We start from the raw sequence: 66,123 nt of genomic DNA, 5'->3' as shown, positions 1-66,123 counted from the left end.
TAAAATAGCAGACAAAATACATTACTAGAAAAATTTCCAAGAAATATTCATATTCAGTCCATGAATTTTTAACCTGTTTTATTCTATCACAGGGTCACTGGTGTCAGATTCACAATGGCTGTGTAGCCAGTTTATCCGAGGACACTCACTTAGGACCAATTTAAGGTGTTCAGCAGTGATGAGTGAACTTTGCATTAGGCGACATCACAGCAATGCTGTGGAACTTCACCGAACTCCACAATGCACAGCTAGAATGTCTTTTTGTTTCCAATGTATTTGTGCAGATACTCCACACTTTTCAATTCAATCAAGAAGATACAAACACCTTTTAAATAATGATAAATTTATTATTATTGGTATTATTATTTATTCACAGTGTGACATGTTTTTCCTTTCTCTGAGAGGGTGAGGATTCCTTAAAGGCTTGTTTTGGATCATAGCTGAGGCAACTGGCTAATTATGCATTCAAACATGCATGCACAGGGATCAGTGTTATATATCCAACTAGCAGAATACCCGCTTGGCGGAGAAGCAGTGTGTTAAAGAAGGTACGAAAAGAAAAGGAAAATTTTAAAAATAACGTAACATGATTGTTAATGTAATTGTTTTGTCATTGATATGAGTGTTGTTCTCATATCTATCTATCTATCTATCTATATATATATATATATATATATATATATATATATATATATCTATGTATCTATATATATATATATATTTGTTCTCATATCTATCTATATATATATATCTCTATCTATCTATATATATATATACCGCTTGGCAGCGAGAAGTAGTGTGTTAAAGAAGAAAAGAGAAAGAAAAGGAACATTTTGAAAATAACGTAACATGATTGTCAATGTAATTGTTTTGTCACTGTTATGAGTGTCGCTGTGATATATATATATATATATATAGCAAAATACCAGCCTTCACAGCGATGTCATGTGTTAAAGAAGTTATGAAAAGAAAAGGAAACATTTTAAAAATAATGTAACATGATTGTCAAAGTAATTGTTTTGTGTATTTGGCGGCAGCGTCACGAAGTTGTTTTCGCAGCTGCATCAGAAAATGTACCACAACGTCTGACACGCCTCCTTTTACTGTTTTCTCACAGCTTGGATTGCTGCTGTCATATATATATACACACACACACACACACACACACACACACACACACACATACATACATACATACTTATCTACATCATATATTCACACACATACATACATACACACACACAAATTATATATATGTGTGTATGTATGTGTGTGTGTGTGTGTGTGTGTATAGCTTTGGTCACTGAGTGCAAGGGAAAAATAATGAAATTATAGTCTATAAGTTATTAAACAGTAAAACATTAACGTTTTAAGAAGTACAGGTACATTGAAATTACATTTTCTATGTGAACGTTCAAATTTGTGCCTCGCCTCCTCGATTGTGAATCGCCTTAATATTATTTTGCCGTGGTGTAGAAAAGGGGTCCCGTGTTTGCACTTGTCTGGGCTATAGTGCAGGGGAGGATGAAAAAATTAAAGCGTGCTCACTTTGACTTAAGGCAGAAGCGCAGTCAGCGTCTCAAAGGCCGGCACAGCTATGCACCCGCTGGCTGCTCGACTTTTGCTGGGCAGGAGACCCCAGTTTGCAGACACGTTCATGATATCAAAAGTCTCAGCGCTCTTTGGAGGTCATTCGCGGGCCTGATATAATTACACGCCGGGCCGGATGTGGCCCGCGGTCCTTGAGTTTGACACATATGGACTAAATAGAACTTGAAAAGATATATTTTTTCAAATGTGATCGCGCAATTCAGATAGAGTTGACGCGCTACTACAGCCTGCATGCCTCAATTAGTCATCCTCCCTCGCCCTTACTTTTTACCGTTCATCTAATGAATAAACTGAGTATGGCTTTACCAAAACAATCATTGATGGCGAATAAAGTATCCATTATTCGAGTATGTAGAGCGGGATATATATATATACTGTACATATATATATACCCGCGTCGCATGGAGAAGTAGTGTGTTAAAAAGGTAGAAAAGAAAAGGGAACATTTTAAAAATAACGTAACATGACTGTAAATATACAGTATTTGTTTTGTGAGTGTTACTGAGTGTTGCGGTCATCAAGGATTTGATTATCATTATTTCTTTCAATCAGGTTCGTATTTGTAGGATGTGTTGTGTTCAAGTTACATTCCGTGTTTGTCAATCGTTGTAAAGATGACAGGTTTCATTCATCGATTCGTTTCTTACTGCATCAATAATCAGCTCGTCTTCTTCTTTATCTGAGACCTGACACACTGCATGCACGGGTTTTTACACTGTCTTCCTTTAGCGGGACGTTGACTTTTTCCACTGTGTGCTTTGTTTCCGCAGTAGTTGGATTTATGAATATGCTTGTATGTATGAGACGCTTCATATTTTTTGCTGCCTTTTCAATTGTGTAATTCGGTTTTTGTTCAGCGCTCTTTGGAACTGTTGCCTTTTATCTGTACACTGCGTCAGTTCACGTGAGCCACTTGGTGTACATGCATCGAAGGTTCCCAGCTGTGCTGGTGCCATCTCCTGCTATGTCCATGGCTGTATTTAATGTTACCTTAGTCCTGGCACTTAAAACTTTCTCTCGCAGTTTCGCTGAGTTTGTGTCAAACACCACCCTGACCATCTCATCTTCCTCTCCATAAGCACAGTCCTTCACCCGTGAATATTTACCCGTGGCAGTTTGCTATTGGATTGCCGCTGACGGACGGCCTTATATGGGCAGGCACTAAATTACAAACGCCAGCGGCAGCCTGTCTATGAACTTAATTTAAAGTGTAGGTTTACATCGTGCTTTGTTTCCAGTAGCAGAACTCATGAATATGGTAGTATATGTCACTCGCGCTTCTTATTGTTTCGCTGCCTTCTCAATTATATAATGCATGTTTTCTTAAGCGCTTTTTTGAGGTCTTCCTGGTTTTCTATGTACTGCGTGATTACGTGGAAGGCGTGATGATGTCACACGAAACTCTGCCCCACGGCGTTGAAGCTCATCTCCATTACAGTAAATGGAGAAAACTGCTTCCAGTTATGACCATTACGCGTAGAATTTCGATATAAAACCTGCCCAACTTTTGTAAGGAAGCTGTAAGGAATCAACCTGCCAAATTTCAGCCTTCCACCCACACGGGAAGTTGGAGAATTAGTGATGAGTCAGTGAGTGAGTGAGTGAGTGAGTGAGTGAGTGAGTGAGGGCTTTGCCTTTTATTATTATAGATACACAGCACTTCTCTTTGTGTTTCATTTTTAGAAGTCACTATGGAGCCAGGCAGCACTTTTAATGGCTTTTAATTCTCTGCTACAAGAGTTTAGATGAAGTTTTGTCTCTTTTGTCAGCTGCCCAGTAGCAAAGGCACATTGTGAGTGAGTGCTGTGGGTGCATCTCAGCAGCAGATGATGTGGTGGTGTGGCAGGTCAAGTATCTGCGGTGGTTAAAGTGATGGAGATGTCAGAAGGTGTAGTGCAGCTCAGCAGTAGGACATCAAGTCATTAACAGGTCTTGGATCTGCTAATAGGAAGTAAGTGGTACTTGGAGAACAAAACACATAAAAAAGTAGAGTGCTTAAGTAGTTATAACGTAGATAAAGATAACACATTCAGCAGGCAGCTTACAGCCAAGGTTATCATAGTTTTGCCTTTTATATTAGTTTTATTTCTATATTTTTTGACCTTATTTGTAAATTCAATTTAGTTTTGTTGTCCTTCATTATATATTTTAGTTTTAATTTAGCTTTTATTTCAAAAAGGCATTTCTATTTTATTTTTATATCTGTTAGTTTTAGTTTTAGTTATTATGGTCTGGTTAAAGAGCTACTGTGGAGTTTAGTCACAATCAGACAGAACTTTAAATGGGTTTTGACATAATATGAGTTTAATGTTAGTGGAAGCTTACTACACTACATGGTTTATTATCTGGTTTTGTTTTTGTCTGATAAAAACAAGCATGATCAAAACCAATTACTGAATGTGAACAATTTTATACAATTTGTGCTGAACAAATGTGCACTGACTGTTGACCAGTTATCCAGTGGCAGTACTCTTAATATTCTCATTATAATCAGCTAATATACCCCTCAAGTGAAAATACAGCATTTTTTAATGAAATCAGGGTGTAAGGCTAGGGTGCTGATCTGGTTTTGACATCATGCATGCTTAATCGCGTCTCAGAGCATTTAGGTCCCAAATGGATATGGGTGTTTGGGAGGATGTGCTTCTCTTGGGTTGATTGGGGTGCTTGGCTGATCGCTAACTCAAGTGAAAATCCATTCAGATCAGTCAGGTGTATAAAGGAAGCCTACAAGGCAGAGAAGAGGATCTGAACAGAGATAACAAGAAACCACAGGCAAAAAGAAAGATAAAAACAACTGAAGAAAAGATTTTGAGGGTTAAAGAAAAGAACAGAAGAGAGAACAGAGGTTACACAAGGAAGGAAAAGAGGCAGGGCAATGATGAACCTGTGTTATCTGGAAAGGAGGCAGGTAGTCAGGAGTAAACAGCATGGAAGTGAGTGGCAGGCCTGTCATGAGGTGTCTCCCAGATAGACACCAACAGCCTGTGTATGGGAGACATGCATGAGGTCCAGAGGAGTGTCCTTTGAATGCCGACGGACTGCCCGGTAGAACCCTGAACCAATGTTTAAGGGAAGACTGCAAGCCCCTGATGAGATAAGCTGAGGAAACGCCAGATTTTATACATAGTTGTTTGGATTTGTGTCTGTTTTTAGAAGATGATCCTTCTGTGATTTTAACCTCGGCTTTACTGGAATTATTTATTGTTTTAACTTCCACTGGATACTTATTTATTTATCAAAGATCATTTTTCCACTGCACCTTTTACACTTTTGCTTGAATTTTAATAAAAGAAAAGAACACTTTTGCACCATCCCTTGTTGAATGTGTGTGTCCTCATTTGCCTGGCTCATCTCAGTACATGCTATCGATGGTTAAGGGTTTTAGAGCCTTTTGGAAGCACCAGGAAGTGTGTAGGCAACCTCAACCATGTACAGCTCTGTGGTGTCACACTAGCCTTGCAAAGCATCATGGGCCACTTGGAAAAAGGTTTGTCTAAGCTGACCATGAGGTGAATTTTCGGAAAAATATCAGTGAACACGGTCACAGGCAAACACTGCACATTCACTGTGAAAACGCTTTGACAATTTCACCGATCAGCACTGTTTGGTATGAGAGGTAGAAAACACAAATTGAAAATATGGGCCAGAATTACAGAAAAGAATAGGACTCTGTTTCTCTGAGACAGAAGTGCTAAGGATGGTACAATTGTGTGGCCAGTATAAAAAAATCTGCAGAAATGTAAATGTAAATGTCAAATTAGGGAACTTAAATTGTTGTTTGAAATGTGTTTTATAAAAATAAACAGGCAACAATGTAGTAGTTTATCCAATTTAACCTCTCATTAGTGTACTTTGGGAAATTAATTTCAAGTGATTTCTCTTTTGTCAAAATCAGCCAACTACATCTGTGAACATCTGGAGAAGCTTGAGCTGTCACAAAAAATATCAACGAAGACATCATGAAAATGTTGGCACTAACTCTCCACCTCTACCGATGTGTCAGGTGAGTAACAAATCTTCAAGAGTTTAATTCTACTGTCATTAAACACCACAGTGTGTTACTTAATCCAATCCTAAGATGATCTAGCAGAAGTGATGTAACTAAACACATTTAAAATTTTCTTCTTCTACCTACCCATTATCTGAACCTGATTAATCCTAGTTAAAGATATTAAAATGTGAAACCTGCCCTAAGATCATGAGGCAAAAGGCAAAACCAACCTTGAATGGCTAACCAGACTGTAAAATAAGTAAATTAAATTGTTAAATCTTTGACTGGTGTATTATTTAGGTGCTCCTTTGTATCAGGAGATTGAGACAGGAGACTGTTCAAGACAGTCCATTAGCCCCATGCCAGGTGAGACATTACTTTAACTTAGCATCTCATCCACTGACCAGGCTCACTAAATACCTGGCTCAAGCTGGTGATCCTTGGCTAATGTGCAGAGCGTGTACTGCAACCAGACATCAGTCTTGTCTATGGATTGTGATGAGAGATGTGTTATGTGTGTTGCTTCTGTATGAAACTTGACCAATACACAGCACTTCTCCTTGTGTTTTGTTTTTGGAAGTCATTATGGAGCCAGACAGCACATTTAATGTTTTTATTCTTCTCTACAAAAGTTTAGAAGAGGTATTTGCTCTTTTATCAGCTGCCTAGTAGTAAAGGCACATTGTGAGTGAGTGCTGTGTGTGTATCTCAGCAAATGACGTGGTGGTGTGGCAGGTCAAGTAGCCATGGAGGTTAAAGTAATGGAGATGTCAGAAGGTGTAGTGCAGCTCAGCAGTTGGACATCACGTCATTAACTGGTCTTGAATCTGCTTATAGTGGCACTTAGAGAACAAAATGCACGTAAAAAGTAGTGTGCTTAAGTAGTTATAACATAGATAAAGATAAAAACACATTCAGCAGGCACCTTACAGTCAAGGTCATTATAGTTTTGCCTTTTATATTAGTTTTTATTTCAATATTTTTCTGACCTTATTTGTAAATTCAATTTAGTTTTACTTCTCTTTCATTGTGTATTTTTAGTTTTAATTTAGATTTTATTTCAAAAAGACATTTCTATTTTATTTTTATATCTATTAGTTTCAGTTTTAGTTTTAATAATTATGGTACGGTTAAAGAGCTATTATGGAGTTTAGTTTTGTGTCACAATCAGAAAGAACTTTACACTTGATGAGTTTGGATATAATATGAGTTTAATGTTAGTGGAAGCTAACTACACTAGATGGTTTACTAATTGGTTTTGTGTTTGTCTGATAAAAATAAGCAGGATCAAAACCAGATACTGAATATAAGCAAGTTTATGCAATCTTATAATTTAAAACATATTTATTTGTGCTGAACAAAAGTGCACTGACTGTTAACACTTTTCATCTTTTCCTTTAATTGACCAGAAAGGGACAACTTGTAATGAAATTTAGGTGAATTTTAAAGTTTGAGGGTTTTTACAGCACACAACATACCCTGCTCCAAGACAATGTGCTTATTATGAAAGCCTTCAATATTGCACTGAAAAATCTCCTATACTGGGCTTTGTTATTTTCTACCAGTCATATTGATTTCTGATTTCATCACAGACACATACAATTTACAGACAGAATTCTGCCACCTTGCAGGCCTGAAAAGATGTCAATAATTAGAAAACAGATTCTACTGTGTTCTGACAGGAGTGATCATGAAAATCATGGGGCTTAGGAAGAACAGGACTCTTAGGCTTGAATCAGTTTGCACACCCCACGTGGCTCCACTGAGAGAAACAAAGAAAAACAAGCATGTAGTGTGAAGGTAGTGACACTCAAATAGCCCATGCATAAGAACAGTAAACCATTATTGTGCAGATTAAGAGTAGGTAATAGGTGTATGGTCAGGCACAAAACGATAGAGAGAGCATCTGAAATTAGGAACAATATGTACATGATATAAGCCTGTTTATCCAGAGCAGAATCGCTGGAAAACTGGAGCCTACTCCAGCAGGTTTGGATGCAAGGCAGGAAAATTCCCGGTATGCAATGTGTCTTATATGGCTGATGTTAAGAACAAAAAGAATATTTTAAAAGAGAGAGAGAAAACTTGAAAAAGGGGACAGGTATTTTAAAAAGTAATTCTGCTACTGGATTATTTTCATAATATCAGGTATTTTGAGCTGTGAATATAAAATAAAAAATTATAACTTAATAAATATAGAATAAATACAAAAACATATTAGTAGGTTTAATTTTTCACCATTTGGCAGACTCTTTTCTCCTATTAGGCTGAAGTCCAAATATCAAATTAAAACTTTCACAAAAAGTACAAGGATAATATGACAGCTTCCAAGGTTCAGTGGTAAGAACTTCTGACTTGTAATTAACAGGCCACCAGTTTGATACTGACTGCCTCGTATATTTACAGTTTTGAGTAGTGAGCTGCTCTAATTGTTAATATTATACAATAAAAACATACATTTGATTTGCATCTCTAACAGCCAATGTACATTTATACTACTTGTAAAAGTTAGCGTTTTTTTTTCACTTTCATTCAGTCATGATTACGATACAAATTAATTAAACAGGCTTTGCAATCAGAACTCAACCTCTTGACAACAAAAGAAACAAAACAACTCATTTTAAATCACAACATCATTACTATGAACACAGAGAGAAAGCTAATAAATTCTTAACTCAACAAATCCACAAGCAGGAAGCTCGAAATGCAGTCCAGGCAATTACCAACACAGACAGAGACAAAATCATTGATCTTAAAAATATAATGCACACATTTAGAGTAGACTACTATAAGTCCTTATATTCTATTCAGATTAAAGAAGACAAGATATGACCTAAAGTGTTTTTGGATGCATTATAGATACCACAGCTAGATACTCTCAGTGCAGAAGAATTGACAAAACTCTGGCACCATCAGAATTACTAGATAGATAGATAGATAGATAGATACTTTATTAATCCCAAGGGAAATTCACATACTCCAGCAGTAGCATACTGATAAAAACAATATTAAATTAAAGAGTGATAAAAACAATATTAAATTAAATTAAATATTAAATTAATTACTAGATGTTATGAACTCACTTCAGAGTGGTAAAGCAGCAGGCCCTGGTGGCTACCCTGCTGATTTTTATAAAAAATTCTCAATTAAATTAGCTCAATTTTTATTAGCAACATTTACAGAACCTAGAGACAATAAAGTTCTACCTCAAACTTTTCACCAAGCATGTTTCCTAAGCAAAGTAAGGACTTATTACAATGTTAAATTAAGATACTCTCCAAAGTCCTTGCCAGTAGGATTGAGAAAGTTCTTCCGTCGATAATATCACAAGACCAAATGGATTTATTAAAGGTAGACACTTAGCTTTCAATCTTTGTCGTTTGTTTAATGTAATATATTCACCCACAAAGTCTAACAACTAAGAGATACTTTATTATTATTGTTGGATGCAGAAAAATAATTTGATATGACTGAATGGAACTACCTTTTACTACATTAGAGATATTTGGGTTTGGCCCGAACATTTGTGCATAGGTTATACCACTGTATACCAATCCAGAAGCTTCAGTTTGTATTAACAACATTAATTCAGACTACTTTAAACTAGAACGTGGTACTAGACAAAGATGCCCCCATCACCACTGCTTTTTGCAATTGCCATACCGTCACTGGCATTTCACTGTTGAAATGCTTATAAGATAATGGGGGTTATCAGAGGAGGACTTGAACAGAAAATTTCTCTATATGCAGATGATATGGTACTGTATATATCAGATCCACAAAATACTGTGAATGCAGTCCTAACAATACAAACAGAATTTCAAAATATTTCTGGTCTCAGAATTAATTTGACTAAAGGTTTGCTCTTTCCAGCCAATTCTCCAGCACACAATATTAGATTGGACACCTTCCCTTTTATAATCACAGATCAGTTTAAATACCTAGGGGTAAACATCACAAGTAAACATAAAGCTCTTAATCAACAAAATTTTGCTGTCTGCTTGGAAAACCTTAAGTAAGACTTGCATAGATGGTCAACCCTTCATCTCACTTTAGCTGGAAGAATTAACACTGTTAAAATGAATATCCTTCCTAAGTTTCTCCCTTTATTTCAAAGCATTCCAATATACACCAACAAATCATTTTTGAGAAGTTAGATTCAATCATAACCTCTTTCATTTAGAATTCAAAAGATCCACGCACCCAAAGGGCAGAACGTTTTAATGTCTGGAAAACATTTGGGATTAAACCACTTGGAGACCTGTACATAGACAACATACTATGAACAATTACACTCCAAATTTAACCTTCCAGTAACACATTTCTTTCACTTCCTTCAAATTAGAAACTTTGTTAAACAAAATCTGCCCAACTTTCCTCACCTCCCACCTACTTCTACTCCAGAAAAAATATTGATTAGTCTTGAGGACTCAGACAGCATTTCCAGTAACATATAAAAACATTTTAAAGTCCCTCCCTTTCAAAGATCCCAGAGTACAGTGGGAAAAGGATCTCTGCAAACATTGCAATCAAGTTCCAGGGTCTGCACTAAATTAACATCATTCTGGACCAAAATCTTTAAATACATATCAGACAGCCTTGGAGTCACAATCCCTCCTAATCCATTAACAGCTGTGTTTGGGGTACTTCTACATGAGCTTAAAGTGGAGAAGGGCAAACAAACTGTCATGGCCTTTACTACACTATTGGCACTTAGACTTATTTTGCTCAACTGGCAGAATCCTAAGCCGCCTCTTTTCAGTCAGTGGGTAACTGATGTTTTATATCATTAAAATTGGAAAAAAAAATTAAATACTCACTTAGTGGATCTGTGCAAAACTTTTTTCAAACCTGGCAGGATCAAATTGCTATCAATTCAGAATAAGTATTTAAATTGAGGTAGCGGATTCTCTTCCCTTTTTATTCTATTTATTTAATTACTTATTTTTTCTGCTATTAAAGTTTCACTGTGTTGGCCTGGCTCTTTCTCCTGGGCTTGACTTGAACCCAGTTTTGTAAAATTTGACTTGCTTGCATGGAATGTTGTTTGATTTTAATAAATTCAATAAAACCTTTTTTTTTTAAAGTTACAAGGTTTAAAGTCTAATGGAAAGAATTTTCATTTAAAAATGAAAACTAAAAATATTTTTAGTAAATTTATTATTTTATTTAATTTAGCTTGTACTTTAATAGGTTAGTTTACTTTAAGTTTTTCGTTTTGGTTTTGTTAATTATTTTATTTCAGTTTATGAAAAGTTTTTTCTAATAACAGTTTCAGTTTTGATTTTAGTTTTTGTTAACTATAATAACCTTGCTTACAGCATGGAAGTAGCAGCAGAAAGAAGGCATGAAATAGAGAGAGCATCCTCAACAGCAAATACAGGGGCTTAGAGAGGACCCGTTTACTTTGTTAAAAGGACTTAACTGCCACCCAAACATGTTTTAATCATCACATCAACACAATGCTAGTTCTTTATGCTACTGAACTTCTTGAAAACTGGCTTTGATGAAGTCTGCTCCCAGGAGGTCTCTATTTGCAGGAGATGCTAGCAGAACTCAAGGAGGAAACCACTGAGCTGCATTGTAGTTAGAAATTGGCAAATTTTTCCCAGTTGTCCTTTATGGGAGACAGTAGGGACCTCCAAAGTGAGGTGGGAGGAGACTTCATATCAGAGAGGTAAAACAGGTGGGTTATGTACTGTCTAGGGGCATCAACCTCAGAGTTTTATTGTCCAACTGATTTCTTTACATTCCTGGGGCCTCATGTATAACGCCGTGCGTAGAACTCGCACTATAACATGGCGTAAGCACAAAAGCCGAAATGTGTTTACGCACAGAAAAATCCAGATGCAGGAATCTGTGCGTACTCCAACTTCCACGTTCTTCCGCTACATAAATCCCGATCAGCGTGAAAACTAATGCTCGTGCACGCGCATTATGTAACGCCCCAAATCCTCCCAGAATTACGCCTATTTGAATATGCAAATCAATATAAATCGCCCTTAAGCTCAGCCTTCTGTGAAAAGACAATGGGAAAAGCACGGGGAAAATATAAGAATTTCAGCGAATACCAAGTGGAGGTAAAGGAAAAACATACAATTTGTTCAAATAAACCGTGGTATAATCAACAAAAGGAAGTTGATTGAGTGACATAGCATGTTGGAGAAACATGAAAGCTCACATCCACAAAATCGCACAGTGCCGGAAATAAAAAAGAAGTCACATATCAAAGTCGCCGTGAAAAGCGAGTTGTAGCCCACTGTCTGAGTGTCATATGAAAGCTTATTAGGGTACAGAGAAAAAAGGCACACGGTGGGGAAAAAGCACGAAATGTCAACTTCAATCTCGACATTTCCACTTTAATCACGTAGTTTATTTTGTCATTTAGTAGAACATTATAAACTTCATCTTAAAATCGTTTAATTAACCAGTTTCTCAAATCACATCGTAATTAAAGTAGCACGTTAAATGCTTTGTTTTGTATTTGATCTTCTACTCGTATGTGCTCTATGTGTGTGAATCACTACTTGCTTCTTAAACTGGCTCTCTTCCTCCAACTGGACACAGAATCCATTACATTCGTGATATTACAGCTCTCTGAATAACTAAAATACTGAGATGTATACGTGATGTCATTTTATGATGATAGGAGTTAAAGCACGTTATTAAACATGTGTTTCACTTCGATGAAATAATTTATTGCAGCAGTACTCAGGGGCTCTAGGCTTGTGGTGGCACTGGGCAGAGGAAGAATCGGTGGCTCCTTGTCGCCAATGTCAGTAAGGTAGCTTATGCACGGTGGATGGCCATGTCCATTGCGGACACTGCATAGCAGCCTCATGCTCATGACACAAGCATTTATCTTTTGTTGAAATTTGTCGCTGCTTTTAGCTGTGTTGTTATTTTCTCTTCTGTTTTATATTCAATATATATTGGCGTAGCCGTCACTGCAGTCCTTGCTTTTCTTTCCCCAAGTAACCGATCGCCACACAATCAGCTCTGTAATAGACGTTAAGCCATCTGTAAGCTTAGCTCTTCAAAACGTTTAAAGAACATTGAAATATCTTCGTAGAGCATGTTTAATTATTCTATCCTTCACGACACTCCCAGTGAAGAATATAGATTATTTAAATGAAGTTAAAGTTTTATGTGTATAATTTAATAAACATATTTTGCTGCATTTCACCTTAAAAATGATATCGTCATCATATGTAAATACGCTTTATAAAGTGGCTCAGGTTGTGCGATATTATAACTGTAGTACAAGTTTACAGTGGGGTGATTGTATTTATAAGTACAAACAGTTCTACAAGGAGCAAATTGATTGACTGCATTTAAAGTTCTTGGGATTAAACTGTTTCTGAACCGCGAGGTCTGTACAGGAAAGGCTTTAAAACGTTTTGCAGTGGCTGAGACAGCGTGTCCTTGAAGCTGTATACCGATAATTCTCTTTCCGATCAGCTGCTGCTGTGATTCACACTCAGATACAGTGATATAAATACACCGAGTGGTGCAGTGAGAGTAATATGGAAAAAGATGATCCGCTGTGGCAACTCCTAACAGGAGGAGCTGAAAGAAGACGAAGAAGAAGAAGAAGAAGAAGTGAGAGTAACAACGCTAAAGCAGTTATGGTATTTGGAATACTATGGCTGTTCCCTGGACCATTATATTGTTACGAGTTAATTACAATCAGATGCATTACACTAATAAACAATATGCGGTTAGTTTCTGTGTATTTATAAAGCTGCGTCATGAAAATAATGAGTAATCACACAAGAACAGTAGCACTGCTTTGACGCTGGGTGCCGCCAGTCTGCAAAACGACGTGGAGAACTTGCGTCGACAAAGTATGAGGTACCGTGGAAAAGTGCGTGGCTTTACGCCAAGTGTAGGTTTTATACATCGCGATTTGAACGTGGAAAAGTTCTTACGCAACATTTCTGTGCGTCGCACCGCTTATACATGAGGCCCTGAGGTGGCCAGAGATTCTGATTACTCTGAGGTGATATGTGGGAATGACGAGACCAAGTGGGTCATCTCAAAATCAGTCCACAGAAAGAGAGAAGTAGTAATAGTGGGGGACTCAGTCATTAAGGGGATTGAGACACAAGTGTGCTCCAGAGTCTCATACACAGGTAGGAGACCTCCCTGGAAGAGTAGATAGACTCCTAGCCAGAGTAGTAGTGTATTCAGTTGTCATTGTCCATGCTTGAAAATAATGACTCAAGTAAGGTCAGGTTATCAGTTCTACAATCCAAATTTAAAGAATTAGGTGCCAAGCTGAATGGCAGAACTGAGAAGGTGGTCTTCTTTGAAAGTCAGCCTGTGCAGGTTTAACACATGGCTCAAACCTTGGTTATGTACAAAAGGACTTTGGTTTATGGAGTTAAGGACTCTACATTTGTACTGGAGGGGCACTGAGGAGGTGTGTGAGTAGTTTAGTTGAGGGACAGGGAGTTTAGGACAGGCCCAGTTTAGACCTTCACATAAAGAGAGACCCAGTAGTGTAAATATAAATATTCAAGTCCACTGTTAAAAAGCCAGAGTAAAGTAAGTAATACATAAAAATATGCTTCACTTAATATTAGGAGAATAAAATGAGTGAGTTAGGTTTATATGTAGCTGCACATAAGTAGGATAGAATAGAAAGAAGAGAAATGTGGCAAATAACAGAAATGGGCACAATAGACAGAATGGGTTACATTTCTTTTATTTCACAGTGGTGTGTTCATGGTCATACAGTCATAAGTGGGATATGAACCCACCAACTCGGAGGGTAAAATCCAAAGCCTTAATGACTACAGCACAATAGTATTGTGGGTGATTGAACTGCTACGTAATTTTATTACAGCAAATATTGAGCTAATGCAACAAAGTCTAAATACAATTTTAAATATGGAGACTTTTGAGGACCAGTGGAGCATTTCTAAAATTGTTTTTCATATAATTCAGGACAAGTTGATCCCAATGTTCATCAGAAATATCAAAGTGGAATTAGAATATACAGACAGTGAAATAGCAAATGCCATACATGTTAAGTAATGGAAAATCACTTAAAATAAAGGAATAGGCGCAGTCAAAGAGGTAGATGTACTAATTAGATTAAAGAGGCTGAAATCTAACAAATCACCTGGGGCCTCATTTATAAAACTTAAAAAAAAAAAAAGGAAAAATAAAATCAGATTTATAAAACCTGCTGTACACACATCTCTGTGTAACCCTTTAAAACCACAACCACCTTGTAACTGTGCACTCCTAAAAACACCTCAATGCTAATCAGCCTCATGCACATGCAATTTCCATGCAGGAGATGTCCATTAGCTGGTAGAGCAGCCTTCCTCCTGACATGTTGAGACCCCGCTACCTGCGTTCAACAGCATTTGGGTGCTCTGCAACTGAGATCACTTGCAGCATTATAGCACTTCTCTTTGTGCTGTAGGTTTGGGAAAGGTGTAAGATGCAAGCGTCTGAGTGGGTAGCCACTTTACCTGACACATGTGAGTGCTGATACAACAAACAGTACAGGCCGAATGAAAACTGAGGTCTACATCAGCTAGTTTGCCTCAAAATAAATGAAGTCTGGGTAGACTGAGGCGATAGAGACGTGATGTTTGTCAGCCTCATCATGGCATCACACATATGTATAAGCAAGAATCACTTTCAGCTGCACAGAGACTGGACTGGTCAAATGTTCCATTCCAGCTTTACAAAGAAAACTAGAGGTTTGGGAATTCTTAAACATAGAACAGTCTCATTTGTAGTATCAGATATTGTATCTGATCCTGAAGGAAATATGTGATTGTCATGGATAATTTATTTAACTGTAAAGTGATTATGATAAATGTTTATGCACCCAATGTTGATGATAGGGAATTCATGCAAAATGTATTTACATCCATTCCTAATGTAAACACTCGTAAAATTAGAATGGCTGGGGACTTTAATTGTGTTTTAAATCCAGACTTAGATAGATCTCCTGTCACAGGGATGATGACATCTAACACTGCAAAGACAATTACACAGTTTGTAACTGATCACAACTTATCAGACCACTGGATGTTTCTAAACCCAAACTCAAGAACATATTCCTTTTACTTACCAGTGCATCATTGCTTACTCAAGAATTGATTATTTTTTTGTAGATAACCATTTCTTGCCTACGATTAAATCATGCAAGTACAATGCTATTGTTATTTCCGACCATGCCCTCTGATCTTGGAGCTAAAATCAGTATACCCCACATACTCATCTCACAGATGGTGTCTTATACCACTTTTATTAGCAGATGAGAACTTTACAGAATTTATATATAAAAAATCATTTTTGAGACAAATACATCCTCAGAGGTCTCTGCAGGAATACTCTGGGAAACCCTGAAGGCCTTCTTAAGAGGACAGATTATTTTATACCTTTCCCACAGAAATAAATTAGAAACCAAAAAGGAATCAGAGCTAACTAGAAAAATTACTAGAATAGATCAAGAACATGCCAGGTTTCCAAGTGAGGCACTTCAAAGGAAAAGGCAGGCTCTGCAATCAGAGCTCAACCTCTTGACAACTAAAGAAACTGAACAACTCTTTTGAAATCAAGACATCATTACTATGAACATGGAGAGAAAGCTAATAAGCTCCTAGCTCAACAAATCCACAAACAAGAAGTTCGAAATGCAATCCCAGCAATCACCAACATAAACGGAGACAAAATCATTGACCATAAAAATGTAATGCACACACTTAGAGACTACTATAAATCCTTATATTCTACTGAGTTTAAAGAAAACAACACACAATCTAATGCATTTCTGGATACATTACAGATACCAAAAATAGATACTCTTAGTGCAGAGGAACTGGAAAAACCTTTGGTACTATCAGAATTACTAGATGCTATAAAGTCAGTTATAACTGAGAAAGCAGCAGGCCCTGATGGTTACCCTGTTGAATTTTATAAGAAATTCTTAACTCAGCTAGCTCCCCTTTTATTAGCAACATTCACACAAGCTAGAAACAATCAAATTCTACCTCAAACTTTTGCCAAGTTTGTAATAACAATGTTAATTCTGACTACTTTAAACTAGACATTGTGCACCAGAAGGCGTGAGCTTATTCAGTGCGAGCAGGAACATGCGGGTGACCGGTTGCTTGTGCTGTAACACACTTGACCTGGTGGCGATCAACACACATGTACTGTACATGTCATGCACGGGGCCACTGAGAAGAGTGTTCATGGCTCACCTTGCAAAGGAGCTTCATCGCCGCTTCTTACAAGAAAAGGCGATGTATAAAGCAAAAGAAGATGCAACATCGACAAGCTTCTTTTCCAAGACCACCGCTCCCAAGGCCTCTTCATTGTAATAGGAACCACAGCATAGAGAGAAGTGTGCATTGCAACAGGTACACATGTCGTAAATGTAGGAAGGACGGTCCTTGTGTGTGTGGAACTGTTAACATTTGAATCTGATGATTGCATATAGCGCAGAACTGACCTCACTGTACTATTCTTTCCTCTACATGCCCTGGAGTACAAAAGAAACACCACCATGCATCAAAGGTGGAGACTGCATGGGCCAGATTGAAGAAAAACAAAAAACATGGTCACTGATTACAAGCACAAGAAGGCATACAAATTAATATGAATAATATGGATAATGTTTCACTCGTGCTGCAATGTTTTCCGAAATGTACTATGACAGGTCATAAAATGAGTTATTCCAAATATCATACTGTATATACCTATGTCTCTGTTTGCTTGTCAGTGAGGCTTTAACATCATGGACCATAAGGTGTGTACTAATTCAGCGTAAGCAGGAACACTCAATAAAACTGGATAAAAAAGAATTCAAGTGAGGGTTAGATACGAAGAAGGCAGATTCACCAGTGTTTGTGTGTCAGCTTTTATTCCTCCAGATCAAAGAATTTCCAGTTCCAATGTTTCAAAACACCACTCACATCTACAGTTATTCCGAGTTTCAGATAAAAGTAACCATGTAAGATCTGGGGCAGGGGTGAGTGTTGTATCGTGGTCGTGACTGAGAGAATAAAAGTGAAAAAAAGGCTAACTTTTACAGGTATTATAAATGTACACCGGCTGTTACAGACGCAAATGAAATGTATGTTTTTATTGTGTAATAACAATAAGAGCAGCTCACTACTCTAAATGGTAATTTCCCGGGAGCTGGTTTCAAACTCGCGACCTCTGGATTATAAGTCGGCAGTTCTTACCGCTGCACCATGGAAGCTATCATATTGCACTTGTACCTTTTGTGAAAGTGTTTATTTGATATTTGGCCATCAGCCTTCACACATACAGTTCATGTCTACATTTTGTTATTCATTATTAAAACATGAAAAACATTTCTGTGTAAACAACGTGTTTACATAGATTGTTGTAGACACAGAACACACATGAAATTATTTCCCTTTAAAATTTTGGATAGCTCACTCCCAGATAATCAATGAAGGCAGGAACTGGGAGAACTTCTTGCCCGTTCTGAGGTGGTGGGGGATGGTATAGCAGGCTGCTTGCTGCTTGGGATTATCGACACATTTAGAAGACAAAAGATCTGACAGAGAGATATGAAAGGATTGAAGGTGGGCCAGATTTTTCGTTTTTCGTTGGCTCTGGTAATTCAAGTGTTAAACACGACTGTCAATGATCAAACAGATAAAGTGGCCTAATGAGTGTAGCCAACAAGATCAAATGTTTCAACCCAAGAAACCAATCTGTGCATCACATTGCTGTTAAGCTTTAAACGAGCACGCATTTCAAGAGATTTGTTCATGTTGCAACGACTTCCACTGCACAGATGGCCACACAGTGAAAATATTTGCTTGACGAATGCCTGTAATGCAGGTTCACAGACGAGGTCCTCAGCCACTGGCTCCAGAAGACTGTATGTTGACGATTTCTTCTGCCAGTATTGAAGCAGTGACGGCGGTGATGTTTATGGGTGGTTAGGTACTTACTACTTCAGAGTCAAATTTACAAATATATGAACCCCAAAGATTAGCTTATTCAGTATTCAATTGGCAGCCTGCACATTGACTACTGATTATGTTTCATATCTCATCAGCATTCTTTACACACACATAGGTAAGGCTCATATTTGGCTAAGAAAGAAGCGTTACATGCGCCTACCCTTCTCCACAAAATCTCTTTCACTTTCTTGTAAAAGTCCTCCTTATTTTCCTTTAGTTTTAAAAGCTTAATCTTCCATTTTGGCAGTCAGTTGGAAGAAAAAATAAAAATAAACAGACCTCTGCACTGCACTTGACTTTCTGATATCGCCGACTTATTGGCACCTCTACGTAGAAGAACAGCAGGAATGAGCACCTGTTGGGCTCACATGCGCCTCTTCAGGGTGGCACGGTACTGTCTGCCTCACCTCGTGCCTTTTCACTGCGGTTTTATGTTTGATCAGCAAGACTAAATATGTCAGACACATTCATTAAAGATTTTAGCCAGACTGGAAAGTCAGGGTGTATAATAAACATGTCTGCAAGCCTTATATTAGCGACATACAGAGAGACAGCAACAGGCATGCGCCAATTATATGCATCAACCCAGTGTGTGAGGGAGAGCACAGTCCAAGGGGAGGTGAGTATCATCACTGCCTCACCTTGCGTTGTTCCCCTGTGTTTGAACAGGAAATGAGCCAATTCCACAATTTTGACTATAAACATTATCAAAAGTATTGTAATCATACAGAAAACAAATTTATAGCATAGACCAGTGGACAAATTTATTTTATGTTATCATTATTAGTTTTTACTTTATATGCTGACAGGCAAGACTGCATGTCCCTGTATGAAGTGCAGTCCTGATGCCGGAGAAGTACTGGACTTCCACTAAGTCCTGAGCCAGCTGGCCCTGCACTGAAACTCCGAGACTCTTTTCTTTTTCTCTCATGATACATTTGTTTTATTATCAACTGTGCTGTAATTAAAGTATTATAACACATTACTATCTTGCTTTCTACCCACAAACATATGTGCAAAACTCACCATCGTCAACCAAACATTCTTACTGCTTCAACCCAACGAGCGAATGTGCTCAACAAACAAACAGTGGTCCTTACGGATGTTGCGCCACGTGAATACAGTAAGCCCAAGTTACGAGATCACCAAATAGTAAATGGCACAATGTAACAGAACACTTAGAACGACCTACAAAACAACTACATGTGAGAGACTGAACCGGATTGAATGAAAATACAATTGCTGGTTTTTTCGCTTTACTTAGTTTTCGTTCTTGTTTTAGTTTGTTCACATATCCCTAATTTTATTTTTATTTAGTTTCAGTTTCTCTGTTTGCCTTAATTTCAGTTCTCGTTCTGGTAAAATGAAAACAATGTTTTTGTTCTAGTTCTCGTTTTTGTTATCACTGCATCAGAGTCATCACTTTGAGGTTTAATATGTTTGTCATGTTAACAAACTTTATGATAACAGCCTGGTAATATGAATTTTTATAATTTATATCACAGAATCATTCTCATCATTTATAATAATAATATTACAATAATGCATACAAGTCATCATTCGGCTGGTTTGGCTTTATTTCCCTACTTTTTCAAAGGTGTTGTCATTTCACAGCTTCTCCAAAATGTTGCATATTCGTTCGAGAGAGTTGCCATAAATATACATACATTCCCTGTCAAGATAAATAACACACAAGTGAGGCCTCACCTGGAGCGTTGTGTGCATATCTCCATATTGCATAACTTTAAAATTAATCCTTAAAAAAGGTTTTTCTTTAAAACCTTGGGTCTTCTTCGACTTTTTAACCTTTTCCCACTTTTATTTGTGGTTGATGTGCTTGATAAACCTTCTCAGTCCTTCACCTACTGCCCAGTCAGACCCTTTTTTCAGATGTTCTTTGGCCTCATTCACTTTCTCTTCCCCTGTACTCACATTCCCATCAATTTTTTGCCCAAATATTCATTGTCTCTCCTCCTCATATGTCCATACCGCTTCCATAAACTTTCTTGATCTTCCTTAGATCTCTCTCCTACTTTAATTGAACCTCTGATTGTCTCATTTTTTATTCTGTCATTTTTGTAACTCCACACATCCATCTCATTTCTGCCACATCTAATTTGTTCTCCTGTGCTCCCTTTACTGCCTATATCTTAGCTCCATACTTCATTGCCTGGTCTTACCACTGTCTTAAAAACTCACCTTTCCATCACCAGATCAAAGAGGTTAGAACTTCAAGAAGACCCTGGTGCACACCCTTTCTAACTAGGATCTTATCTGTTACCCCAACACTACTTTTAACCCGAGTCCTCACTCCCTCAGACATATCCTGGACTATCCTCACTCACTTCTCTGGTTCTCCTTTCTATCTCACACACCTCCAGACTTCTTGACGTGACACTCTAACATAAGTTTTCTCCAAAACATTAAACACAATATGCAAGCCTTTCAGTTCTTCTTAATGTTTCTCTATCAGCTGTTTCAATGCAACAACTGCATCAGTTAGTTCTACTCCATGGCATTAAACGAAACTGCTATTCACCTATGGTGGTCTTTTCTCTAAGCCTTCTCTATAACCCTTTCACAACTTTTCATTTTGTATGACATTAGCTTTATCCCCTACAGCTTCCACAATCCTGAATGTCACCCTTCTCCTTATAAATGTGTTGAATCACTCTGTTCCTCCATCTGTCTGGTATTCTCCCTGTTCATAGATCTTCTGCACTAGATTCCACAACACGTCTACTTCCTCTTCTGCTAATCTCTTCCACAGTTCTGCTGATATTTCATCCAATCCAGTTGTCGTTCCATTTTTATTCATTTAGTGTCTCCTTATTTCTCCCATTTGTTATTCTTGGTAGTAACCCTTCTACAAATCCTACCCTTGGATTTTCTTCATTCACCAGCTTTTCAAAGTACCTCTTTCAGCTATTCTTGATCCTTTCATGCTCACTGAAGACCAGACTTTGCCTATCTTTCATCTGCTTTATCAGACTAAAATCCTTCCCTGACTTGTTCATAGCTTTCATATTCTACAAATCAGGGTCTATCTTCCTCTTTTGTCTCCATGTTTTCTTACACATTACCCAAAGCTTGCCCCGTGGCTCTCACCACTGCCTTCTTTGACTCCTTGTTTGTCTGCCTATACATTTCTCTATCTTCCTCCCTCACTGATTGGCACCATGTCTTAGCCTTTTACACATCCTGCACCTCTCTGTTTTACCACCATGTCTCCTTGTTCACAGGTGGTGTCCTTTCTGTCATCCTACCAGACACCTCTTCATCTGCTCTTAATACGTCTTTGCTATTCTTCTCATATCATTCCTTCACACATTTAGATGACTGCACTTCATTTCACACGTTCCCCTAAACCTGTTCTTCAGCCATTGCTCTTTTAATCTCCTCCACTGTATCTTTGGTGCTGCTTATTCTGCTTTTATTCTCCTGTTGATTTTGATCTCCCAGTCCAACGCCACCACTTTATGCTGCACACTCACACTTTGCCCATGTATGACCTTACAATTCTTTATCTATTTTAGATGAGACCTTCTACTCATTAGAAAGACTCTGATTATCCATCCAGCACTCAGCTCTACACCCTTAACAGAGCTCTGGTCAGATGGCCACTTCTCTGCTTCCAGCTCATGGCTGTTCCTCATTTTGTCTGATCTTCTGCCTCTTTCCTTGTTTTTGTCCTCTAATCTAACTCTTACATGTGGTCACCATCTGTGATGGTGTGTTTGTTATTTGAAATTGATGGTATTGTCTAAAAAATAATAAAATGTGATCATTAAATAAATCAGTAAATTGATGCTACAGGGTTTCAGGCATTTCAGGTTTTATTTCCACATTTTGTAGAGTCATAACATGGTGAAAGAAACATGGGGGTATAACCAAGGGCTAACCTTGGAGCTTCTAAATAAGCCAGGCTGGAAAAAGTGATAAAAACTAGTGAAGTGGAAGAATTAATAGATAGACAAAAATTTATAAAAGAAAAGTGTATAACATGAAAACTGGAATAAAGTAAAAGTAGGCTCAGAAAGAAATGACTCATGTAAAAGTACAATAGGGTCTCCAGTAAAACAAATCGCGTGAGGACTGGCTGGTCCTTTACATGACTAACCTCAGCTACTGGCTGACCACCAGCAGCTTGATTTATGTGAGCACTTGAAGTAAAAAGATCAGTTAGTGTTTATCACAAAGTAGTTGTGACTTGTGCCATTGGGGTCTTTAAATATTTATATCTTTCTACACCCATCTTCTCTCACTGATTCACTCATTTAAAATGATCCGAGTTTAAATCTGGCCTTCAATAAAAATGGCAAAAAATAAAGGGATTGGGAGAAAGATGTGAATTGAGAGCCAGGAGAAGAGATCAGAACTGGAAAGATCAAAAATGCCGAGTGTCAAAACTGAAAGTGAAATCCAAACTCACAGTGGAAACACAGAAGCACCAGTTATACTGTAAAGACTGACTTTTAAACACACGTGTGCTTATTCTTTATGTCACATCCAAAAACTCGAAAAAGGCAGAAGTCCAATGGGTTGAACTTTGTACTGCTTCATCTTTCACAAAATGCTTAGTGTGACCCCAATTGTTAATTTGTAGCATCTTCTTTGAAAAGATACACAAAATAATGACACATGAGAACTGAAGATGGTATCACAGAAAAACATAAAATAGCTTAAATTACCTCAAAGTGTGAAAAATTCACAAGAAATAATAACAGAAATAACCCAAAAACGTTCTGTGTAAATAGAAAAACAGGATTCCTTTGCTAATATTAACATGATAAAAAATAAATGGAAATCTTAACAATAACAGAGTGGGAAAATACATGGGGTACAAGACCACTGAGCAGCCCCCCTCAGCCTTGGAGCTTTGGAAAAGGGAAAAGTCTGACACTCCCGAGTCCTGTGGTCTGCGGCCTGACGAAGGCCTGAAATGTGTTGCTGACTTGTCAGCTGACTTCGTCTTTGGATCATCTTCTCATCGGCCATTAAGAAGATTTCAGTTGTTAGTCTGAGCACACAAACTCAGCTCAGTGTTTGTAGATTTGCGGCACTTCAGAGTTTGTTCAATGACATTTGATTTGTGGCCCTTGTCAGTTGTATGTCACTCTCATTTGTACACATTTTAATTTATAAGTTTATTGTCACCACGTCTTTGAGTACTTGACTTAAAAGTGTGAAGTCAACCAACACCACTGTGTTTTATCAGCATAAAAATGAAAAAGTAATCTGAACCAAGAGCGAGAGCTCAGTCGTGTGTTCAGATTTGCACCCTGGTCCCTGATGTGTGTCTAACCACTGTGCCACCGTCCTGTTCATCTCACACGTTTGAGTGTCTGTGTGTCACTTCAGCCCTCCTTAGCCTTCACACTTTGACCAAATGTTTAACAACACAATAATCAAACACTTCAGTCAGTCGACATTTTTAGGTCATCTAAAGACACCAAAGCGTCCCATTTGATCAAAGGCCTGATAAATCAAATTCACTGAGATGGCCGCCTTCTCTTCTCACCTCCTCAGGCTGACTGACAGCTCATGTCCCGCCTCCTCTGTCATTCTGGCCAATCCTGATTCCCAGTTCTGTGGCCCAGTGGCTGAGGTGCTGCACTTGACATCCCAGTGACGCTGGTTCAGGTTCTGGCTGTCACATGTTGTGTGATCCTGAGTGAATCACAGTAAAAATACAAGGAGAGAGCTGGACATGTGACTTTCGATTGAAAAGCGCTATATAAAATAAAGGGGATGGCTTTGTATCTTTGTATTTTTATCTAGAATGTTTTCATCAATATTTGCACTCAGATTCTAATTTATTAACAGAGTCCATTTGTCCACTTTATCACAGTGACACTCAAACAGATTTTTGATTTTGATTTTTCTATGCCTTATTATTTTATCCTCTGTCTTATTTATTATTCAGTTTTTTAAATTTGGTGCTTAATTGGCCATGAAGAGCAGAGGCCTGTCCAGGGTCCAAACTCTCTACTGACCACCAAAGCTCTTCAGTCCACCATGTCTGTGACAGCTGGTGTGTGCAGTGACACTGAGAGAGACCCTCGCTATGACACAACAAGCCTGTCACTTTGAACCCGTGTCACCATCCGGCTGAGTGGAGTTTGTCCATTGAGCTCAGGTATCTGATAGGCCTTAGAAAAGATGACTGGACAGAGTGGAGTGTCACCCTCTGTGTGTCTTTCCTGGACTGGACTGTCATGTCCTCCCATGCCCCATCTCCTCTCCTGTCACCTCTCCCTTGTCACTTATTTATCTCTGTGCTCGTTGTCTTTATTTGTTCTCTTGTTTGTGTTGTTAGTTTGTGACAAGCCTCTATAAAATAAAGGCTGACTGATTTACAGCTGCTGTCACTGAACATCTGGAGAGGCTGGCATTTGTAAATGGCCTCCTGTCAATCATTTCAGTTGTGTCCTCACCCTGAGTCCTGAATGAGGGACAGAAATCTGAGTTTGTCACTCGGCTGTCACCAACTCAGAGAAGAGCATCTGAACACTCAAGTGGAGGACAAGGTCAGTCCTGCTGTGTGACACTCCTGTCCAGTGTGACGGCTGACATCCTTTCATCACTCATGGTAACCTGACAGACAGAAGGTGCTTCAGGTATATAGCGCCTTGAAAGGCTGCATTGGTGTGAAGTTCATATTGTATTTCAGTTCAAATGATAACAGTAGCCTGCTGTTCAGTGACACACCTGAGCATCCAGCTCTGCTTTTAGTCATCATGTCACTTATTGAGACCACTAATGGTAGTCTGTCTGTCTGTCTGTCCACATGTCCTCACTTCTCATCCTTTATCTCCACAGCCTCAGGTCATGTTATCTCACCTCCAGATGTTGCTCAGCTCTCTGCTCAGTTCTTTCTTCTTCACACTCCCGACTGACTGAACTGGACCTGAGCGGAAACAACAACATGGAGGATTCAGGAGTGGATCAGCTGTGTGAGGGGCTGAGGAGTGAAAACTGCAAATTAGAGAAACTAATGTAAGTGAACAACAAGTGTGTGTGTTGTGTGTTGAATTTTATTTCTTCTGACTTTATGGCTCTTTATGTTCCACACCCACCATATAAACATTGTGTTTAATCAGGACAGACGTCAGTGTCACATATGAGCAGACAGATGGACGTGACGTGGACACAGTTGCAGATTTCTCTTTAATTGTTAAATTCTTAAAGACAGCATTGTGACCCTGAGTCCCCCACAGTGGTCACTTTCATCCTCTCGTTGTCCTTTCTGTTCTGCCTCATCCTCTTATTATGAACTAGAGAGTCTTCAAGCACATAAGTCCCAAATAATACAAATCAAAATACCCACTAGTGGGGAAACCATCAAACTCTGGCTAGTCACCAAAAAGGGCAATGAAGAATATTTATAAATACAAAGGCTTGTTTTGGAAAAACACAAATTACACTCCAAATAAACTTCAAAGTGCACAAGAGGAGTTGCAGAAACAACAAAGGGAATTCAAAACAAACAAAATTCCAACACACAAAATTTGAGAAAGGTAAAAAAATCAAAACTCCAGTTAATGACGACAGCACAAGAATAGTCACAAATGAAACTAAACTCATCACAGCACAAGTGCAGTCACAATGAACTGTAGGGGAATGCAGGTTTTCCCAGTCTACTCCTGGATGGTGATGGGCAGGTAGCTCTTCATCTTTGAGGACCACCCACAAAGAACATTGAGTATAGCAAACAATCTTTAAACATAATGAAACTAAATAATCAAAAATGTAAACATTAAAAATGAACAAAGAAAGCAAAAAGTGACCTTTAGAATCCCAGTGCAGGTGAGAAACCCTGGCTAAAAATGACAGTGGGAAAGGTCATAGGAGGAGAGTCTGAAGGATTAGAATATTAAAGAGTGTGGACAGTAAGGTGACACAGGAGGTGACCACAGGTAGACAGACAGCTCTGCAGGTGTCCATCATTACTGGTGAGTCTTCTGTGAAGGTCACTTTCTATCAAAAATGGTCAGTAAAACAAGACATAAGCCAGAGATCTGTAGAGGAGGTGCACTGAAATAGTCAGTGGGCTTAGTGACCAACAGGTGACACACATTATGTGACATGTCCAGAGACACTGAGAGGAATTCTGGGAAGGTGACATGTCACTGAGGTACAGCAGAGTGTTACGTGGCGCCCTCTTGTGTTTGTAACTCACACTTGTGTTTCTTGTGGACATTTAAAAGAAACTCTCCTTTTAAAATAAGTGCAGGCTATCAAGTGACTTTCTAATCATCCAGTATATAGCGCCTTTTATGTTTTATACACATGTTCAGCTGTAGCTTGCTGATGTGATCAGAGGTCACTCCATCATAATTCTTAATAAAGCGTCAGCTTTTCCATATTTATAAACTGAACGACAGGTAGGGCAGAAATCAAATCTGCTGAAGAATATTTTCCATCTATCATGTCTGCTTTTTAATCATTTAGCATTTTTAAATCCTCTAAGTTTTGTGATCGGTGTGTATGAAAAAGGACACACAGCACCTTCAAGACAATCGTTACACTCCTTAAGGGACAACATCATGGCCAACAGTTTGTGCTTTACTACAGTGGAATTATTTTCAATTTTCATGAATAAAATGTCCAAAGGTGAACATGACTTGTGTCTAAGTTCACTAAGTTGACAAATTATTGGATTTTTAACACTCTGTGGAGGCTTCCATTTCGGGACGGCTGAAATTTTATTGATGTGCAAAGGTAAACTTTTATGTGATACTTCAGACCCACGAAAGATGAGCTTTTCTCTTTGAAATTCACTTTTGTCTCATTTCACAAAGGGCTATAGAAAATTGAGAATCTGGAGAAAACATCCCTTTTAGTTGTAATTCCATGTTTTCCTAGAATATCACAATATGATCAGCATAACCCAACACATCAATTCCTAACAAAACCTTAAAATGTCCTTCACGTATAACAGATGCCGCTAGGTTGTCGGCTCACACAAAGGACATTATCCTGTTTTCATTGAGCCCACTGGTGAAATTCAAAATGGTTTAACGTTCATCTTCCTTCTTGATATGAATTAAGTTAGAAGCACTTCTTAAATTAAGTTTTTTAAATAGAGTAGAACAAGTTACATGATTCAATATGGTGGAGATCAGCAGAAGGGGATCATGATTTGATTTAGTTCATTTTAATTCATTATAATTCATAGTTCATTATAATTATAATTATTACATGGCTGCAAACTCACATTTATTTTTGCCAACAAATTGTACTCATTTCCGGCCGCGCATCCGAGTGGCAGCCTTTCCAGCAGCTCCGTGTATGACTTTATCTTTTACCTTTTTATCTCTATTTCACTGATCACTTCTACCACTTTCTTTTATGTGGAATCGCTCCACGGACACTTTTACTATTTCATTTATTTTATTCACTTTTTACTATTTTACTACTTGACATGGATTTTACACTCAGAGACTCGCCTATTCAAGTAGTCAACTTAAAGCACTGAGAAGAAATGCCCACGCCGGTGTGGTTCCTTATTTACCTGACGAGGTAAGAAGACGATATCAAGGCAGCCGAGCGAAAGATAAAAGATAAGATAAGAGCGAGACAACTTGAGAGAAAATGGTGTTATAAACCGTCGGTGCCTTCTGTGATCCTGGGAAATGTGAACTCACTACCAAATAAGATCGACAACTGGCTGTGCTGGTGAAAAATGTCAGAACCTACAGAGAATGCAGCTTGCTGTGTTTTAGTAAAACGTGGCTAACAACTACCATCCCAGATGCTAACGTGGAGCTACCCAGATTTAGCACAGTTAGAGCGGACAGAGACGCAAGTACCTGTGGAAAGAAGAAAGGAGGAGGACTCGCTCTCTATGTCAATACAAAGTGGTGCAACTCAGGACATGTAAACGTTAAAATCTCCACTTGCTGCAGGGACATGAAACTGTTGGCCATAAGTCTGCGCCCTATTACTTGCCCAGAGAGTTTGGACACGTGATTGTTGTTATTGTTTACATCCCCCCTCAAGTGAACGCGAGATAGCGAGTGACATCATCCATTCCGCAGTTGCTAAGTTACAAACGCAGCACCCTGAGGCACTTGTGCTAATCGCTGGAGACTTTAACCATGTAACGCTGGATAAAACATTACCTGCCTTCTCCCAGTATGTGGATTGTAACACCCGGGGAAACAGGACTATTGACCTACTGTATGCAAACGTTAAAGACGCATACAGCACCACCCGCTGCCTGCGCTTGGGAAAGCAGATCATAACCTGGTTCTGCTTCAGCCTCAATACAAACCAAGAGTGAGAGAGCTACCTACAACCACACGCTCATTCAGGAAGTGGTCCCCTGAGGCAGAGCAGGCTCTGAGAGACTGCTTTGGAACTACAGACTGGGATATATGCTGGATCACATAGTGAGAACATTGAAGAGGCTGTTGAATGCACAACTGATTACATCAACTTCTGTATGGACATTGTAGTTCCAGTAAGAACAGTACGCTGCTATGCTAACAACAAGCCATGGATTACAAGTGACATCAAGGGCCTTTTGAACCAGAAGAAAAGGGCTTTTAAAGGTGGTGATCAGCATGAGCTCAAGCACGTGCAGAAGGAACTCCGAGTCCAGCTCAGGGCGGCGAAAGAGCAGTACAGGAGAAAGCTGGAGCAGAAGTTGCAGAACAACAGCATGAAGGAAGTGTGGGATGGGATGAAGATTATCACTGGCTGCAGCTCGAAGCGGGGTGCCACCATCGAGACAGACATGGAGAGAGCAAACCAAATGAACAACTTCTTTAATAGGTTTGATCACCCTAACCCACTCTCACCTCGGAGTACTGCATCCTCCAACCATCCTTCTGCTGATACCAGCATAGGTGAGACATCCCCACCCACAATTACAGCAGCCCATGTGAGCAGAGAGCTGAAAAGACTTTGTGCCAGCAAAGCAGCAGGTCCAGATGGAGTGTCACCACGACTGCTGAAGGCCTGTGCGTTGGAACTGGGGAGTCCTCTACAGTGCATCTTCAACCTGAGCCTGGAACAGGGAGAGTCCCAAGGCTTTGGAAAACATCTTGTATCACCCCAGTCCCAAAGGTATCACGTCCTAGTGAGCTGAATGACTTCCGGCCTGTTGCTCTGACGTCACATGTGATGAAGACCATGGAGCGGCTGCTGCTTCACCACCTGAGGCCACAGGTCCACCATGCCCTCGACCCTCTGCAGTTCGCATACCAGGAGAAGGTGGGAGCGGAGGATGCCATCATCTATATGCTACACCAATCTCTCTCCCACTTGGACAGAGGCAGTGGTGCTGTAAGAATTATGTTTTGGACTTCTCTAGCGCCTTCAACACCATCCAACCTCTGCTCCTTAGAGACAAGCTGACTGAGATGGGAGTAGACTCACACCTGGTGGCATGGATCGTGGACTATCTTACAGACAGACCTCAATATGTGCGTCTTGGGAACTGCAGGTCTGACATTGTGGTCAGCAACACAGGAGCACCGCAGGGGACTGTACTTTCTCCGGTCCTGTTCAGCCTATATACATCAGACTTCCAATATGACTCGGAGTCCTGCCACGTGCAAAAGTTCGCTGATGACACTGCTATTGTGGGCTGCATCAGGAGTGGGCAGGAGGAGGAGTACAAAAGTTAATCAAAGACTTTGTTAAATGGTGCGACTCAAACCACTTACACCTTAACACCAGCAAGACCAAGGAGCTGGTGGTGGATTTTAGGCCTCTTTTTACGCGGTGGTGTGCTGGGGAGGCAGCATAAAGATGAAAGACGCCTCACGCCTGGACAAACTTGTTAAGAAGGCAGGCTCTATTGTAGGATTAAAGTTGGACAGTTTAACATCTGTGGCAGAGCGACGGGCATTAAGCAAACTCCTGTCAATCATGAAGAATCCACTGCATCCACTGAACAGGATCATCTCCAGACAGAGGAGTAGCTTCAGTGACAGATTTTTTTACTGTCTTGCTCCACTGACAGACTGAGTATATCATTCCTCCTCCACACTATGCGACTCTTCAATTCCATCCGGGGAGTAAATGCCAACATTACTCAAAGTTATTGTCTGCTTTTACATGTATTTTTAATTCTATTTAATTTAATATTGTTTTTGTATCAGTTTACTGCTGCTGGATTATGTGAATTTCCCTTTGAATTAATAAAGTATCTATCTATCTATCTATCTATCTATCTATCTATCTATCTATCTATCTATCTATCTATCTATCTATCTATCTATCTATTGTGAGGTTTAATGAATCCTTTTGTAAATTCTCTTTTCTATAATTTTCCATGTCTTCACTCTCAGGTTTAGGTAAAGCATAAACCTTCCCTTTAGGTAATGGTGCCCTGCTGATAATTCAGTAGATAAGTTGTATTGGTGACGTGCTGGTAATTCTGGACATTTTTTCTTATTAAAGATATCTTGAAATTCAGAATAACATGAAAACAAAAGGGTGAGTGGATTACAGAAAGGCTGAGATAACAATAAAGGAGATCAACAAGGACCACCACAGAAGACGTTATGTCCTTTTGTTTTTAGAGGATTGTCCTTCTGTGACCATGATAAACCTCATATAACATGAGAAACCGATGATGGCGTCATGCAGAGGTTTTGTGTTTCAAATTTAACGTTTCTGTCTGTAGCTAAAGTGGACTTTGATGATTTCCAAGTCGGCTCACCATCCACAGACAATACTTGAGGTTTAAGCTGCAAATGAATTGTTTGACTAAAGAGGAGATCATAAAATTCTGTGCTGCTCCTGAATGGCTTAACGCCATGATGTCTTTATTTAAGATGCAGACAGGTGCTGTTAAAGAGGGTTTGCCTGCAAGGACCCATCACACCAAATGTCACGTCAAGTGGCCACTTTAGTTTACCGTCAACTTGTGATATTCAGTACCTCACTCAACACATGAGAAATTTCATTTTGATGTACCAACATAATTAGTTTTATTATTATGCTTTTGATAACTATGTCAGTATTATGTAAGGTTAAATGTAAAGCTATATTTTTTTCATAAACATTTTACAAATTCCCAAAATAACAAGCGTGTCTTCAGATAACTACCATGTGAAAAGACATAATTAAATTAAATAATTACTCAAAAAAACTTTAAATGTGGAATTTTAGACAGTTATTTTGAAAAAAGTTACTTCACTACAGTTTTATGTTATTAAAAAGAAAAAATAACTTGTTATATTATCTGTATACAGTTATTTTATATGCAAAAGGCAAAATGGTGGAGGTTCTTGCAAAAGATAAAATGTTGTAAAGGAGGTTTGGGGACGAGAGCTTGGGTTACTTTAAAAAGTGTGAAAGAAAAAGAAAAATTCTGACTTGGCAGACCACAGTCCCTGTGAGGCGCTATCCAGAAGTGCTGCTGTTGGAATTAAGGACTCCGTCTCATTTCTTCACACACTTCTGCTCAATGATTCATTGGCTGAAAGTCTTCAGTGTTGGTGTATCACAGAGAGGATGTCTGCTAATTCGCACAAACAAAGTGTTAACACCAACACTGGCTCTCTCACAGCTGCTCTGACATTTTAACTTCTATGACTTTGCTCAGCGGTGTTCTTATGTACCTGCCATGATGTGACCTGAGTGAGTTGTGCCCTCTTCAGTATTCACTTTAAAGCTCTTCACTGAACTTTGGTGCTCAATGATTATGTGGCGTGAAGTTGATAAAATGTGCTTCTTGTGCCCTCAAGGACAAGTCCATGAAATTAGTTTGGCAACTTTATGAATTAAAATGAATTTGTGAACATAACTGATAAAGCAATACTTAAAAAGAGACTCTCTTTGTATCAAATTACACTGTACTACTTTATGGAAATGCAGGAAATTGAAATACAGAGCCACAATAAACATTGTCTATAATAAATGAGATATGCTATAAATTATTCACTGATTTATTACTTCATTTAATTGTTTAACCTGTTAAATAAAAAAATCATATGATTAATGTCATCCAATAGACAATTTAAAGCCTACAGAAAAACAATTTACCCCACATTTAACCAGCTTGCATTTTGAGAGAAATCTTCTGTTTTATCATGATTTTTTCTTATATTTGTATCCAAACATTTTCGCTCGCTCCCGTAAGTGACTTATCAACAACGGTTTGTGCAGCCTGGGCATGTCCAGGTATGGCATTAGACAAGGTTGAAAGCTGTTCTGTGGAAGGTGACATCCTAGGCAGGTCTGAACGAGCTCGACGCTGTCTCACATGCTATAAAGGTGGCTTGTATACACCAATCCTGCTCATTTGGTTAATATAGATAGTCAGTGTGTATGTAGAGTATTAGTATAGTAAAGTATAGTATCTGTAGCAATATAACAGTAAGTAAACTTGATGCTATAGACATTTTGGTGTCAGGCGATATGTCTTATCAATGTCGTAACAGCCATAATACATTCTGCTATATCTGTGGCAAATATACACTTGCAGTGTGCCATTACTAGTAATAATAATAATTACTGATATGACAGGCCCTTACATTGTGATTGTGCTGCTCCTTCACACTCAGGCCGCTCTTGTTCTTCATTTGGCTCCTGTCTGTGTCAAATTAGGTTGATGTGGTGGCTCTGAGGTTAGGGATCTTTGCTGGCAATCAGAAGTTTCTGCTTCAAGTCCCATAAATACTAAAGGTAATTCCACTTCATTAGGGCCATGATCAAGGCTCTTAACCTACAATTGCCCGTCCTGCTTATGACATTATTCTGCATCCTAGTCCTGCAAGGAGGTCCTCCAACCTGCAGGGGAAACTCAGGGGTTGTTGGCAGGATTGGCACTCCAGCCACTGTAATAAACTTCACAATGTTCAATCCCAACTGAACTGGTGTGGTGCTGAGGTACCCTGTGCTCATGTCCTAATCTGGGGTCCTGAGGTGGTGGGTGTTGAAAACACTGTATGAGTGGAGGCTCCTAACCTCTCTCTCTTTGTTGTCAAATGTGTGAATTCTCTGTGACTGATGGCCTTTGGTGTACACTCAGACTTTGAACCCATGTCTATTGATTTAATATGTTTTAACATTGTATCTGAATATTTATATTGTGTGTAAAATTTCATAAAGCCCCTGCCATCTTTAGTCTGCTTAATTTCTTACATCTGGGCTGACCTCCTAACTTACTGGAAAAGAGACATCAAAGAAAACAGAAAAGTCGGTCCTGAAGAAATAATCAGCTCTTGTGAAAAATACAAACAGTGAGGACACAAAGATGGTAGTCAGGTGACCCCCAAGAGCATCCTGTCTAGTCATGTGATGAAGTGCTTTGTATTTCCAGTAACTGCCAGCAGATGGCGATGTCAGCACATCACCCATTCATTTGATCAAATCTCTTGAACAGAGGGGACTGGGCTGCCCAGAGGGGACTGGGCGGTCTCATGGTCTGGAATCCCTACAGATTTTATTTTTTCTCCATCCGTCTGGAGTTTTTGTTTGTTTTTTCTGTCCCCTGGCCATTGGACCTTACTCTTATTCGATGTTAATTAATGTTGATTTATTTTGTTTTCTTATTGTGTCTTTTATTTTTCTATTTTTTATTATGTAAAGCACTTTGAGCTACTTTTTTGTATGAAAATGTGCTATACAGTAATCCCTCGCTATATCGCGCTTTGACTTTCAGGTTTCGCTCTATCGGATTTTATATGTAAGCATATGTAAATGTATTTCATGGATTTTTCGCTGCTTCGCGGGTTCTGGGACAATGTGTCTTTTACTTCCTATACATGCTTCCTCAGTGGGTTTGCCCAGTTGATTTCATACAAGGGACGCTATTGGCGGATGACTGAGAAGCTAACCAATCAGAGCACGCAGTTAAGTTCTCCTGACTGAGGAGCTAACCAATCAGAGCACGCAGTTAAGTTCCTGTGTGCTGAATGCAGTGTTAACCAGGAAGTCTCGTCTCGCTCATTCAGCACCAACGTGTTTCGTTGTGTAAAGAGTTGTGCTCTTTTGTGTTTATCTTTGTGCATAGTCAAGCCCTTCATTATGGCTCCAAAACGATCTGCTACTGCTTCAGGGGTGTGCCCAAGCGCAAACGGAAGATGTTAATGATTGCTGAAAAGGTAAACGTTTTGGATTTGTTGAAGGCTACAATTCTTTTTATTTAAAAAGTAGGAAAGGAATATAAGATCTACGCCGCAGTGTCCTTTTAACCAGGGTGCAAAACGAGTTGCAAGTGAATGTAATAAGGTAGTAGTTTGGATGGAATCTGCTTTAGGGATTTGGATTGAAGACTGCCAGAAGAAGAACAACGGCAGTGCTACACAATCGCCTGAAGTCCAAGAGAGCTGTAACGTTCTCCTTTGTTGTGCAGTAAAATTAAACTCATTGTTATCGGACAAGTCATCGTGTCATTGTTGGTGAGTAACCATAATTAATTTTCTACTTACAGTACGTTTAGTGTCACTGTACACACATTTACTGTATATTATTTTTCTTGCATTGTACGTATTTATTGCTGGTGGCATGTCTATCGTAATCGCTGTAACATATGTGATACGGAGACACTCGATATCTTTAAAATAATATTTAGGTTTTACTGTATATAAACAGTGTGTTTATATACATAATTTCAATGAATCTTACCTAATATCTAAGAGAATACAAAGGGATTATGCTGTATAACTCTGGGGAATATTTATAAACAGTGTGGGAGAGTTTATAAGGGCTTAAAATATATAAAAATAACCATAGAAACATATGGTTTCTACTTGGATTTTCACCTATCGCGGGGGTCTGGAACGCAACCCAGCGATCGAGGAGGATTACTGTATAAATAAATGTTGTTGTTGTTGAACTGAATGTGCACAGCTGGGAATGGACAGCAGTGGTCAGCAGTCATGGGGTCACTTCACAGTCTACTCAGACAAAGAGACCCTCACACCATCTCTATGCTCGGCTTTAGGATGCTGACCTTCTGTAGAAAGAGTAAGAAAACTAAGCTCAACACCACTGAGGCCTTTATTGGACAGAGGACAGCTGGTCAATTGCACTAGTCAGTATGTTAGGTCTGAATGGCCGAGGGCAGAAGTGTCACAAGTCAGTCATGTCCATTATGTCATTGATCTAAAGTGTAGGTCTTGTCTTAACTAGTCTAGTCTTGTCTAATCAAGGTGTCATAATAGACCAGACAGAGTGTCCCATTATCTACTCAGGATGTCACCTTTAAGTCAGACAAAGTGTCCACATGTCCTGATTGGTGAATGGCTGACAGAATTCTGTGTTTAGTCACTCTGTTGTCACCAACTGTGACTAGCTCCATCTGTTCACTTAATGTGTAGAACAATGTAAGTTTAGGAGACCACCTTTCACCACTCAGGATGACTTGAAGAACAAAAGACATACCCAGGCATGTGGAGCCTTTGTCGACAGCATTGGTCTTGGGTTGAAATTTAGTTTCAGATCATCTGCAAGCAGGTTAGTGACACACTTGAGTGTCCAGTTCTGCTTGTAGTTGTCATGTCACTTACTGAGACCCTAGGCTATTTGTGTGTCTGTCATTGTATTTATATACACAATTAACATAGTGGGGGTTTCATTGATGGAATGGCATGAAGGGACAAAGAGAACTGAAAGACAAAAAGACAATTTTAGATGAAATACTGATGTGACTGACCTGAAAGGAGGTGACAAGTGTCTGAATGGGGATTTTAATGAGGTGATTGTAGGAGAAGTGATGACAACGAATGTGGACTGAGGTGACAGGTTCAGAGTGTGACTTTATTAAACAGGCCTTTCTGGTCACTCCTTGTCCTCACATGGTGACATTTGCTCCTCATCTTGTCCTGTCCAATCCAGTCAAATTGTTACTGACATGTCTGACCAACAGGCCACATGTGGATATGATAAACAGGAATGAACTGAAATAGAGAACTGCATTTAATGGGGTAGAAAACACAAATGTGCTCAGCTGATGTCCTCCTCACTTCTGTGAGCTCATCAGATGAAACTGCATGGAGACAAAATAAGAAAAACTGAAAAGATTAAAAAAGAAAGAAAGAAGGAGAAAGACAGACAGCCATGAAATCTCTGTGTGTGTCTTGTCTTCACACCACATGACGACTGTCCCTCTGTGCTTTTCTTATCTTCTTCTCTATACAATCCCAGTGTTGTCTTATTACATTTCTTCCCTAAATGTGCCTCACTACAGAGGAGACTCCAGCAGCTCACATGTATTTTGTTTTTCTGCTCTTCTGGCTTCTCTTTGACATTTTATTTCATTCCCAAGATGCTCTTTCATCTGCTGTGGTCAGTGTCTTACTATGGATGGACATCACAGTCAGCATAATCAGTGAGGTCTCAGTGTTTGTGAGAACTGGCAGGACATTTGTTTGGGTTACTCAGGTGTTGTGTGGCTTCTCTGTCAGTCTGTCTTTTCATCCTTATGTCCTCCAGTTCCAGAGACCCTCTGTAGTACATTAAGGAACTGTGGAGGTCTATGGTGCTTTTCAGTTTTCCCAGAATTCTTTTCTTTCCTTCGATATCTTTAGTGCTGCCCATTCTCCTACTCCCAGCTGTTCTTTGATGTCATCAACCCATCTTGTTGTAGGTCTTCCCACTCGCTGTTTCCAGTTTCTTGTTCTCTCTGTCATCATTGTGATGAGCCTCTCCTCTCCCATCCTGCTTGTGTGACCTGAGAGACCCAACGTGTGTTCCTGACACTTCTGTCTTTATCTCCACAGCCTGTCAGATTGTTGTCTCAGCTCCAGATGTTGCTCTGCTCTCTCCTTAGTCCTTTTATCTCCAAACTCACGACTGACTGAACTGAATATGGGTGACAAGAACAACAATAACAACATTGGAGATTCAGGTGTGGCTCAGCTGTGTGAGGGGCTGAGAAGTGAAAACTGCAAATTAGAGAAACTGAGGTGAGTGAACAACAAGTGTGTGTGTGTTTGTTGAATTGCATATCTTCTTCTAACTTTATGGCTCTGACTGTTTTACCCCACAGTACAAATCCTGTGTTTAATCAGAACAGACTACAGTGTCAGATTTGGACAGACAGACAAATGGACGTGAGGTGGACTCACATTAAATAAATACAGCATTGTGACCCTGAGCCCCTCCCCAGTAGTGGCCACTGTCATTGCTCTCTCCATCCAATCTAACTTTCTTTCTTGTCCCACAATGCCACTCTTAATCTTGTCCCCATTCTCCATTGTCACTTTCCTCCCTCACACTCCTCTGATGTTCTCACTAAAATTTGTTCAAAGTCACTAAAACAAAATAAGAAGGAGAAACACTGTGAGTGGGGGCAAAGGAGCTGACCAGCAGTGGCTGTGGACAACTGGGGCAGGACTGAGATGACACACAGGAACAATGAGTGTAGGACATCACAGATAAGGAGAGACAGGAGAAGGAGAGAAAGAGAGAAAAGTCAAAGGAGAAGAAAAAAGAGAAATAAAAGAAGAGGATTAGGAGAAGAAGTGAGAGTTGAACATACAAAAGAACAGGAAGAAAGGCTGACAGCAGTAGTAGGAGTTACCAGCCAACCACAGCATGGAGTCTACATGTCCTCCCAGTGTCTGTATGGGTCTCCTCCAGCTGCTCTGGTCTCATTCCACAGTCCAAAAATCTTCATATTAGTTGGATTGGTGATAATAAACTGATCTGTATGTGGGTGCGTGTGCGTGTGTGTGTGTGTGTGTGTGTGCGTTTGTGTGTTCACCCTGTGATGGACTGACCACCTGTCCAGGTGTTGTTCCTGCCTTGTGCCTGATGCATGCTGGTATAGGCTTCAGCTGACCCTTGACCCTGCTCAGGATGAGCAGATTAGTGACTTGGATGGACTAATGGTGAATGATGTTGAACCTGAGTCCACAGTCAATGATCTGAGTTTACCAAACACCACAAACTTCACTCAACTGAATGAACAAACAACTGACTGGTCAGCAGAGACACCAGGCATTATGGGAAACGGGAGAAGTGGGAGAAAGAAAATGAGATGGGAACTGATGACTTTGGAAAAAAGGAGTAGAACAAAGGAAAAGAACTGACAGCTGGAAATAAATATAAGGAGGGCAGTGACAGGGCTTTACCACTAGAGGGCTGGTGCAGGGGACTTGAAGACCTGCAGATAAGGCTTATTATTATTTTTATTATTTACTGTTTGACTGATGCATTTAAACAAGATGACATACAAAATTTGAGATACAATTGGCTCCTTTTCTTATAGGCAGGTGAAGTGACTCGCTTGTGGTCAAACAGCGTCAGTGGTAGAATTTAAACCCACAACCTCAGGGTTTCAAATTCAAAACCTAAACCACTACAACACACTGGCTATTGCTGGGAGATGAATGTGTTTGATGTGTTATCTTGGAATAAACTTCCTCCATTGCCAAGCAGTCTTTAGGAAAGGCAAAATGAATCATTTTGAAAAATGAATCAACCCCAGTCACACAGCATGGACATTTATCTCCCTCCTTCCATCAGACAGGTGCTACAGATCTATGAACACTTGAACGGTGAGATTTAAGAACAGTTTATACACCCCAGCAATAAGGCTGCTCAACTGTTTTATGTGATAAAGTCTTTTAAATAAATAGTCACCACACTCGTGTCTTGGTTGGAGTGAGGCGTGGCAGCATGACAAGAGCGGTTCCCGGGTGCAATGCGAGAGCAGACGGCTCCGCACTAAGTGCACAGGTGTAGGATCGTTTTGCTACCATAATTGGTGCGGGTAGCTTCTAATCAATATGGTTGTACCAGATCTCTATTTTAAAAGGGAAGTGCAAGTGTGAGGAGAAAAAAATTAAAGAAATGAAATGGAGAAAAATGAAAATGAAAGAAAAAGAGAGCAGAGGTTAAAGGACAGAAGAAAGGCAGGAGCTGGAGAGATCCGGTGCTTATAGAGTGAGAAGCAAGGTGGACAGTGATGGTGTCCCAGGAGGCAGCAGGAGGTTAGTGTCCAGGAGGGGACATGAGGACCACTACTACTGAGCAACAAGGAGTGTCCTCTCACTGGGTGGAGCCTGGATTGGTGGTGGCGGGCAGGGACATGGGCCAAGTATAATGGATGTCTGCGTCTGCTGGTAGACGTCTCTACGTGCTGCAAAGTCCGGGAAGAATAAGCCGGAGAGGCGTCGGTTTTAAGAGAGAAGCACCAGGGGCTGAAGACTTTAAAGAAGACTCCTGTCAGTATTTTAACCTCGTTTTTAATGGAATTACTTATTTTCATTTTTAACCTCCACATTCATCTGTTTTATGGATTGTTCATTTATGAACTTTGGGCACTACATTATTTAAAAGAACATTGCTTTGTTTATAATAAAGGCACTGAACACTTTTCACCTTCCCTTGCTTCATGTGTGATTTTTCCTCATCTGCCAGCTCATCCAGTTACGTTATCAACGGTGTCCTGTTCAAATGACTCCCAAATGGGAAGAGGAAGCCTGGAGGGGACCTACATCGTCAAACTGAATGAAAGGGTTTTTAAAAATACATTAATTATGTTGTGTGCTTGTTTTTTCAACTATTCTTGTTGCTTCTTCAAAAAAAATCTAAAAGATTGGTTTGGCAGGACCTTCCTTTCATAAATCCATACTGGCTGTTATTTAGAATGTTATTTTCATTTCCATAATTTTTTAATTTATTTCTTATTATGGTTTCCATAATTTTGCACAGTACAAAAGTAAGACTTATTGATCTGTAATTTACTAGGATGCACTTTGTCCTCCTTCTTGAAGGTGTTTCTCCTTCCTGAAGTGACTGCTCAGATCTGCCTAATAAAAGTTTTTAGATGACGTCTTTCATTGTTTTCAATACATTTGGTGAGATCCCATTAGGTCCAGGGCTAATATTTGTCTTCAGCATACTGAGGGCTCGAAGCACATCTGACTCTTCTGTTTTAAAACTGATGAACTCAAAGTTTGTTTCTACTTCTGCATGAGGCATTCCACTTGTTATGTCCTTTATAAATATGAAATATTTGTTCAGGTCATTTGCTTCTTCATTGTCATTTTCAGTGATTTCTCCATTCAGGCCCCTAAGGTTTCTTAAATTCTCTTTTACTATTTTTTACTGGAGTTGCACTGCAAAAATTGCTTGGTGTTTTTTTGGCTTCTTTAGCAGTTTTTATTTTAGTTTTTCATTTGATGTTTCAGATTCTTTTTTGATCTCTTGCTGTAATGTCTGGTATCCCACTATATCACAAATATCTCTTTTTTATATAATTTTCTGTTACAGAGATCTTATCAGTTTTCATTTATTAATCATGCTTCTACTTAACCAATTTGGCTGATTTAAATAATTTTGTTTTTGGTTTTCAAAAATCTTATTTTGAGTCTGGATCAGAACATCTCTGAAGTGACACCAACTGTCATTTAGAGTTGCTGAGGTTTTGCTCTCCCATTTGATATTTTGTAGATACATCTTCATTCCCATAAAGTCTTCTTTGCTCAAGTTAGAAGTCTCTGTTTTGTGTGTTTTCAAAGATTATCTCACATTTGACCATGTTGTGATCACTGTTGTTTAAAGTATCAGTATCTTCTGCTCTTGTTCCTCTGTCTTTATTGTTTGATGCAGATGAGATCTCGACAGACGTCACCACACGTTGGGCTTGAGACAAACTGGGTGAACAGATCAGCCATTTGTCTTCTGCACCATTTCAGTTTCCTCTTTTTATTTCAGAAAGGGGCTTCAAAATCAATGTTTGGAAAGTTCAAATCCCTCATGACCACTACATCCTCTTTGTGGCACATCAGCCTTATTTGATTAAGTAATAAGTTATTAACTAACATATCAGAATTTGGTGGCCTGTAGTAAACTCCGATTTCCAGATCGCTGCCTTTCTTCTTCACTAGCTTAACCCCCAGTGATTCTGACGAGTTTCTTTCTTCCATCCTGAAGATATCACTTGAATATTATCGTTCACATACAGTGCCACACCTCCTCCTTTCCTTCCTTGTCTGTCTCTCCTGAAGCAGGTTTAGACACTAATATGATATTCCTCTCCGTCACTCTCATTCAGCCATGATGCTGTAATTCCTACAATATCAGAGTCCCAAGTCAATCATCTCACCTCTCGTTCATGTATTTTATTTTTAATTCTTCATTATTGAGGAGTAAACATTTTCACAAAGGAAAGTTACTTTTTCTGTTGCTGGTCGAGTTTTCTTTTGGTCGGTTGACTGTTTTTTGTGTCTTCCTCAGTTTAAATGTCTGCTCACTTCCCTGAAGATTCTCACTCCTTGAATGTTTGGCCCTTTCTCCTGTAGATGTGGTTCATCTCGTCAGTAAATTAAATGTTTACAGTGACAGGGATTCCAGTGGCTGAGAGAAGTCAAAACTTCTTGCTCACACCATCCTTCATCCACACATTATGACTGAATGTTAAATTATGATCATGTCATCTTTTTCCTGGTGCTGGAAGGACTTAAAATATCTGAGAAAATAGCTCATCTCCAACTCCCTAAATGTGTTCTGCACAGAATATGCACTTGGTGTCCTCTGTCCTCCTCTCTAGTAGACTGGTAGTCAAACTGAAATGGATCTCATAACTCAGAGTTTTCTCTCTCAGGTTCATCTTTAGAAGTTTTAGGGTTTTGTTTTAGCTATTGGTATTCCTGTCACTTGTTTCCATTAGCTCAATCTGAAAGGCAGTTTAAACCACAAACCCTTATGTGGTTTTTATGTTTTGACTGATGATGTCCAGCTAAGGATTTAATGTCTAACCACATTGACCTCAAATTTTGTGTTGACAAATTCTGCTCAATATTATCCTTAAAATCAACTTTATCTTTTTAATGTTTTAAATTTTAATTCTCTTTGAGCAGCTTGTGTCTCATTAGTATTTCCTCATCTAAAGACACTTTTTCTTTTGATATACAGTAATAATGACTTTAGAGATTTGATGACCCAGGGTTTGTTGATCAGATAGACCTTCACACTTTTATCTGAGATCAGCACGTCTTCACAAGCAGAGCTGCGGAGAACATCACAAAGCTCAACTAAATCAATAAAATCAGCCTTGGTTACTTTGGATTGAATCTTCACCCCAGATCTTCACTGTCTTCTTGTGGACTTTTAAATTCCTAAAGAAAGTGTGGAATATAAGAAATTGTGTGGAGTATTTTATAAGAGTGCTGCAGAATTACAAACAAAGTGCAAATCAGAACATGTGTTTGTGCTTTTGGTGCCTTTGTTTAAGGCCTGGTGACAAAGGTTAGGCTTCTGATGCTTTGGTCTGAGTGTTCACTTTCAGCGGGTCGACTAAAGCTGTGATAATCGTCTCTGTTGACATCGATGGGTGAGCCTTAGGATGAATACAAACAATGGTGACAAATATTTGTGGATATTCTCTGGATGAGTAGAGAGGTCTGAGAGACACGCTGAGCAGCTCAATGTCCGCAGAGCTCACTGCTTTTCTGACTGTTACTGATTGAGACCACCATTTATAGACAGATGGGCAGACATCACCAGGCCCTTTACCTGTGACGTTGGCATCTCAATGATGAGCTCCGTGACACTGATGGAATCAGAGAGTCACAACTCCATAATGCAGGCTTCTCTGTATTCTGTGTGAACACAAACTGATTACGTAAAGACTGCACAGTCGCCATTATTAGAATTGAAGTGGAATGTGTTGGTTACCTGTTACCTAAAACGAGCCTCTCTTCAAAGTGGAAAGTTCTGGAAGCATGCTCTGGTCTGTGTCTGCACTCGGCAGGTACAGTAGAAACTCCTGGCTGTACTGAATCACTCAGGTGAATAGAAGACGCATCGGGATGACAGCAAGAAAAGTGAAAAGATATCACCAAAATAATACAAACAAATTAAAGTTGATACTCCATAACACTTCAGGGACACAGGCAGAGACAAACAGACCTGCTGCTGGTCACCACTAGAGCTGCCAGTCCTGAGTGGTAAATGACAGACAAGAATTCCAGTTTGTCATCCTCACCCCATGGTCACCTGTGACAAGTCCGTCTGGTCACCTGAGTGCAGGACGCTGTCAGTCTCATGTCTGTGACGTTCTTGTCCAGTGTTGATGTCCACATGACAGTCTGAATGACTTGGCACCAGTCAGTCCAGCGTGAAGGCAGCAGACCCTGTCAGGTATATAGCCTTACTTTATAAGAATGGCAGTGGTCTCGTGTTCACACTGCACTTCAGTGACAAGTCAGAATACAAGTGGCCATTGAACCTTTGTGTTGTTTGATCCTTCTGTCTGTCTGTCTGTCTCTCCGCATGTCCTCCCTTCTCTCTCTTCTCTTCCACAGCCTGTCTTGTTGTCGTTTCACCTCCAGATGTTGCTCAGCTCTCTCCTCAGCTCTTTCTTCTCCACATCACGACTGACTGAACTAGACCTGAGTGGCAACAACATGGAGGATTCAGGAGTGGATCAGCTGTGTGAGGGGCTGAGGAGTGAAAACTGCAAATTAGAGAAACTGCAGTAAGTGAACAACAAGGAGGAGAAACACGGTCAGTGTGAGGAGAAGAGATGACTAAAGTGACAGAAGACGAAGAGAAGTGGACAGCTAGAGCTGGACTGAAGTGACAGATTGGGACAAGTAGAATAGAATAGCAAAGATAAAGAGAGACAAGAGAAGGAGATGAACAGGTAGAAGAAAAGGACAAATAAAAGAGGAGGACAAGCCAGAGGATAAGAAGAAGGAGAGAGAGGAGGACAGACAGAGGAACAGGAGGAAAGGTGGACAGCAGCAGTAGAAATGACCAGCCAGCCATACACAGAAAGAGAAGGTCACAGGGAGGAGAGGATTAGGACTGAAGGCAGTGTGGACAGTAAGGTGGGAGACGAGGAAGTGACCGCCATTATAGCCAAGTGGACTAAACAGACCGACATCATTCTAGATGACATGACCCCAGGACTACACAGGACATCGACATATATCTGTCAGTGGGCTTAGTGACCGACAGGTGGACACACACATCATGTGCAGTAGACGACCAGAATCACTGAGAGGATTCTGGGAAGGTGACCTCAGTGGGCGTGTCAGTGAGATACTTCAGTGTGAGAAGTGGCGCCCTCTTGTATTTGTAACTCACACTTGTGTCTCTTGAGGGACATTAAAACAAGAATCTCACCACATGATCAGTGTAGGCTGTCACATGACTTTCTCAATAATCCAGTATATAGCGCCTTTTTGATATTTTTATACACACATGGTCTTCACTGATGTCATCACAGGTCCAGACCCTCTGCCTCACAAATCCTTCTTTGTCATTTCAGTCAGTCAGGGTCTTCCTCAATGCCAGCACACAATCGACAGTCGACAGGCAATGTGAATAATTTGACGTCACTAAGGTCACCTGTCACACTAGTCCTGTGCTCCACTGGTCACTCTGGTCACTGCGTGATTCTCTTTACTACTAAATACAAAGCTGTGTGGTGACACATGTCAGGGGTCAGTGGTTGTGTGCAGGTTTTTAAATTAAAATGGTGGACTCAGAGGGCGTAGGTGGATGTGGTAGTTGTGGGGGAGCAGAGCAGCCCTGGAGTGTTGGTGGTGAATTGGCGGAGCGCACTTTATACTTGCAGACACGTGTGGTTCAGCCAGTGTCCTCATTAGTGTTCTGGGGTCTGTAATTAGACACCTGCACCCCAGTGAGTTTAAAATGAGCCTGAGCAGGATAGTCAAGAACAAAACTGAACAGGAAAGAAAAATGAAAAGATGGAGATGGAGGATAAATGAGAAATAAAGTAAATGCAGAATTGTGGCTGAGCTGATGCAGTGGAGTGGAGGTCAAGAAGTGGGTTTGAAGGAGTGAGCACACGGCACTCAAGGGGCAAGGTAGAAACCTACTATGTGCCCAACCACACTGAGTGGGCTTCTGCTGAATGCTGATGGATGGCGTCAGGAAAGAAAGGAGAACAACTCACAAGGTACCCTGCAGAAGGCCATGGGATGTTGTTGGGAACATAAGCAGAGTTTGGGGTCCTCAGCCGTGACCAACGAATGTGACTGGGGCTTAAACCGATATGAAGGATGACTGCCCTAGTTGGTGGATTCACCTCTTGGTGAGGAGATCTTAAATGTTAAGCAGAGGAGATTTCAGTTTTAGAACGTGGCAGAGAAGCTCTTGTTATTTTAAATGTGCTGATCCTTCAGTGATTTTTCCTTCATTTTTATTTATGGATTATTTATTGACTTTTACTGTGATTTTAATCTCCACCAAAGAACACTGTTTTTATTGGGGAATATTTATTTATTTTTTAACTTATTTAGTGAAAAAACACTGCACTTTATTTAGGTTTTGAACACTTTGATCAGTTGTATCATAAGATCACTCAGCACTTACCATCTCCTTTTGATCGTTTCTGTCCTTATTTTTCTCAGCTCATCCTACGACTTGACTATTGATGTCTCAGTTTCAAAGGAGTGCGACAGCTGTGGCCACCAAGGCCATCACAAGCCGGTTAAGAGCATGGTGATCAGAGAGGCCACTGAGGAGTCACAGGGTGGCTTTAAGTCAACATATTTCAATGTTTTTAAAACAGACAAGTGGGCATTAGCACAAAACAACAGCTAAGAACAACAAGGATAAACTCGGGTTCAAGCCTGACCTCAAATGACTGGGCCAGCACAACAAATTGGGAGGACTAGAAAAGGCTGAGCACAGTTTGGAGAAAAGGAGCAGAGGAGACAAAAGTAAGAGCTGAGACAAGCTTAGGGACAATTCTGTGCACATGGCTTTGTGACAAGTGACAACTAGTAACCCACAACAAGAAGAAAATGTAAAGTTGCTCAACCCGCCTGACAGACCAGCTGGACCAGTCCAATGGCAGATAAGAAAGACCACCGGACATTCACAAAGCTGCTGTTCACTTCCACTCTACCACATTAGTGATGACTCTGGACAAAGTGACACCATGTGACTGCACATTCATGACATTTCCTATCCATTAAGTCATGAAGAAAAGGGATATTGTAATTGTAATGTATTGATGACAAGATTAATTCTTGTCATCAAACTACAGTCACTGACTTCACTAGAATTTAGTAATTTGTGTTACATGTGTGAAAATATCATAAATGTTTGGAGGTCACCTTCCATCTCACATGACAAGGCAGCTTTAGCTTTTCGTAATGGAGACAATTGTCCCAAGTGCTTAAAAGTCACCAGCATCATACCTGTGCCACTAACATCAACTGTCTCTTTCTTCAGTGACCTTCACCCAATGGCAATCACACTGGTCATCTTGAGAGGCTACTAATGAGGCACATGAACACTGGCATTACAGCCTCACATGACCCACTCCAGTTTATCATTCCAGTAATCCCATGTCCTTCACCCTTCACCTGGCCCTGTCCCACCTCAGTAAATAGGACACTCATGTCAGGATGCTGTTCATGATTTCATTTCAGCATTTACAGCCACCATCCCTCAGAAACTGATGGAGAAGCTGCATGGTAGAAGGTACCTGAACAGAAGGGTCATTTGTGCCTGAATGTGTGGCGTCTTCTTTCCACAGACTGTCAGGTTTCTCCACACCAAAGTTTGCACTCACACGTCTCCTTTGTCGTTATGTTTGCCGTGTCTTTGTGGAGTTTGTTCTTGACATATAATTCCATGTTTATATGTTGTACTGCCGTGTGCTCGCCAGTGCAGGCCCAATGGACTTTTGCTCATTTCTTTGCTCATTTGGTAGCTCACTGTCCTTAGATGGATGGCTAACTTTAGCCAATACTAGGATGGAGATCATGCCACTGTGGCTGACTCGCTCTTTCTGATCAGATCTCCTTCAACTGGCACAGCTTATCCTGCTGCTGATTTGGCACTGATATCATCTTAGCTGACACCATTACAATATCGATATCATAGTAGACGATGTCTGTGCAGCCGGCATCTACAATTCAAAAAGCTCACATCTATATGACTGAAGTTTTGCTGATCCTTCAGCACTTGGATTTAAACACAAGACCACCAAGCCAGCTTGTTAATATGTTTATATATATTTATAAAGTCTGCTTGTCATCTGCAACTCTTTGTCGGGTGGCACATTATTTCTAGGCACTCTGTCCTTCTGTGACGTTGGTGTGACATTAACATTTATATTTATATGCTTGGCAGACACTTTTATCCAAAGCGAATTACAAAGGAGGTCAACATAAAAAGTAACATCAGTCTATGGACTTATTAAAGCAAGTGTGGCAGGACAGCAACAACAACAACATTTATTTCTATAGAACAAATTTTTACAAACAATGTAGCTCAAAGTGCTTTACATGATGAAGGAAGAGAAAAAGAAAAATAAATAATTAAAATTAGGAACACTAATTAACATAGTTACAAAAGTTGATCATCACAAATAAGAGCTATACAGTAAAGCTAACATAAAGACAAATTATCATTTAACAATATGACAGATATTTACAGAGCACAAAACATTCTTTAACTGTTTGGTGGATATTCACAGAGCAGGAGGGTCTTCAGTCGCTTCTTAAACACATTGAGGGAGTCAGCAGGTTCAGATGGAGGTGGGCAGCTTGTTCAACCAACTAGGAGCTCCACATGAAAAGCGTCTGAACTGAGATTTGGTACAACACAGAGGTGGCATCACCAGACGCTGTTCACTGGAAGAGTTAAGTGGGTGGGAAGGAGCACAGCACCTCACCAGTGTCTCCATATACTCAGGTGTTGACCCATTGACTACTCTGTTGGAAAGCATCAAGGATTTAACTTAATGTGTGCTGCTACAGAGAGCCAAAGTAGAAATCTGAAGAGAGGAGTGACTTGCGCCTGTCTTGGCTGGTTGAATACAAGATGGCTGCTCCATTTTTGACCATCTGCAGTACCTTGACAGCATACAGTGGCTATAAAAGTCTACACACCAATGCCAAAATGGCAGGTTTTCTGTGTTAAAAATGAAACCAAGATGAATCCTGTCAGAACTTACTCCACCTTTATTGCAAAATTGCAGTCTGTACAAAGAAGGTGAAAACAAATCAGAAACTGTTTAGTGATAAAAGGAAAAAAACCTGGTGCCCTTGGTGTGTAGACCCTTTAATAATTAAGGATGTGGCTGTGTTCAGAATCACCCCATCACATTAAGCCTCATCTCAGATAGTAGTTAGTACACATCTGATGTTAAATAAAGTGGCTCTGATTGAGCTCAGATAAAGTTTGGCTGTTCTTGTTGGATTATTCTGATATCCTCTTGGTTACAGCATAATCCAAAAGCCACGATCTGCAAAAAGCATTCAAAAGATGACCAGGATCTCATATTAAAAGTTATCAATTAGGACAGGGATACAAAAAAGTATCTAAAGCATTAAACATCCCATAGAGAGCAGTGAAGACATTCATCAAAAACTGGAGAAAATATGGCTGAACTGTGACTCTATGAAGATCAGGACATCCGTCTAAGATTAATGAGAAGACAAGGAGATAATTGGTCAGGGAGGCCACCAAGAGGCATACAGCAACATTGAAGGAACTGCAGGATTTCCTGACAAGTCCTGGCTGTTCCCTACATGTGACAACAATCAGTCATTTTCTGGGTTGTGGGTTAGGGCAGCGAGACGAAAGCCTTTTCTCACAAATGAAAACATCCAAGCCTGGGTAAACCTTGCAAAAAAGTATACGCACTCTCCCACAACCATGTGGAAAAATGTATTATGGTCTGAGGAGACCAAGTTTGAACTATTTGCCAATAATTCCAAATGGTATGTTTGGACCAAGAATAACACAGCACCTCATCAAAAGAACACCATGAGACCCACAGTGAAGCACGCTGGAGACAGTGTCATGCTTTGGGGTTTGCATTTCTTCAGCTTTAACTGTGGCTTTAGTCAGGGTGGATGGAGTCATGAAAAGCTCCAAGTGTGTCTGTTTTGGAACAAAACCTTCAAGCATCTGCTGGGAAGCTGAAGAAGAAGAGGAACTTCACCTTTCAGCAGGACACCAGGTTTTTGTAGCATTTTTCCTAATTTTCACTTAACAGTCTCTGATTTGTTTTCACCTTCTTTGTACAGATTGCAGTTTTACAATGACTGTGGTATAGCTCTGACAGGATTTCTCTTGGTTTCATTTTTTATCATTTTGGAGGGGGTGTGTAGACTTTTTATATCCACTGTATGTGGGTGCTCCTGCTAGTAGTGAGTTGTAGTAATTCAGGCGTGATAAGAACAAAGCCTGGACCAGAAGTCGGGCTGTGTATTCATTCAGATAAGATCTGATCTTGTAGATATTATAGAGAGTGAATCTTCATGAACGAGAGACATCAGAAATGTGGCCAGAGAAAGATGGCTGCTTGTCACCACCCCAAGGCTGTGTACTGACCTGGCAGGTGTTAGTGACAATGAGCTGTGCAGAGATGGGCATTGAACAGACTGTCTGTCCAGGGTAACAAGAAGCTCCATCTTTGCCAGGCTGAGCTGTAGATGCTGGTCCTTCATCCAGGTTGAAATACCAGTAAGACATACAGAGAATCCAGCTGATGCCATGTTTTCCTCAGGAGAGAACGACAGGTACAGCTGTGCACCATCAGCAGAACACAGATATGAGAAATCATTGGATAGGATGATGGGGTCCAGTGAGGTGATATAGAGAGAAGAGTAGAGGAATCAGCATTGACCCTGGGGCAGCTCTGTGCATGGCTGATGCACCATTGACATCTCTTCTTGTCAGGACAGGTGGTGGAATCAGCCAAGATGTAGGACTCAGCCCATCTGAGAGCAGTCCTGTCGCGCCTAGTTCAGAGAGGGGGTGCAAAGAATCTAATGGTTGACTGTGTCAAAGGCATAGGAGAGATCTACAAGGATCATGACTAATGGCATGTTGGCAGCTCTAGCAAGCCAAAGCTGGTCAACTACAATCAGTTGAGCTGTCTCAGTAGAGCAGTTACTTTTGATGCTGGACTGGTTGAGATTAAGCAAATAAGGAAGGAAGAGACTTGATTAGACACACAGCATGGTCAAGTGTTTAAGAAAGGAAAGGAGAGAGACAGGCTTGTAATGGCTAATTTAGGACAGATTGAGTGGTTGTTTATGGAGCCGTCTGAACATCATAGGAAAGGTACTTGAGCTGAGTGAGGTGTTAATGATGTGTGTAATTTCAGAAATGAGTGAGGAGAGATAGCCTGAAGGAGATGTGATGAGATGAGGTTGAGTGGACAGGTAGCGGGGTGACTGGAAAACATTGGCGGCAGAGAGAGGAGAGAATGTGAAGAACGTTGGGTGATACTTGGTAGGAGAAATGATGACTGGCAGTGATGATGAGAGCTGACCATTGACAGCATTCACCCATTGACCCAGTCAAGGAGGCAGGAGGAGGAGGTGGTGGAGGTTTAGGAGGGAGGTGAAAGTGCAGAGAACAGAGAGTGTGTGTCAGTAGTGCTGTTATTTCTGGTCTGATAGAAATGTACCTTAGTATTGGTGGTGACAGAAGAGAAGGATGAAGAAGGAATTATACTTATTCAGGTATGCCTGAGCCTTTGACTTCCTCCATTTCCTTTCAGCTGTCCTAAGCTCAATCTTTTGACTCTGAAGTACTTCATAAAACCAGGGGCAGGAGGGTCTTTGTGTGCAGGTTTAGAAAAGAGAGGGCAGACATTGTCAAGACAGGAGGGCAGAGTTGAGCATTGGGGGTCTGTGGCAACATTGGTATAGAGAGTGGAGCAGTGGTCAGGAGGAGAGACAGCAGAGGAGACCAGGGAAGAGTAGCTGGTGGGAGAGAGGGAGCAGTTGTGATAGCAGAAGGATACAGTGGGGGTTATAGAAGAGGTAAGAAACTGAGAGAATTGAATGAAGAAGTGGTGAGATGTGTGTAGAGGAGTGACAGTTGCCTTTGTAGTAGTCCAGTTGTGTGACAGACCAACGTCAAGCAGATTGTCAGCCTTTTGATTTGGTGAGTTGGTGTGTTAAACGAGGAAAGAAGAGAAAGGCTGCAGCAGGTGGACTGTCCAGGTGGATGTTCAGGTCCCCATATTTAGAAGTGGGCTGCTGTCTGGGAGGAAAGACGACAGTCCATCCAGCTCATAGAGAACATTCTTGAGCAAAACTGGAGGTTGATAAATAACAACACTGTTAGTGTTAATAGGATGGGAGACAGAAAGTGGCTTGTACTCAAAGACTTTGTAGTTGTATGGCAAGTCAAATGAACATTTAGAGAAAACTCAAAATGAATGTAGATATATTAAAATGCAATTTACTTTTTAAGATATCTGAAACTCATTTTGAGATATCTTAAAATAAGTTCCTTAACATTTTATGATATCTGCAGTACATTTTGAGACATCTCAAATGCATTTCAAGATATCTCAAATGAATTTTCAGAGATCTTAAATTGACCTTTCATATGGAAAGCCAAATTAACATTTAGAGGTATCTTAAAATATATTATATGATATCTGAAATGTATTTTAGATATCTTAAATTGAATTACAAATATCTAAAAGCATTGTACGATATCTCAAATACATTTCAAGATGTCTTAAAGTAACTTCCTGTGTATTTCATCCATCCATCCATTATCCAACCCGCTGAATCCGAACACAGGGTCACGGGGTCTGCTGGAGCCAATCCCAGCCAACACAGGGCACAAAGTAGGAACCAATCCTGGGCAGGGTGCCAACCCACCGCAGGACCTGTGTATTTCAAGATATTTCAAATACGTTTTCTGATATCTTGAAATCACTTCCTGTAAAATTTCCTGTTCTTTTAATGGGACTTCCTGTCTTTTCTAAGATATCTCAAAATGAATTGCAGATATGTTAAAATATAAAAGGAAATTATTTTAAGATATCTGAAATTCATTTTAAGATATCTCTAAATGTTAAATTTGGCTTGCCATACTAAAAGATATCAGTGTGGACAATGAAAGCAGCCTTGGAGACTTTGGATTGAATCTTTACTCCAGGGCTTCACTGTCTTCTTGTGGACTTTTAAATTCCTACAGAAAGTGTTGAATGTTTGAAATAGTGTGGAGTATTTTACAAGAGTGCTGCAGAATTACAAACAAAGTGCAAATCAGAAAATGTGTTTGTGCTTTTGGTGCCTTTGTTTAAGGCCTGGTGACAAAGGTTAGGCTTCTGATGCTTTGGTCTGAGAGTTCACTTTCATCGTGTTGACTAAAGCTGTGATAATCGCCTTTAGTGACATCGATGGGTGAGCCTTAGGATGAATACAAACAACGGTGACAAATATTTGTGGAAATTCTCTGGACAAGTAGAGTGGTCTGAGTGACACGCTGAGCAGCTCAATGTCCGCAGAGCTCACTGCTTTTCTGACTGTTACTGATTGAGACCCCCATTTATATACAGACAGGAAGATCCCACCGGGCCCTTTACCTGTGACGATGACGTCTCAATGATGAGCTCCGTGACACTGATGGACTCAGAGAGCCACGTCTCCATAATGCAGGCTTCTCTGTATTCTGTCTGAACACAAGCTTTAGTTTGTAATTCATCAAGTTGATTACGTAAGGACTGCACAGTCGCCATTATTACAGTCGAAGTGGAGTGTGTTGGGTTACCTGATACCTCAAACGAGCTCCTCCTCATCTGCCCCATTTCGAGTGTCTTCTGCATTAGTCACCTTCATCTGACTCATCCTGTGTCTTCAAAGCAGGAAAGTTCTGGAAGCAGCTCTGGTGTGTGTCTGCACTCGGTAGGTAATGTCACAGTAGACACTCCTGGCTGTACTGAATCACTCAGGTGAATAGAAGACGCATCAGGACGACAGCAAGAAAAGTGAAAAAGTATCACCAAAATAATACAAACAAATAAAAGCAGACACTCCATAACACTTCAGTATTCCTTTACTCCTGTTATGAAAATGAACCCATAATTAAAATTAATAAAAATAAATAAAAACTCAACAAAGACAGAGACAAACAGACCTGCTGCTGGTCACCACTAGAGCTGCCAGTCCTGAGTGGTAAATGACAGACAAGAATTCCAGTTTGTCATTGTCACCCCGTGGTCACCTGAGTGCAGGACGCCGTCAGTCTCATGTCTGTGACGTTCTTATCCAGTGTTGATGTCCACATGTCAGTCTGAATGACTTGGCACCAGTCAGTCCAGCGTGAAGGCAGGAGACCCTGTCAGGTATATAGCGCCTTACTTTATAAGAATGGCAGTGGTCTCGTGTTCACACTGCACTTCAGTGACAAGTCAGAATACAAGTGGCCATTGAACCTTTGTGTTGTTTGTCCTTCTGTCTGTCTGTCTGTCTGTCTGTCTGTCTGTCTGTCTCTCCTCATGTCCTCACTTCTCTCTCTCTTTTTCTCCACAGCCTATATGAGTGTCATCTCACCTCGAGATGTTGCTCAGCTCTCTCCTTGGCTCTTTCTTCTCCACATTCACGACTGACTGAACTGGACCTGAGTGAAAACAACATGGAGGATTCAGGAGTGGATCAGCTGTGTGAGGGGCTGAGGAGTGAAAACTGCAAATTAGAGAAATTGAAGTAAGTGAACAACAAGTGTGTGTGTCTGTGTGTGTGTGTGTTTGTGTGTCTGTGAGTGTGTGTGTGTGTAAATGTGTAAGTGTGTGTGTGTGAGAGAGTGTGTGTGTCTGTGTGTGTCTGTGTGTGTGTCTCATGTATTTTATTTCTTCTCACATTACGGCTCTGACTTTTCCACTCCCACAACACAAACGCTGTATTTAATAAGGACAAACTGCAGTGTCCCTTATGGACAGACAGATGGTCACGAGGTACTTGTACTTGTTCCTGTCCTCCATTATCACTTTCCCCTTAGGCCAGGTTTATACTTCACACGACGCGATGGATGCTGCAGCGGACGCTCCTGCTGTGCAAGCGTTTTACTGTTTATACTATCGTGCGTATTTCACATAAATCTGGAAGAATCTACCAGGTGGCAGTTCGAGATATTATCACGGAGAAAACTGGTTCGGCTTTGCTGTGTTGTGAATTGCCTGGAACACCCATTAAATTCCGATGACAACTTACCGCAATATCTCTGAAAATGATGGTTAATGATTAAATCCATCAGTCCAGGGAAACAATCCCTACACGGGCATTAGCTAATTGCAAGGTGAATACAAGCACTCACATACACTAGCATAATTTTAATGTAACCAAACCTGCATGTCTTTGGAAGGAAACTGGAGCACACTGAGGAAACCCAGCAGGAAAACACACAAACTCCAAGCAGAGAATATCAGTGACGTGACTACCTGCAAGACAGCAGTGTTACCAATCTGCCACTGTGTCACCCCCATGTATGTAATTATTAATAGTCATTATTTAAAAAATTAATGATTTATCTGTAAATGGAACATGCATACTTTAATGCATTTCATCATGAAAGTGATTATTAAGTATAAATCTAAGGATTCTAAATGTGCAGAGAGTTGGAATATCATACATTTAATGTGCTAAGTATGGCGATCTATTGCTGTTTGCTGCTCCTGTCAGTACCAGAGGAAGCTCCAGAAAAAAAAAAACGGCACAAAAGATGGTACGTGAGACTTTTAAAATGTATTGTGTCATTACGATCAGGATTAAGCAATGCTTGAATATAAAAGCACCACGAATGCATCTGTATGTTGGCATTTTACTTCACCACTTGAACCATTCATCAAACATCAAAACGCGCATATCGATACCATAGAATCTGCATAGAGGCTTTCTGTCACATAAAGATTGTAAACAGAAACTCTGATGTCACATTTCAACTTTTATCATACTGCGCCCCGACTTTTGCTGGTACTGCAACTTGAGCACGTGTTGTGTTAATTTCTGAGTACCTGCTCAGAGTATGCGTGAAATGAACACTGGGAACTTGTGGCAGCCATGATGCTTGTGCATACGCATTCTGAGCGTGAAGACTTAACATGCACACGCATCGGTCCCAGTACATAATGACGATTGACGACGTCACAATCATGTCACAGCCATGTGTGCATGCCCCTCTGTCATGCACCTCGACATACTACACATCAAATGAAAATTCAGAGTCTCGTCTTTCCGATGATATAAACCGTTTTGACACACAACAAACCACAGCACTGACACTAAATCCTTTTTACAGAGAAGTAAATATTTTTAAGAGCTGACTTTTCCTACCTTTGACTACCATTGAAGGCTCTCTGCAAGTCAAACATCAATATTTCCGAGCAATATTGATCTCATTCTGTCCGTAAAGCTCCAGGGAATATAATCCAGTAAAACGATTAGGTCCAAAACACACGATAGATCCTCAAAGGAACAAAACTCCAGAAAACGTTTCTTAACTTGAGACTAGCACCGACATTTTTTTTTCATTTCAATTGGTCATATCAGACGTAATTTGTTTCTGTCGGCAATAACCATGCTAAAGCATGTTACACGGAAGTGTTAGCTTCTGATTGACACCTAAGTTGGCCAATTACGAGGGGTCTGGGGGGTGACTGGCACCTCGTATAGCCAACGAGTGTCACAGACAGCTGAACGATGACGCACAACTCCAAACCCTGGTAGAATCTACCAGTTTGATTGGACGCTGTGAGTGACACTCCAAACTTACAGCCAATGAGCAGCTGAGCACGTCGATATGTAACTTGCCATGCTAACTTGTAAACAAAACCGATCGGAGCTGCGCGAAGCTGGCATTTGTGCCAGTCTGCAGACTTGGTGCGTGGTTGTTTATTGTGATTTCACCAAGTTTTTTCGCATTTTAAATATGAATAAACGTACAGATAAACGTAAATACACTCTCGATTAAGTAGTAGATGCATGTATGCGGCGTGACAGTGATCGATCGTACCAGGAGGCGTCTGCGGCAGAGAGCGACATGTGACACGCCCTTGTGCTTTCTGCCTGCTAGGGATTGCTACAATCAGTGGCACATGGAAAACGCTGAGCTGTGTTGTAACAGTTTGAAAAAAATGTATATAGTTTGTGTGCATTTTATTAAAAAAAAAGTAAAAAATAATATATATATATATTTTTAGCCCATAAGACTTGTTTTGACTATTTTTATATTGAAATGTGTATTTTTTATTGTTTTTATTATGGAATATGAATTTCCATAACTAATAGAGTGACACTGTGTGTAGATATAGATTCCTTTAGGTGTAAGCTGTCAGTAGAGCCCTCATTGATATCTGTGGGTTGAAGCGTTCAAAAGTTATTACACTTTTAACATACGTTCCAAAATGTGGGTAATGGTCCCTCTAAAAAGCACCTGGACATGCCCACATAAAAACTGGTGTAAAAATGTCATTTTCACAGGTATTCTTTTCAAATTTGAAATGTGAGTAGTCCACAAGTTATTCTGTTGGTACATAGTGTGTTTCTGTCCTCACCTACCTACTGCAGCTTTATTTTCCTTTATTTTCATAAAAAAACTTAGGCGAGAACAAAAAAATTCATTTTTTTGTGAGTTCTAATGTGCATAACTTTTGATCAGTCACACCTACAGTGATTCTGACTACTAAGGGTGAAACTAGAGAATGTTACCTTTACAAAGAGACCAAACATGTGTTTATACTCCAGATAGTTCAATAACAGCAATGATTCTAATTTGGAGAGGTCGAATTACAAGCGATTTAGCAAAAATGACCCGCTTGATAAGGGGTATAAACAAGCCCGTACACTTCTCTGATGTCCTCAGTAAAGTTTGTTAAAAATCACTAAAATAGAATATGGAGGAGAAACACAGTCAGTGGGAGGAGAAGAGCCAACTGAAGTGACAGAAGACAGAGAGGAGTGGACAGCTAGAGCTGGACTGAAGTGACAGATAAGGACAAGGAGAATAGAATAGCAAAGATAAGGAGAGACAAGAGAAGGAGATGAACAGATGGAGAAAAGGACGAATAAAAGAGGAGAAGGCAGAGGATAAGGTGAGAGAGAGGAGGACAGACAGAGGAACAGGAGGAAAGGTGGACAGCAGCAGTAGAAATGACCAGCCAGCCATACACAGAAAGAGAAGGTCACAGGGAGGAGAGGATTAGGACTGAAGGCAGTGTGGACAGTAAGGTGGGAGACACAGGAAGTGACCGCCATTATAGCCAAGTGGACTGAACAGGCTGACATCATTCTACAAGATATGACCCCCAGGTGTACACAGAACATTGACATATGAGGTGTGATCCAAAAGTTCCTGGAATGCATTTATTTAAAAGCATACACACCAAATAACAATTAATGATAAACAGTTCCTTCAAAATAGTCACCCGCTGAATTGATACACCAATCCCAACAAGGCTTCAACCTTATAAAGCACCTCTGGAAGTCATTTTCTGTCAGTGTGTTCAAGACGCTCCATCGTCTCAAATCTGCATCCCTTGAGCCTCATCTTCATCTTAGGAAATAAAAAATCAGACGGTTCTAAATCAGGGGAGTGTGGAGGGTGGGGAATGGCAGTAAACTTTGTAGAAGAAAATTTGCTCACAATCAGAGATGTGTGAGCTGGTGCATTGTCGTGATGCAAAAGAAATGACTTGTCAGCTCAGCGCTGAGGACGTGTTCACCGAATTCGATTTAGCAAACACCTGAGAACATCCCTGTAGAATGCTTGTTGCAACATTTCATGGCTTTCTTTTACTGTTTTTCCCAGTTTAAAACATAATTCAACACACACTCTTTGCTCTTTCAAATCACTCATTTTCACGAACAACCCTTCGCAGACACAACCGAAGTTTAAACGAGAACTGCGAGTTGAAAAACCACTGCGCTGACGTTATAACGCGCGTGATAACAGCTCTCAAGGACAACTTGAACTGCTATCTAGCGGCGATTGATATAGCCAAACCCTTCTGGCTGCAGAATAAATGCATTCCGGGAACTTTTGGATCGCACCTCGTATATCTGTCAGTGGGCTTAGTGACCGACAGGTGGACACACACATCATGTTCAGTAGACGTGAGAGATACTGTGAGATAAGTGTCGTTATCACATGACTTTCTCAATAATCCAGTATATAGCGCCTTTTGATTTTTATACCCACATGGTCTTCACCAATTTCATCACAGGTCCAGTCCCTCTGCCTCACAAATCCTTCTTTTGTCATTTCAGTCAGTCAGGGTCTTCCTCAATGCCAGCTGACAATCAAATGGCTGACTGGAGATGTGAATAATTTGACGTCACTAAGGACACCTGTCACACTAGTCCTGTGCTCCACTGGTCACTCTGGTCACTGCGTGATTCTCTTTACTACTAAATACAAAGCTGTGTGGTGACACATGTCAGGGGTCAGTGGTTGTGTGCAGGTTTTAAATTAAAATGGTGGACTCAGAGGGGCGTAGGTCTGTAATTAGACACCTGCACCCCAGTGAGTTTAAAATGAGCCTGAGCAGGGGAGTCAAGAGACAAAACTGAGCAGGAAAGAAAAATGAAAAGATGGAGACAAAGGTTAAATGAGAAATAAATTAAATGCAGAATTGTGGCTGATCTGAAGCAGTGGAGTGGAGGTCAAGAAGTGGGCCTGAGAGGAGTGAACACACAGCACTCAAGGGGAAGGTCAAAACCTGCCTCATTTTTATCTATGGATTATTTATTGGCTGTTTATTGTGATTTTAATCTCCACCAATGAACTCTCTTTTAATTGGGGAATATTAATTTATTTATCTTATTTACTGAAGAAGCACTGCACTTTATTTTAGTTTTGAACACTTTGTTCAGTTGCATCATAAGATCACTCAGCACTTACCAGCTCCTTTTGCTTGTTTGTGTTCTTATTACTTGACTCATCCTCAGACATGAAAATTGATCTCTCAGTTTCAAGGGAGTGTGACAGCTGTGGGTAGTAGCCAAGGCCATCACATCAACAATAACAACATTTATCTATATAGCACATTTTCATACAAATAATGCACTTCAAAGTGCTTTACGTGATGAAGAAAGAGAAAAAAGACAAAATAAATAAGAATTAAAATTAGGGAACACTAATTAACATAGAATAAAAGTAAGGTCCAATGGCCAGGAGGACAGAAAAACAAACAAAAAACTCCAGAAGGCTGGAGAAAAAAATAAAATCCTGCAGGGGTTCAGAGGCCATGAGACCACCCAGCCCCCTCTGGGCATTCTACCTAACATAAATGACCTCAATCAGTCCTCATGGTATTCAGGGTTCTCTTGAAAGCCAGTTAAGAGCACGGAGATCAGAGAGGCCATACTGGAGTCACAGGGCGGCTTTAAGTCAACATATTTCAATATCTTTTAAACAGACAAGTGGGCATTGGCACAAAACAAAAGGACAAAGTCGGGTTCAAGCCTGACCTCAGATGACGGTGCTGAGATAAAGAACTGGGAGAACTAGAAAAAAGCCGAGCACAGCCTGGAGAAAAGGAGCACAGAGAACAAGAGGAAGAGCTGAGACAAGCTTGCAATTCTGTGCACATGGCTGTGTGACAAGTGACAACTAGTAACCCACAACAAGAGGAAAATGTAAAGTTGCTCAACCCTGCCTGACAGACCAGCTGAACCAGTCCAATGGCAGATAGAAAAGACCACCAGACATTCACAAAGCTGCTGTTCACCTCTACTACACCACATTAGGGGTGACTCAGGACAAAGTGACACCATGTGACTGCACTTTCATGACATTTCCTATCCATTAAGTCATGAAGAAAAGGATATTGTAATTGTAATGTGATGACAAGATTTCAAGATATCTCAAAATCACTTTCTGTAAATTGCCTATTCTTTCAAAGTGACATTCTGTCTGTTATAAGATATTTTAGGCATCTTAAAATGGACGGAAGCTGTTTTGAAATATTTGGAAATGTATTTCACATATCTTAAATTGTAATGTAGATAGGTGAAAATGCTATTCAGATACCTTAAAGTAAGTTAACTTCTCTTTAAAGCTATCTCAAACTGTATTTGAGATATCTTGAAATACATTCTAAGATATCACAAGTGGAGCAGAAACCCATTTAAGGATATCATGAAATTAATTTGAGATCATCTAAAAATGTATTTTCGTACTTTCAAATAAAATGAATTTCAAGATATCTTAGTGTATTTTTCCCATATGGTGGGCCAAATGAACATTTAGAGATACCTGGAAGTGCATTTTAGATATCTCACAGTGAGTTAAAATATATGGAAATGCATCTATTTCAAGATATATGAAATTTTCTGATATCTCAAAAAATTTGCACAATATCTTGAAATGATACACTGTACATTTTGAGATATCTGAAATAAGTTCCTTTCAATTGTGAGATCTCTTAAATACATTTTGAGATACCTTAAAATACATCCACAGGCATTTTAATACATCTGAAATGCATTTTCAGATATCTCAAAATAACTTTCTGCGCATTTCAAGATATCTCAACATATATTTAAAGATATCTTGAAATCACCTCCTGTAAAATTACTTATTCTTTCAATAAGACTTCCCATCCATGTTAGGATATCTCAGATTGTATTTGAGATATTGCAAATTGCTCAGGAAGTTATTTTAAGATATCTCAAAATATAATTAAGATGTCTTTAAAAGCATTTACGAAATCTTGAAATTCACATGATTTGAGATATGTGCAATACATTTTTGGATATCTCAAATTCATTTCATTGGGTCTCTGATCCACTTGAGAAATCTTAGAATGCATTTCAAAATATCTCAAATAGCATTTTCAGATATTTCCAATACAACTTCAGATAACTGAAGCACATTTTAAAATACCTCAAATAATTTCCTGTGCATTTCAAGATATCTGAGATGCATTTTGAAATTTCATAAAGTAGACTGGATATCCCATTGAAAGAATAAGACATTTTACAGGAATGATTTTGAGATATCTTGAAAGGATTTTGAGATGTCATGAAATGCACAAGGAGTTATTTTAAGATATTTGAAAATGTATTTTGGATATTTTGAAAAGCATGTGAGATTTTTAAATTTTATTGCAGTCATCTTACATTGTTAAAGAAATTAAGATATCCCAGAATTACTTTAAGTCATCTTAGAATGTAAATTGCATTTTAAGTTATCTGAAATTCATTTTCAAATAACTTTAAATGTTAATTTGGCTTGCCATATGTAGATGTATTTTAAGATATCTCAAAATGTATTTGAGATATCTCAAAATACACTGGATCTTATTTCCAGATATCTCGAATTTAATTTCAGATAACTCATTTGCCAATCAGATTAGTCCTGAATAGGGTTGCAGGGAATGCTGGAGTCTATCCCAGCTTTCACAGGGCACAAGACAGGAACAAACCATGAACAAGACCCCAGTCCATTGCAGGGTAAACACACATACACCCAACCACACACATGGGCCAATTTAGTATCACCAATGCACCATGAACGTCTGAGATGGGGGTGGGAACCAGAGCACCCAAAGGAAACCTACACAGACACAGGAAGAGCAAACAAACTGTGTGCAAGGAGGACCCCGGATATGAACCCTGGTCTCCACACTGAGTGGCAACAGTACAACCGCTGTGTCACCATGCTACACATATCTTGAAATGCATTTCAGATATCTCAAAATACACAGTGTATTATTTCAATATATTTTGAAATCTACTTGAGATATCATAAAATGCATTTCAGATATGCTAAAAAGCATTTAGTGATTTTTCTAAATGTTAATTTGGCTTGCCATTGTAGTTGCATACATTACCCAGGATGCTGAATCTCTAATTCTTTGACACATTGATACTTGTCCCTCAATACCCACCACAAAAACACCCTGCTGTGCACATTATTGGGTTTTCTCAGTAAACTCAGAACATGGAAAGATGTTGTTTAAACAATAACCCTCTTAACCACCAGCAACCACCTAGCTGAGGACATGCAGACTTCTTTTTGTTTCTAGAGATTTTTAATTAAATAGTAAATAACAGGGAGAAATTCAGAATTAATGCAAGAAAAGGTATCCATCCATCCATCCATCCATCCATCCATCCATCCATCCATCCATCCTCTTCTACTTATCCGAGGTCGGGTGCGGGGCAGCAGCTTAAGCAGAGAGGCCCAGACTTCCCTCTCCCGGCCACTTCTTCCAGCTCTTCCGGGAGAATCCCAAGGCGTTCCCAGGCCAGCCGGGAGACATAGTCCCTCCAGCGTGTCCTGGGTCTTCACCGGGGCCTCCTCCCGGTTGAACGTGCCTGGAACACCTCACCAGGGAGGCGTCCAGGAGGCATCCTGATCAGATGCCCGAGCCACCTCATCTGACTCCTCTCGATGCAGAGGAGTAGCGGCTCTACTCTGAGCCCCTCCCGGATGACTGAGCTTCTCACCCTATCTTTAAGGGAAAGCCCAGACACCCTGCGGAGGAAACTCATTTCAGCCGCTTGTATTCGTGATCTCGTTCTTTTGGTCACTACCCATAGCTCATGACCATAGGTGAGGGTAGGAACGTAGATCGACTGGTAAATTGAGAGCTTTGCCTTACGACTCAGCTCTTTTTTCACCACGACAGACCGATGCAGAACCCGTATCACTGCGGATGCGCACCGATCCGCCTGTTGATCTCACGGTCCATTCTTCCCTCACTCATGAACAAGACCCGAGATACTTGAACTCCTCCACTTGGGGCAGGATCTCTCTCCCAACCCTGAGAGGGCACTCCACCCTTTTCCGGCTGAGGACCATGGTCTCAATTTGGAGGTGCTGCTTCTCACCCCAGCCGCTTCACACTCAGCTGCAAACCACTCCAGAGAGAGCTGAAGATCACGGCCTGATGAAGCAAACAGGACAACATCATCTGTAAAAAGCAGTGACCCGATCCTGAGTCCACCAAGCTGGACCCCTTCAACACCCTGGCTGCGCCTAGAAATTCTGTCCATAAAAGTTATGAACAGAATCGATGGCGAAGGGCAGCCCTGGTGGAGTCCAACTGTCACTGGACTCGGCTCGACTTACTGCCGGCAATGCGGACCAAGCTCTGACAACGGTTGTACAGAGACCGAACAGCTCTTATCAGGGGTCCGGTACCCCATACTCCCGGAAGCACCCCCCACAGGATTTCCCGAGGGACACGGTCAAACGCCTTTTCCAAGTCCACAAAACACATGTAGACTGGTTGGGCAAACTCCCATGCACCCTCCAGGACTCTGCTAGGGGTGTAGAGCTGGTCCACTGTTCCGCGACCAGGACGAAAACCACACTGTTCCTCCTGAATCCAAGGTTCGACTATCCGATGGACCCTCCTCTCCAGAACCCCCTGAATAGACTTTTCCAGGGAGGCTGAGGAGTGTGATCCCTCTGTAGTTGGAACACACCCTCCGGTCCCGCTTTTTAAAGAGGGGGACCACCATCCCGGTCTGCCAATCCAGAGGCACTGTCCCCGATGTCCATGTGATGTTGCAGAGAAGTGTCAACCAAGAAAAGGTTTCCAGTTGGACTAAACGTATTTCTTCTTGTATGAATGGAGTCAGTCAGTCATTGTTCAACCTGCTATATCCTAACACAGGGTCATGGGGTCTGCTGGAGTCAATGCCAGCCAACACAGGGAACAAACCCCGGGAAGGATGCCAGCCCACCGCAGGACACACACACAAAGCACACACCAGGGACAATTTAAGATCACCAATGCACCCAACCTGCATGGAGTGAACTTACCTGAAAGCAAAACACCATTTATTAAATTTCTTTTTGTTATAAGTGAAACATTGAGATTTGCTAGAAATTCAATTGTTCAAATCATTTCACTCCTCACTATTTGACACTAATGTCAAAATGTGTCTGAAATTTACCAAAAGTAATCCTCGTGAATGAAGAGTGGTTGGGAACTCAAAGAGCCAACTGCTGATTGTGAGCTCAATGGCTTGATGGACTCTCAAGAACTGGAGGGCCCGTCGGTGTCACTTATGCCCTGTTGTCCTGCCAGTGGAAAGGACATTGAATTTCACAATGTAGTCTGCTCTGTGCCACAGATGTGTGTTGTTACATGACATTACATGGCAACTGGACTGGACATAATCATAATGCTAAAACTGAGACGTACTGACATCATTCTTGAAAGTGGAAGAGAAGCAGCTGAGAATTTTGTGGTCTGAGGTGTGAGAGTTCATTAAAAATACATTTTGATCCTAAAAACTTTGTGTTTTGGTTTCCACTAAGGAGCCTTGCAGGAATTTTTAAAGTTTTTTTTCCCTGTAAAAAGCTTATTTATTCCTTTCTTTTGCCCAGAGAGGAATAAAAGTGCTGAGAGTTTGGGGGCATTTGGCAAAGTTACTAAAGAGTGCACGTTATCTGGGGTATCAGGCACTGAACTGGAAGTGTGAAATTGTTTTCAGGGCCTTACAGAGCTAGACGTCCCTCTGAAGATTCTAAGGTGGTAGACAGGCATGAGGATCCCCAACTGGCCCGGTTCTAGACAGGCATATATGAGGGGCAGACAGAAATGTGAAGGGGGCACATGGTGGCGATGGAGACGTGGGAAAGGGGTGGTGGTGGTGGTGGTGCTCTGGATAACTGTTTTGTCATGTAATTGGATTGCACTTTGTCAGGCCTCTACCCTAAGACCTGTCCAACTTGGGCGTCCCACCTGAAGGCTAAGCTTCTGCTGGTGTAGCTCTTAGGGTCACTGAGGCATGCAAACCCCTGACCACAATAAGGTGGCAATCCCTCAGGAGGAAAACTGAAAAATAAAGTAACAAAAATAAAATTAAATATTCCTCATCAGATTATAACAACTAAAAACATGACATTTACCTTAACTGGATGGCCTATATCAAATATATTCGAACCCAACAATAACACTTCTCACTATTGCCAATATTAACAAAACTAAAAAGGGTAGGCCAAGTTATAAAAAAAAAATCAATTCACCAAGTCTTGAAAAATAAAACTGAAAAATAGAAGAAAAAAATGAAATAAAGAATAAAATAAAATATCCATCCAAATTACAACCAACAACATAAAATTTATCTTAATTGGATGGCCTAATTCTCAAATAAATTTGCAAAATAAAGTAAGAATAAAATAAGACCTCTCAATATAGCCAATATTTACAAAATTAAAAAGGGTTGGCAAAGTAATTAAAAAAAAAATTCACCATGTCTTTTCCTACAATTCTCAAACTAATTTGTAGAACACAACAGATTTAGAACAGAACATTTGAACTTTCTTCTTCTTTTTTTGTCTTGTTTTAAGCTTGTTTGTTTTGTAAGCAACTGAACTCTCGTTTGTAACTGAACAGCTCCACTCTCCTCTCTCCTCAATCCACTCTACAATAACAGTCTCCTGTTTCCCTTTGCAAACACTCTTCCAAATTCATCATATCCAAGTTATTTGTTATGGACTTCTCATGGGCCAAGATCACCAAATTCCTCTTTCTTTTATGTAACATGGTGTGACGATAGGGGTTAAGACCCGTGACAAAGTGGAGAAGGAACTCTCACGCGATGCTGAAGACACACCAATGACCAGGGCTGTTACGTACAATTTATGCAACTCAGGAAAGGCTTCCTTGTACTCCTGCAGGAGTTTACACACAGTGGACAGGTCTGTTTCCTTTGACCATTTTTTGAGCAGCATCTGTTTTGCCACAAGAACTTCATTTTTCAGACTTACAACATCTGCTACAGTGCCAGCCATCACAGCCAGAGGGTGCAACAGGGTGGGATCTAGAAATGCGCTAGATTTGGGTGCAAGACTAGATATGGCTCTCATCAGGTCAATATTCTTGTGTGAAAATCTAGTTTCCATTTCTGA

At 40.2% G+C, this 66,123-nt stretch overlaps 1 protein-coding gene across 1 annotated transcript; it reads left to right on the top strand.

Moving 5' to 3' along the window:
- The first annotated feature begins 5,509 nt into the window (after positions 1-5,509).
- LOC120519840 (NACHT, LRR and PYD domains-containing protein 3-like) lies at positions 5,510-41,150 on the top strand. Its single transcript, XM_039742623.1, has 4 exons — positions 5,510-5,617; positions 25,405-25,581; positions 37,272-37,414; positions 41,113-41,150. Exons 1-4 carry the CDS (start codon positions 5,574-5,576, stop codon positions 41,148-41,150), a joined length of 402 nt encoding a protein of 133 aa, XP_039598557.1. The 5' UTR covers positions 5,510-5,573.
- The last annotated feature ends 24,973 nt before the right edge of the window (positions 41,151-66,123 follow it).

This window comes from Polypterus senegalus, unplaced genomic scaffold (genome assembly GCF_016835505.1).
Source record: "Polypterus senegalus isolate Bchr_013 unplaced genomic scaffold, ASM1683550v1 scaffold_4804, whole genome shotgun sequence".
Lineage (NCBI taxonomy): Eukaryota > Metazoa > Chordata > Cladistia > Polypteriformes > Polypteridae > Polypterus > Polypterus senegalus.
Note: the sequence above shows the minus strand (reverse complement) of the source record. Positions and strands in the feature narration are given on the sequence as shown.

Coding starts and splice junctions, on each gene's coding strand:
- LOC120519840 (XM_039742623.1), top strand. CDS start 5,574: ATGAAAATGTTGGCACTAACTCTCCACCTCTACCGATGTGTCAG. Junction 5,618..25,404: donor CACCTCTACCGATGTGTCAG/GTGAGTAACAAA, acceptor TTATCTCCACAG/CCTCAGGTCATGTTATCTCA. Junction 37,415..41,112: donor TTCAGGTGTGGCTCAGCTGT/GTGAGGGGCTGA, acceptor TGTTTGATGCAG/ATGAGATCTCGACAGACGTC.